This window comes from Vulpes vulpes, chromosome 12 (genome assembly GCF_048418805.1).
Source record: "Vulpes vulpes isolate BD-2025 chromosome 12, VulVul3, whole genome shotgun sequence".
Taxonomy (NCBI): domain Eukaryota; kingdom Metazoa; phylum Chordata; class Mammalia; order Carnivora; family Canidae; genus Vulpes; species Vulpes vulpes.
The window spans coordinates 111,633,812-111,694,132 of record NC_132791.1 but is presented as its reverse complement, the minus strand read 5'-3'; the positions used below and the strand labels follow the sequence as shown (position 1 = coordinate 111,694,132).

The window sequence follows — 60,321 nt, the reverse complement described above, 5'->3', positions numbered from 1 at the left end:
AATTTAAAGCAGATTCTAAGTGTTACTTACATGGACTTATTGTTGTCTGTGGGTCACGTTTGTTTGACTTAAAATGTAAAATGGACTTGGATCCCATAATTGGGAGGTAAGGTTTCGGCCATGAACCTCAAAAGAAGTCATTCAAATATATACCTATACTGTTAGTGCTTAAAGTAATTTTTCAGAAAACAAATGGTTTGAGTCTCACCTGTATCCTGTTAATGCAATAAATGCCAATGCCACCTAGCATACCAAGAAAGAAGAGAAACCTGGCAGATTCCTGTTAGAACTGGAGATCACTTGTCAGACTCCTCAGACTTGCAGCATCTGCCTTCCAGGGACCTGTTAGCAAGACAACCCATCTGTGCTAGGATGTATATCTTGCTCTAAGTAAGTTATGAAACTAAGCTAGGAAGAAAATTGTACCATCTTTAAAGGCATGATCAATATAAACCATGATACCGTGATCCATTTAAGAGGTCAGTTACAGTGTTCATTTCAATAAACCAGACTGATATGGCCTTATTTATAACCTTACTCAATTTATAAAGGAGAAAATTGAGTACAAGTTAGATCAAAATTACTTAGCCATTGGAGTCACTTGGATTCTTTCAAGTTTCTTGTAACATCCTACTATTTTACTTACTCATCCTAGCACAAAATATTATAGGACATTTACTGAATCTTAAGTCATGCGATAAGCAATAGATATACCAAAATAATAGACAGATTCTGTATTCACGAAGGTTGTTATCTGGAGAGGGAGAAAAACAAGTATAGTATCATCCAGGGTACATTGTGGTACGTATGGTGCCTAAGGAGAGACCTATTAATAGTTTTAAAGTAGAAATATGGTGAACGATTAAAAATTCTGTAATAATATATGTTAAACAAAACCATGTTGAAAGTAATTAAATGTTTAATGGTGATATGTAAGATAAATATCAGTGTCATTTTTTAGTTGAAATTGTTATTAAAATAATTGTAGAATCATATAAAGTTTAACCAATAAAGTGAAGACATCCACTGCATAAATACATGGAGTTTCCCCCAATGGCAACATATTGGTATTGATTTAATCCACAATTTGTATTCAAATTTGCCCAATTTTATTTGTACATGTGTCATATGTGTGCGTAGGTGTGTATTAAGTAGTACACGATTGTAATGCCTGAGTGGTTTGGGGTATCCATCATCACAGTAAAGATTCTGAACAGTTCCAAGACTGTAAGGATATCTTCTGTGAGGATTTTTAGCTAACATAAATATTACCTCTGAACAAAGCTATCAAATATTAGTCGTTTGATTGTTGGAGGGTTAAAGAAATAAAAAGTTGTTTTACCACCCTCTAACATTTTTTGTTCTCTTTTTCCTCTTTCATTGCCCAAATCCACCCACTTACCCATTCAATATACAAATATGTATTAAATCCTACACACCATAGGTATAAAGATTACAGAGACACAGACATCCCTTCAAGGAACTTATAGCCCCAATATAAAAGATGCATAGGGGCATAAGAAGAGGAGTTGGAAAAATTAGACAATAAGAAAAAGGACTTTCATCTTGCACATTCTGGAAAGTTATCGAAATACACAAATGTGACAGCAAGCAATATGATGGCATTTCCATTTAGAGACATAATAGCAACAAGGAAGATAGTTTAGAGGAAGGCAAGCTTTAGGAGAGAAACATCAAGAGAGCCTTTTCAGTTGCATCTCAGAAAAGAAGAAACACACCTTCATGATGATCCAGGTGAGGCAGTAGCAGCAGACATTGAGAGTGGTGTAAGCAGGTGGCACATGGTAGCCAAGTGTGTGAGGACGTCAAGTTGATGGAGAAGTTAGTATGCTCTGACAGCTGTGACATAACTCGAGAGTAGAGAAAGTAACAAAGGTGAGTTCTGGGGGTGGAATGAAAGTCTCATTTTGAAACTGTTTGGGCTAAGTACCTAAGAACCTGTTTGGGCTTCAGGTGAAATTATCTGGTTAACAGTGTAATTTAGGAGACAAGGCAGGTAAAGCCCATGAGTTTAAGTAAGCAAGAGGACTGGTCACTACATTCTCTGGTTTGCTCTGGCCTTAAACATCTGTTTCCTCCTCCCATTCAATGAGTAGCATAAGGAGGGTCAGTATAAGGAAAGGGTAACCTCCAGCTTTCTAACTTTTCCAAGTAAGCCCAAGAAGCACAGTCTTTGGGAGATTTGCTCAAATCTGTTGTTGAACCTTACAGAGTTCTTTGTCACAATAACACCCAAAGACTTTTATAGAGATTGTAAATTTAAAGAACCACAGAGACAGTGCTTCTAAAAGGAGCTACTTCTTGATAGCATGGCCCTGGGAGATACCAAGGGATTGAAGGTCCCAAATTGCTGTTCTTCCAGTTTTCTAATGCTATTGAACTATTCTGCTATAGAGATTACATGTAAAATAGCATCATAAGCATATCTAAAGCAGGTGAGAAGGATTGAAGTACAAGAAGGAATAAATAGGACTGGAAAGGGAAATTATAGGTAAATATAAAACACTGTTCACTTTTTAGCAATGTTGACCATTTAAAACACCAATAATAATATCCTTTGAGGTTTATAACATACATAGAAATAAAATATAGGACAAAATATAAAAATATATTAGCTGTTACATGGAGTTAAATGATTGTAAGAGTCTTGGATTTTTAGGATTTGGTAAAAGTACTAATGTAAGTAAGTTATAATATTAAAAATTATATTGCATATCATAAAAAGATAATGGAATAATGAGATAAGTTAAATAACAAAAAAATAAAATGATGGACTCTTGTTTTATACATTAAATACTTTGATTAATACAAGGCAGACAGAAAAAGCACAGGAATAAAGAAAAAAAGTTTAAGGTATGAATTGAAAACAAATAGAAAAATGTTCAATTTAAATCCAACTATATCAGCAAATCAGATATATTAACCATCTCAAATAACATTAAAATGTTACAAACAGACATAAAAATTCTTAATTATCTAATTTATAAGGAGCTTCATTAAATACAAAGAATGGAAACTTACAAATGGAAACAGAGTGGAAAATATATGCCACAAAAACACCAGGAAAAAACCCAAGTCTATATTCGTATCAAAAAAAGTGAACTTTAAGGTAGGATGTAAGAAATGTAAAGATATTTAAATTTTTTTCTATTGAAGTCTAGTTGATTTACAATATTATATTAGTCATGGTGATTTGACAATGATCTACATGAGGAAATGTAGGATAAGTGTAGTCACCATCTGTCATCACAGAAAATTATGTATTTTCTGTACTTCTAATTCCTGTGACTTATTATTTGATAACTGGAAAATTTTACCTTTATTTCTTGCACCTAATTTGGCACTGTCCTTGGTTCTCTATTTGTTAAGCCTGTTTCTGTTTTATTGTTTGCTTATTTGTTTGTTTTGTTGTTTAGATTCCACGTGTAAGTGAAATCATATGCTATTTTTTCTTTCTGTGACTTATATCACTTAATTACACTCGTATCACTTTCGAGATCCAACCATGTTGTCACGAATGCAAGATTACATTTGTTTTTGTTGGTGAGTATTAAGCTTATTTTATAAAGATAACAGAATCGATTTGCGGTGGTAGGATGATTGAGTCAGTTAAGTATCCACTCAGGATTTCTAATCAGGTCATGATTTCAGGGCATGAGGTCTAGCTCTGCATAGGGCCCTGCACTGAGGTGAAGCCTACTTTGGATTGGCCCTTTCTCCCACTGCCCCTTCCCCACCGTACACCCTTTTTTTTTCTCTCTCTCTCTAAAAAAAAAAAAAAAAAGAAAAAAAGAAAAAAAAAAAGAATCAATTTAACAGGAAGATATTAAAATCCCAGATTTTTTGTAGTAGCGAAACAGTTTAAAAATATATGACTTGTGAAAATTGGTATTAGTAAGTTATTCTTCAGTGAAATATTTTAACAGCTGACAGAGCCTCAGCAATGATACAAATTGACAAATATTGACATAAAGTGCAAAGAGTGTGAGAAGATAAATGTCAATCAAGAATTTTATGCTAATAAAGACAGAGAACAAACTGGTGGCTGCCAGAGGGGCAGGGCTGGAAAGAGGGCGAAGTGAGCGAAGGGGACCTGGAGGTTCAGGCTTCCAAGTACGGACTGAATGAGTCATGGGATTGGAAAGGCACAGCATAGGAGGTACAGTCGGTGAAATTGTAACAGGGTTGTATGGTGACAGAGGAAGCTATACTTGTGGTGAGCAGAGCATAATGCATAGACTTGTGGAATAATATATATTGTACATTTGAATTATTATACATTGTGTGTCAACTATATTTCAATAAACATAGATACAATTCAGTGTTGAGCAACTATCAACTATGTGTGAAATAATGATATTTGGAGATGTTAAAAAAATAGAAAGATTTTACCACTACTACAACCATATCTAGTAACTTAAATATATACAACATAATAATAAAATTCATCCTGAAAGGAGTATTTGAGCTATAGGAAGGATCAGAAAGTTTAAAAACTCAGACATATAAACAAATCTGAATAAATATTATATCATTAAAAATGTTCAGTTGTTGAGCTTAAGAAGTTGTGATTAGTGACTTCTGGTTTTATCTCCAGTATTAGAAAAGGCTTGGAAGCTGTCCCTTGCCTTCTGTAAAACAAGACAAATTGGGACATGTTGAAAATCAAAGCTTTCCTTGGACCCAGCAGAGAGCTGAGGTCACAGGGAAAATTGGCCCATGTCAGTGATGGATTAATTAACGTGGCAGGCTGCCATTGTACATTACTCTTCTGTGTTGATTTTACAATTGTTCACCTATGAATGGTTGGTCACATTTCATTAATGATTTTAAATACTTTCATATCACATTGACACATATGTGAATATACAGCCTGCAGGCAGCTTTTAGAGGACAACTAACTAGAAATTCTTGCATGTCTTACATACTAATATCTCACTCCACAGGAGCCCTTGCCATCTACTTGTATCTAATGATCATTAGTGCTATCATCAGGGCATCTGACTCCCTGAGACTCGCTGCACAAATTTCCATATTTTCAAAATTCTACTATGGCTTTCCACAGCCCCTGCTCTGACTATGGGTAGACGGAGGAATAGAGTGATACCGAATCTGTAGGGTTTCACCAATGTCTTTTCTGATCTAATATGTACACCCCCTCCCTGGTCACTTCGATAGTATGAGTATCCAAATATGAGAACAAGATCTCTGAAAATACTTGATAGTAACAACTTTGATTAAGGATATGACCCTCCCATTCCACCAAGGAGGAAAAGATATGCATTTGTCTCAATTTTACCCACAGTGAGAAGAATAGGATCAGACTGCAAATATTTGAGTTAGACCTTAGTCTTGCTTAGTGAAGTCCACCTAACACATCCTCATCTCTACCAGAGGGACATGGCAGGATTATACCTTCTGGCCTTCCTGTGGTTGAGAGTGGGCAGGTCATGGTCAATACATGAGCATGGTCTGGATATAAAGATTGTCAGGCAATAAAAAGAAATGTGAAATGCCTTGGGTTTAATCTCTTGGGTCCCAATTCTCTACTTGTTAGAACTAAAAGAGTCAACATGCATTATGACTTGGCCTGGAAAACAGAAGCTCTGTGAATGTGGAGCAGACTCCAAAACACATAGACTGAAATCATCTTTGTATTACTCATACTCTGTATGGACTAATTATTATGAGTTATGTGGTTGAAGCAAGCATTAGTTATCTGTATATGCTATTTTCTTTATTTCTAGGTGTAATTCACTGGACTACCTCATCTATGTTAGATGTCATGATGTTTTCTGTAGCACCCCATATATACTCTAGGACACTAGAAGATTCTTTTTATCTACTTATGTGTCTCCCAGTGGAGTCTGGAGGTCTGGAGAACAAATACTGTGCTCATGCCCTGTGTTTCCTGTATATTAAATAGAGGGGTCACCTAATTTCAGTTGTTGAAGGTATTATTGCATTGATGATTTATTTGAGGTAGTAGGAGTCATGTATCAGCATTGGGATCATTATAAAGTCCCCCTCTTCATTCTGGATTTGAGCCTGATTTTTCCTAAATTAGTTATTTACTCCTTATAATTCACTTACTACTTTTATAAAACAGACCATTGTTAACTACTAGTGAACTCAGAAGATAAAGCTTCAAGGAGCCGATCAGACGCATCATAATTACCAGACAATATTTTAAAGTTCAGCTTAAAAATGGAATGGCACCACTAATAACAAGCCTCAGGGGATAAGTTCAATACACCAGGGCTGCTATTTTGAGAAGAAACCCAGGAGAATACATCAAAATGTTGCACAATGTGATGAGACATTTGCTCAGATTTCATCGTTCCCTATGTGGAATGCCTTCATTTTCTCATTGTTTTATAATAGCAAAAGCTATTTTATAGGGCTCTTATAATGATTAATTTAGGAAGTCCTTGGCATGTTCCAAGCTCAATAATGTTACTATTTTGCCTCTGAATTATTCTACAATTATTTAATTCATTATAATTTTAATGCTTCAGGTATTTTTTTAAGGTGAAATTCCTTGAAAACCAGTAAATATAGATGTAGCAAATTTATCAAAATAATTAACGAACCAGAATTATTACATTGCCTATAATTAGCTAGAGTAATTTATAATCTATAATTAAGGTTATTTTTTTAAAAAAAAAACAACAATCATGCATTCAAAATGCTATTTTTGGTTACTGGGAATCATTGACATAATGTTTGAAGGCAATGATTCTGAGAATCAGGCTACCTGACAGGTGGCCCCAGGTTTGAACTTTAGAAGTTTAATTAGGAATTTATCATGAATCAGTATCACTCAAACCACTTTTATACATCCATTTGATCCTTGTAACAGTTTTTTGAGAGAGGGTCATTTTTTGAGATGGAAAATTGAGGTACTGAGTATAAAATTATTATCAAAGGATTTGAGCCAATATTTGTTTTGTTTGGATGCAAGTATAGCATTTCATCCATTACATGTGGATGCCCACAAGTATGGGCAAGGTAGCTATTAAATAGTTTTTTTTTTAAGTTTCAGCAAAATAATTTTATTTTCTAACACATGGTAAACATATACATCCAATATGCACTCATCTTGCACATTTATTCACAAATGACTTCCAAATTACAATTGCTTTGACATTGAAGAGTGTATCAACAGTTATCTTAGTTGAGATATGAAGAATGCTTTTAGATCTAACATCCTGAATATATTGGTCACAGCAGAATTTGCTTTAGTTAGATTAGTTTTATGAATTTAAAGTTCTGAAAAGCTACTACTTTTGCATCTAATACTCCAGATGAATAGGTTGGAGGAATATCAGCTTGTATTCCACAGAAGATTCCTTAGTTTTTCTGGTGATGGAACCACTTATCCACATCTGTTGGTACTGTGCAGGCAGATTCGCATGGTGGTGGTATTTTCAGGCTGTTTTGTCCTGGCTAGGGTTTTTTTCTGATTTGCAAAAGAAATATGTGGAAATCTCATGTTGACACATTACTTAAATATCTTTTCAATTTTTATCTTTCATGTAGGAAACATCATTGGTCCCAGCCTGCAATGTGGGGTGCTCTTGTCCCACAGCAGGTTGTAGTTTGGGGCAGCTGAATTTCTAAGACCCTAAGATGGTGGGAGCAGGGGGACCTGGCCAGATGACCAGTCGCCACCAGCTGTGGCACAGCATCCAGCATGGAAAGGTTTGGTGCCAACCGGGGACATCTGTCAGGTAGCACAGGAGACCCAGGTCAGAATATGTGATGGAGACTAGGGGTTTCTGCCCTTACCTTCCTGCTGGTCCACCTCACCCAACCTGGGAACCTGCAGGGCTCTGGCAAGATGGCGAATGTTGGCAGTTCCTGAGAGGAACGTGTCAGCACCACAGCCTGTCCTGGCTGACTCCTCAGAGCAATAAGGAGCTGCTCACAGCTTAGAACTCATTCAGTGTGGGAGCAATGAACATGATCAGGATGTGCCATGAAGACGAGTGGTCACACAGGGACACACACACACACACACACAGAGCCATACACTGCCATTGATAAACTGAGAAGCAGTCTTACAGTTACAATCATGAGTAAGTGACACTGATACCTGCTGTTGTCCTTGGACACTGTGACTAGGAGTGTAAATTCCCAAGTTGGGGAGATACGCTTTAAGAAAAAAAAGATATATTATAAACTTAGCTATATGAAAAATACGACCCTTGTGTCAGAGATCCAACCAGAATACTTATTTTTAAGAAGGCAAAACAATGGTATATGTCAATTGTAGCTCAATAAGGTGGAAGAAAACAAAATAAACCATTCACAGAGCAATAGTTGATAAATCAGAATATAAGCAAGCTCAACATCAGTAAAACTTTACTTCTTTGTTTTAAGATTTTATTTATTTATTTATGAGACACACAGAGAGACAGAGGCGGGAGAGAGAGAGAGGCAGAGACACAGGCAGAGGGAGAAGCAGGCTCCATGCAGGGAGCCAGACGTGGGACTCAATCCTGGGACTCCAGGTTTGGACCCTGGGCGGAAGGTGGCACTAAACTACTGAGCCACCCCAGGCTGCCCCAAAAGCTTTACTTCTGATATAAAAAATCCTCAGACCACTTTGTGCAACAAATATTCGTGAGTGGATGATTTTGAACAACATTACCATGTAGAACCATACATGTAATAATATTGCATGTTGATAACTGAATATATCACTTTTTTTATTTTATGAGCACATCTACTTTCCAGTGTTCACTTGCTCTGGGACTGTGTTACTTTGTCTTTAAGCTTCAACAGAGCTTTCTTCACTTCCTTGTTCCTCAGGGTGTACACCACAGGGTTTAGAAGGGGTGTCAGCACCGTGTAGAAGACTGCCACGACCCCATCCACAGCATCCCTGGAGCCTGGCCTCAGGTAGATGAAAACACAGGGAACAAAGAAACAAAGGACCACAATGCAGTGGGAGGTGCAGGTCTGAAAGGCTCTATGCCTCCCCTCTGAGGTGCGGATCTTCAGGATGGAACAGACGATGGACACATAGGACAACACTATCAGGAGGAAGCAGCCTGAGGCCACCACCCCAATGTTGACAAAGATCACCATCTCGTTCACGGAGGTGTCTGCACAGGCCAGCTTGAGGATGGGAGGTCCATCACAGAAGTAATGCTGGATCTGGCTGGGCCCACAGTAGGGCAGACGGAATGTCAGTGTGGTCTGGACAGCAGAGTGCAGAGAGCCACTGAGCCAGGTGCCGGTGGCCAGGAGGGCACACGTTCTCCCCCTCATCATGCTGGTGTACCTGAGTGGGTGACTGATGGCCAGGTAGCGGTCATAGGACATGACTGTGTAGAGGAAACACTCGGTGCTGCCCAGGAAGTGGAAGCAGTAGAGCTGGGCCATGCAGCTGTGAAAGGAGATCATCCTGCCTCCTGGAGACCCCAAGGTCATCAGCATTTTGGGCACAGTGACTGTGGAGAACCACATGTCAATGAAGGACAGGTTGGTCAGGAAGTAGTACATGGGGGTGTGGAGGTGAGAATCCACCATGATCACCAGCAGGATGAGGAGGTTCCCCATCACGGTGAGTACATAAATCACTAAGAAGATTGTGAAGAGGGTAATGTCCAGGGCTGGTGCATGTGGAAGGCCCATGAGGATGAATGTAGTTACAAAGGTCCTGTTTGTCATTTTCCACGTCCTTGGTGTCTCTCCCTATGGGAATAGAGAGGGCACCCAGCATTAATTGAAAACCTGAAATCCATTTTCATGTGGCATGGTACATCATCCTTGGTAGATAATTCTAGAGTTAATTCAACTTTGCTTCTTACAAAAGTTTTTGGTAAAGATGATAGAATTATCTCATCATCCTTCCATGTGTACTGTCTCTGTCTTGCATACACACACAAAGGCATGCACACACAAACTGAGGCCACACAGATCTATGCAGTAGAAAATGCTAGGTATTCACTGTATTAGCCTTCTGTTATGCATTATAAGTGACCGCAAATGTAGCCACATAAAACAATGCAAATTTCCATTCTTACAGTGTTGGAGTCAGGTGAGCTGGATGTTCTGCTCAAGGCTGAAAACCAGATGACAGCTGAGAATGGAATTTCATCTGAGGCTGGGATCCTCTTCCAAGCCTGTGGAGATCATTGGCAGAATTTAGTTCCTTGCAGTTTAGGACTGAGGTGTCTGTCTTGCTGACTGTTAGTAGGGATCATCATTCTCAGCTTTAGAACCCACCCTCAAATCCTAACCACTTGACCATCTGCTTCAAAGCCAGTAGAACCTCTCTCCAGTTTGTTCTGAAAAAGTGTGATGTAGCAGATGCATCAAGAGTGTTAACCCATCACAGTCTCAGATGTCACCCATGATTAAGAGATTCAACAAGAAGTAGACATAAATGGGTAACTATCAGGGGGCTATTAGAATTCTATTTTCTCTCCGAAGTTCATGTGATAACTTGAAAAACCAAGAATTTATTTATTTATTTATTTTTTAAAAATAAATTTATTTTTTATTGGAGTTCAATTTAAAAAACCTAGAATTTCATTGTTGATAGCACTACACACTTCAAAAGTCTACAGTACTGAATTTTATCTCGGGTCCTCATATGTAATTCAGCAATAGTAATACCAGCTGAGAAATGATAAGTTAAATAGGATAGTAGCTGTAAAATCCTTAGTACAATGTCTGGTACTTGAGAACTGCTCAAGAAATGATAATGAATCATAGAAAATTGAGCCTTGTGATACAGATCTGCCTGCCCATCTATGTCTACCCATCTATCAGACTGGGGAAATGCGTGAGAGGATAAATTTTCTTTGTATGTAGGGAGTTCTCAGTTTCAAAGCTAAATCTTTGAGGAGACCTTCATCACTGGTATTGGGATTAGTATCACACTATAATCACCAATTGGTTAAAAAGGAAATTCTATCAGAAGAGGTTGAGAAACTCAACTCCATGACATGATCCTTGTAATCTTCCATATGATCCAGAAGATTCCAAGCCTTCTACACTGCTGGCTCCGCGCTTCTCTTACACTAGGCTATCCTTTCTGAGGCTCCAGGAACATAAAATTCATATGTGTCCTCCCAAACACAATCCACTGGCAGTTTTCTACTTATATCCTTCCATCCTAAATATCTGAATGTTTTCTAATTTGCCATCTCTTGAGATAATATCTGTCTATCCACCGTCCACTCCTCATATTCATAAATTCAGGCAATGCCCTTCTATTTTTTTTTAAGATTATTTATTTATTTATTCATGAAAGAGACACAGAGAGAAAGAGGCAGAAACACAAGCAGAGGGAGAAGCAGGCTCCACGCAGGGAGCCCAACGTGGGACCTGATCCCAGGTCTCCAGGATCACGCCCCAGGCCGAAGGCGGTGCTAAACCGCTGAGCCACCCAGGGATCCCCCCTAGGCAATGTCCTTCTAAAAGAAGACCTCTCCATCAAGTGTATGGCTTTTATTTATAACCTACTAACTGAGACAGGAAGAACAGAACCAACTCCAGAGGAAAGGATGTATGCCAGCTTGATGTCAAGAAATGTGGGACCCTGTACAATGAAAGGTGAGCCAATACTGATATTTTTTATTTAATCCAAACTTGTCTTGAGTGCAGGATTCTTATTATTATTGCTGTTATTGTTATTATTTTTTTGAGGGAAGACTATGTAACTGGCTCCACAATATGAGAGAAGCCATGATTTCTGTTCTCAGCAAAGCTTAGACAAAATATATGCTGTGTTTAGACAATGTGGCTTAAGCTAATCAAAGCTACAATTTTCATGGGTGAAAAAGAGTGGGAGATTCAGGCTACCAGGTGTGGAATGAAGAAGTCATGGGAATAAAAGGCACAGCATAGGAAGTACAGTTGATGGTATTGCAATAGCGTTGTGTGGTGACTCATGGTAGCTACGTTTGTGGTGAGCATAGCATAAAGCACAGAGAAGTTGAATCACTATGTTGTACATCTAAATTTAGTGTGACATTATGTCAAGTATATATACAAAAAAGTTTTTAAAAGCATATTTTTCAAATCAGAGAATAAATAAGAGTCAAAATTATTATAATCACCTAATGGATATCAGAATTCAAAAACTTGTATAAATGTATCTGACATTTCTACTTGACTCGTAGTATCCTATTCCCAAGAAAACATCATATTCAGATTAGATCAAATAGGAACCTTTCATCATGTGAATGGCAAATAGCCTCAGATTTAAGGCCGGGAGTATCAATTAGAGCCATCAGCGTTTGACTTGTTTGCCCATGATGCAGCAATTTAATCTCTATTTGTAGGTCTTTATTTAATAGTTTTGAATGTGTGTGTGGGGAGAGAGAGGGAGAGAGAGAGAGAGAGAGAGAAAGACAAGACAAAGAGAGGAGACAGAGAGAGAACAGAGAGATGCAGACAGAGACAGTGGCAAAGTGAGACTTGGTACTCAATGTGGAAGGAGGTCTAACAATGCCCAAGCATCTTTTATCTCAGTAGAAGTTCAGAAGGGAAAGTAGGAAGACTAAGAGAAATCTACTATTTTAAGAACTCACCTTACAGTATATGATTCATTTCTGCATAAAACTCAGCTTAGTTTTTTCTTTCAATTTTTCACTGTCAAGGCAGTAGTTCACAAGTTATTACTCAAAAAACCAGTACGCCTATGATTCTTTGGTGAAAAAGAATGACTCTTTTCTATTCAAGACTCAGCTAGTTGAAGTGCAAGGAATGGAAACTAAGATGGCTAGATAGGCAGGAGTTTAACTTGATAAAGTGTCTCAGGAGATGGAATTCCTCTTGGGTCTTCAGATTCCCCTGATGGGCAGAAAAACAACAAGAAGAGACTAATGACAGGTTTTTGATAATCATGCATATGTTACCCACCGTGTTTGCTTTTTGAACCCTCCTGAGAAGAGTTCATGTCTTTCTGAAACTAATGTTTATATGTAAGAAAAAGAAAGTAGGACACAGTGACCCTTTTTCCTCAATGTTAATGCAGATAAACATACAACTGGTGACTCTCAACTTAAAATTTTCCAGAATCCATAAATGGTCACCACCTGTTCCCAAGCTCCATTTCAAAGCAACTCTCTCTTCCACCATCTTTTAAAGTTTGTTTAAAATATCTAAATTTCCAAACTTGTTTTTGTCGTTTAGAGATTTAGAATATCTTTGCTGAAGGAAATATCTAAGGATACATAATTATCCCTAGTTGTATAATATTAGATTGCATTGCTGTCATAACTCTTATGGTCTTATAAGCATGTATGAACACATGACATATTGAAGTGTATCTTATTTTGTAACGCAGCTGCGGGAAACTGAAGCCAAGGGATGTAGTGGTTTTTTCATATTTCCTGTTCTCAACCTTTTACAACAAAAGTGGTTGATGAACTTGAACTTGAGGAGGCAATTCCACCACACCGTGAGGGAGCCATTTGTGTGCACTGCATCACTACCTCACCAGTTCTAGCCTTCGTGGGTTGTACAGGGCTCCATTTTGATAAAACTGAGGGAAGTATGTCAAGGATAAGCTTATCTCTCCACACACATAGACCAGATCCCCTGGTGTTTCCATGGACAGCAGTGAAACAGATCATATGAGGTGGTGTGAGAATGTATGTGCTACCGTATTCCGGCATTTTCCCACAACTGTTGAGCATGAATGAGGAGCAGGATGGCATGGGGCATAGACCTGGTTGCGAGATGATGATCTGAAGCCAGTCCTGTTGGTTTTCCTTGTGACAATATTGCTAGTATGTAGTGGAAGCCCTTCATTCCTAGACTATGGGATACAGGCTGCAAGACATGGTTTCATTGTTTCGAATGTATGTGAGAGAGTGCAACCCAGAAAGGATCACTATAGTCTCTAAAACCAATTCCAATTTTTAAAAAAAAAAAACTATGATAATGAATAAGAACTATGGAGCAGAAACTCTCAGAGATGAAATGTATATGGTCAGTGGCTTTTCTTGCTGTCTGCTGTAAGAGCAGGGATGCAAGCTTGCACACCTAACTTTGCGCGAGGAGGCAAGCCAGTTCAACTCAACAGAAATGTATTCAGTGTAACTTACAAAATGTGACATTGTTGTCTGTTTCAAATGAGTTTATAGTCTTATGAGAAGGAAATGCATTTGTATTTGAGCATAGAAATAAAATTTATGAGAATATAATGAGCAAGAAACAACTGGTACAGTTCAGGAAAAGGGGGCAGAGATGTACAATAAGTACTGTAGTAGTTCAGGAAAAGGGGTCAAAGAAAGGGCATTGGGTCTAGATTTTGTAAAGCGGGCATTATGGTTTGAAGGTCTTGAAAAATCTACTCAGAAGAAAAGAATAGATGGAAGTTTTTGTGTGAAGGGAAAAACAAAAATCCCCTAAGGATAGTCCTAAGAGAATTGTTCTAGAAAAGTCTAGTTACCTATTTTAGGAGGAGAAGCCCTGGGGCTAGGAAAAAGCAGTTACAAACTCTACTTGGCACACGAACAAACTCGGTGTCATGGGCACCTCAACATCCCACAGCCCAAGAGGAGGCTGAATTGAATAAGCCTCTGGGCCAGAACAGACCACCTAGAAGTTGGATGAAAGCAAACATAAGGACTTCTCTTCCCGTTAAGGCCGATGACACATCATCCACAAAACTGAAGGCTTACATCAAAAATTCCATTTGTTGTTTGACTTTTAACAGAGAAATATATGTTTCTTCAATTTAAAAAAAAGACATCTAAAACCATAACACAACAAATTTTACTGTAGCCTCCAACCAGTTACAGCCGCAGCAGAGCTGATGGGTGAACCTAAGTCTGAGTCTAGAGTTTGAACTCTTCACTAGAAGGAACCACGGGGAGTAATGTTTTCTATGGAACTTCACCTCTTAGGAGGGTGTTTTCTTTTCAAGTTTGTTTTGAGGTTATCTAGGCTTGGGAGTGGGAATAACTAAAGTGGAGGGAAAGTACCGGCCTGAATGTTTCTCCAGCGTTAAAAATGGAAACTCAGAACATACCACTGCTTAGAGTTTGAATATTCAGTATGCTTTGGCTTCCTTCTACCTTTGACTTCATATTTTAAAATTCAAGTGGCTTCATATTTTAAAATTTAAATAATTGATCTAGTTAGAATTTTATATTAGAGAACGAAGCAAATTGGGAATTTAACTTTTATCCCAAATGACTAATTGTCACATTCCCTTATTAAATATTTGTCACACACAAGTATGCTTGCTGAATATGCTACCTTCCAAACATACTAAATTCATACATGTATCTCATCTTATTTCAGATATCCTTTATATGATATGTACTATATATGCATATCCTTTATATACAGGTACGAATAAATACAAATTTCATTAATATATGTCTGTTAGCACAAACTTTTAAATAGCTGCATTTATTTATTTCTTTTTAAATTTTTATTTATTTATGATAGTCACAGAGAGAGACAGAGAGAGAGAGAGAGAGAGAGGCAGAGATATAGGCAGAGGGAGAAGCAGGCTCCATGAACCTGGGGCCCGACACGGGACTCGATCCAGGTCTCCAGGATCGTGCCCTGGGCCAAAGGCACGGGCCAAACCGCTGCGCCACCCAGGGATCCCTAAAGAGCTGCATTTAAAAAATACTTTTAAATATCTAATAGAACTGTTTTCTATTCATGTTTAGAATACTTCTAGCATTTTCTCAGATTTATTTCAGTGGATATACAAATATTCTGTATTATTAAATATGTTATTTATATTTTGTGTTTTAGTGTATAATATATTATGTTATTGTAAATGCATTGACTTATATGTTTTGCTGTCATGACCTAATAGTCATTTTAACTAAGTTATGTTTCTATATTTCTGTTTAGATCACTTATGTAGTAATTTTTAAAATTTTTAAAAAAGATTTATTTATTTATTCATGAGAGACAGAGAGAGAGAGAGAAAGAGAGAGAGAGAGAGGCAGAGACATAGGCAGAGGGAGAAGCAGGCTCCATGCAGAGAGCCTGAAGTGGGACTCCATCCCGGGACTCCAGGATCATGCCCTGGGCCAAAGACAGGCACTAAACCACTGAGCCACCCAGGGATCCCCATAATTTCTTATTTTTAATATTCAGCAAGAAATTGATTATCCTTACTTCTAAGTTTCTAGAGAACATTTCACTTTACCCCTCTTTCACTTAATCTCTCTAGAACTCATTTTTATTACCTGTAAAATAAAGTTAAGCAACACGATTTCTATGCTATTCTTATTTTGATATTCGAAAGGTCTATGATTCCTCTATTCCCAGGGCTTCTATTAATTGCTCATGAAAATAGGCATATGCAGGCAATGTTCCTTGACGAGAGATAGGAAAAGAGGAATCACATAGAAATATGAGAGATTGACAGTTACTAGCCAGATTTTTTCATATGCCAGAAGTGATAAAATATACTATGGACAATTTTATAAAAAATTTTGTTTTTGTTTGCATTTATTGCATAGTTTGATATGCAAAGGGCCATGATAGAACCATATGATGGAAATGAGGTATCTTGATTTAAACTGCATGTAAAGAATATTCTAATATATATGAACTGTCCAGTTGTGTAATAGGCTTTTCTCTGAAGTAGTAATATCTCATATGGAAAGGGTCATGGAGAAATTGTTGGGTTGGGGAACCAGTTCAGAAAAAGTGAAGGTATTGTGCTATGTCACATGTCATAGAGTAAAGGCTACCGTGATGATGATGATAGGTTGTAAACCCAAGTCCAGTTAACTCCCTGCGGGGTGCCTGATGTGGGACTCAATCCTAGGATCTCGGGATCATGCCCTGAGCTACAGGCAGAGGCTAAACCACTGAGCCACCCAGGCGTCCCATCATAGATAAGTTATAATGGAACATTTTTTTTAAAGATTTTATTTATTCATAGAGACAGAGAGAGAGAGAGAGAGGCAGAGAAACAGGCAGAGGGAGAAGCAGGCTCCAAGCAGAGAGCCTGATGTGGGACTCGATCCAGGGTCTCCAGGATCACGCTCTGGGCTACAGGCGGCACTCAACCGCTGCGACACTGGGACTGCCCTGGAACATGTTTCATGAGAACACTGGTATCTAACTAGGAGAGGAATTGCCATGTCATATGGTAATTTAATTTTTTTAAAATTTAAATTTAATTAACATATACTGTATATTACTTTCAGAGGTGGAATTCAGTATTTCGTCAATTGCATAAAACACTCAGTGCTCATTACTTCACGTGCCCTCCTTAATGGCCATATGGTAACTTTTTGGAGAGATTCCAAACTGTTTTCCCAAGTATCTGCACCATTTTACAGTCACACCCACAATCTATGAAAGCTCCATTTTATCCACCATTTTTTCCAATATTTGTAGTTTTTTTAAAAAAGAGAATGAGGGAGTGACAGCATTCAGGGGAGGAGGTGGGGCAGCGGGAGGGAGAAACTCAAGCAGGCTCCATGCCCAGGACATTGCCCAATGTGGAGCTTGATCTCATGACCCTGAGATCATGATCTGAGCCAAAATCAAGAGTTGGAGGCTTAACCAATTAAGCCACCCAGATGTCCAATATATATATATAAATTTTTTATTACAAGAGGATCCTGGAATATCTTGTTGTGTTAGGAAATAAGGAAGTCTTTGAAAAAGATGGAGCATGTCAAGAAGATAGAGGTGACAAACTGAGGATCTCCAAATAACCAAAGTGAGTGCAATTGAATAACAACATAAATAATTATCATATTGGATTTTATTTAATCTCAGAATCAAATATGCATGAATCCTTACCTATATAAATAATTGAGTAAATAACTGGGGAACAAGAACCAGTTATTCCTTACAAAAATTCCAATTAATAATGTAGAGGATCAAATGAAAAGTTCTTTAAAGTCACCATTAGACAAATTAACAAAGTAATAATGTTTTTAGGCAAAATACAGAATGAATTCTAAAATCAGTGAGTGATAGTTTGGCAGGATATGGAATTTAAGCATAGCCTCAAAGTATCTCACCCCAAGACATTTCACATAACCAATAATATGACATACTGTCATCATGGATGCCCTGAAATGATGCCCTAGAAGGGATATAAAATAGTTTCTGTGGTATTATTGACCCAAATGCATAGGCTCAATCTACCCAGGAAAAAGCATCATGCATACCCAACATGAGAGATGTTGTATAAAATAATTGACCCGTACTCATCAAAATGGTAAAGCTAAAAAAAACAAAAACAAAACAAAACAAAACAAAAACAATGGTAAAGCTCATTAACTATAATGGATGAATGAGGACTGTCACAGATTGGAAATGACTAAAATCCTGTGCTTGATTCTGGAGTAGAAGAAGAATATTGGGGGAAAACTGGTAATGTTTCAACATGGTGTGTAGTTGAGTTTATAATATGATACTGTCAATTTCCTGATTTTTGTACTTTTATTCTGGCTTATAAATTGTTAACATTAGGGGAAGGTGGCTCCAAGTATATGTGATTCTACTCTTTTTAAAAAAATTTATTTGAATATAGTTGACATAATATGTTACATTAGTTTCATGTGTACGCCATAGTGATTCTACAAGTTACCCGTGATGCTACGCTCACAAGTATACCTACCATCTCTCACCATAAACACTATTACAGTACCACTGACTATATATTCCATGTGCTGTACCTTTTATTCTCATGACATGTATTTTTAAAACTTTCTTGTAAATTTAACATTTCAAAATAAAACTTTGTAAAAATCAGGAGAAATTTAAATGTTTTATTATACTCATTCTTGAGCAAACATTATCTTTCCATTTACTTAAATGCTATTTTGTGTCACTCAGTTGACTTTCCTTCTTTAGATTTTTCTTTTCAGCAGCTTATTAAGGTATATATTGCATACCATAAAGTTCACTTGTTTAAGTATACAATTCAATGATGCTTAGTGAATTTACAAAGTTGTGCAACTATTACCACAGTTGAATTTTAGAACATTTCCATCACTTCAGGAATAACTGTTTGACCATTTGTAGTCATTCCCTGTCTTAGCTGGGTCCCAGGCACCCAGTAATCTACATTTTCTCTTTATAGATTGTCATCATAAAGGAAGCATACAATATGTGCCTTTTTGTGTCTGGCTTCTGTCTGCTTCTTTCACTTAGCACACTGTTTTTGAGTTCCATCCATTTTATGAACTGCATTAGTGTTTTTTTTTTCTTTTTTATTGCTGAATGCTATTTCAAGGTTTGAATATGCTCTCTTTTTTAATCCATCTACCAGTCAACGAATAACAGACTTAATTGTTTCCATGTTTTGGCTATTATGAATAATTCTACTATGAATTCATGTTTCTATGGACATAAATTTTCATTTCTCTTGTGAAGATTTGTAAAAATGGAAATACTAGATCATATGGTAAATTCAAGTGAAATTATTTGAGACAGTGCCAAATTTTTTTCCAAAGTGGCTATACGTTTTTGCGTTTTTAGAAGCAATGTATAGAGATTTAAGTTTCTCTACATCTGATAACACCTGTTACTGCTTGTTCTTTAAAAAAAAAAAAAAACCGGGATCCCTGGGTGGCGCAGCAGTTTGGCGCCTGCCTTTGGCCCAGGGTGCGATCCTGGAGACCCGGAATCGAATCCCACATCGGGCTCCCGGTGCATGGAACCTGCTTCTCCCTCTGCCTATGTCTCTGCCTCTCTCTCTCTCTCTCTGTGACTATCATAAATAAATAAAAATTAAAAAAAAAACCATTTTCACTAGCTGTGAAGAGAGATCTAAACTGAATTGGTTGAAATATCAAGGATACATATCTACAAGTAGTGTAAGGGACATTATAATATATAAAAACATTGATCTGAATCAAGTCCACCTTAGCAGAATGTAAAATTACCCTGCAATTATTTCCTTGTTCACAAGTGAGGGTGGAATTGGTGTTCTCAGCAACTGAGAGAATCTCCAGATTGGCTTCCTGATGCTGGGGTAAGGAGGGACTATTTTTTTAAAGATTTTTATTTAAATTCCAGTTAGTTAACTGGAATATCAGTGTCAGGTGTACAATATAGTGATTCAGCAATTCTATTCATCACACCATGCTCATCACAACAAGTGCACCCCTTCATTCCCATCACCCATTTAACTCATCCCCTTACTGACCTCTCCTCTAGTAACCATCAGTTTGTTCTCTACAGTTAAGCATCTGTTTCTTGGTTTCTCTCTCTCTCTCCCTCTTTTTCCCCTTTGCTTTTGTTAGTTTCTTAAATTATACATAAGAGTGAAATCATTTGGTATTTATTTTTCTCTGACTGACTTATTTCACTTAGCATAATACCCTTTAGTTGCATTCACATCATAGCAAACAGCAATATTTCATTCTTTTTTTAATTGCTGAGTAATATTCATATATATATATATATATATATATATATATATATATATATATATAAGCTCTTGTGGTCCACATTCTTGCTAGGTCTTGGTATATTCACAGATGACACATTTGTTTCCACCAATCTTAAAAGCATAGATTTACATATTGTTGTAGGTTTTTAAAAAGATTTATTTACTTATTTGAGAAAGAGAGGGTGGAGAGGAGGGCCAGAGTAGAGGGAGGGATAGAAACTCAAGCAGACTCCACATTGAGCATGGGGCTTGATGAGGGCCTTGATCTCATGACCCTGAGATCATGACCTGAGTCAAAAGAGTTGGATGCTTAACTGACTGTGCCACCGAGGTGACTCTATTATTGTAGTTTTAATGTGCATTTATATGATTACTAAGGAAGTTGAGCATGATTTCTTTGCTTTTTCAACCTTTCTTATTTCCATTTCTCTGTAAAGTCTATATGTGACTTTTGCCTATTATATTTGTTTTTCTTTTACTTCTTGATTTAAATATTTTTCTATATTACAACTAATACTTTTTCTTTTCTCTTTAGTTTATGCGTAGTAAGCATGTTCTCTCAAGGTGTAACTTACCCCTTGCTCTATCTTTAGAATGTTTTTGATAATTCATCCTTATCAAAATTAAGAATTCCTACTTAACTTTTTGTGTGTCTTTTTAAAAGTTATTATCTAAATTCCAGTTAGTTAACATACAGTGTAATATTAGTTTCAAGTGTACAATTTAGTGATTCAGCATTAAATACAACACCTGGGGCTCATCACAAGTGCACACCTGAATACTCACCACCTTACGTTCCAGCAATCACTCTACTTGGTATTTACCCAAGGGATTCAACAATACTAGTTCAAAGGGGCACATGTACCCCATGTTTATAGAAGCACTATCAATAATAGCCAAATTATGTAAAGGGCCCAAATGTCCGTTGACTGGTGAATGGATTTTATCACATATATGACAGGTACAGTTTTGGTTATGTTGGGTAACGATTTAGCTGTAGTGACTCATGCACTTATGGACACACAGAATATTATGTCAGTTAACTGCACTGGTGACATCACACTAATAGGAGCTGGTGTGCAGGAAATAGAAGATAACCAAGATGACCTGCAAATTCATATCTGTACTGCATTGTGGGAGTAAAACCTACAGAAACAAACTGCCACCTCAATGACAGTTGGGGTCATCTAGTTGTCTTGGGATGAGTTAGGCTAGTCCACAATATCCGGTCCAGTTTGATAATGTTCAGCAATGTCAGCTTGTACTATGCTCCAGTTTCTTCTATTCCATTTTACTCCTGAAATACCTAATACGTAGTTTCAAGGATCTATGTGATGTACTGACGTAGGATGAAGGACACGACTTCCCTTGCTATTCCTATTTCCACATGGAGGGGCTCTCCAAGGTTTCATTTTCTTGGCCCATTACATGATGAAAAATATCTGCCCTGTCATCTGACATAAAATGTAGAATTGCTGGCATTTATCCTCTGGGTGAAAAAGTATTTGGGCAAACACATAAGGCAGTAATTTGTCTACTTTGCTTCCTTCCTGACACGGGCAGTGAAGCTAGGTAATTCCATGGGAAGCCCCTGCATATAACTACATCCAGACATAAAAGTTAATCATAAATGACTGCAGCATAAATTGGTAAGATCAAAACATGGTTGTGTCTTGCAGAAACAATGGCTTGATTCACCCTATCGGCAACATTGACATGCTGAGTTTCCTGATAAGAGGATGTGTTGAAGAAGACAGAAGTCCTTAATGCTAGCTATTTCCTCATAACCAGTTGCAAAATAAGTCTTGTACTTCTACATATATTTCTACGTTACTTTGGCATGTATGTGTTTACAGAGCTTCATTCCTCTTCTCTATGCAGTCCATTATTTTATCTAAGATGTGTTCACAGAAATTTTACTAGTTTGTCCATAAGGCACACCGTGTTGAGTTAGAGTTGTTTCAGACTAGAGATGGAATTGACATCACTCAGATCTGGATCTGGATGGAATAAATGGGGATGTATCAGAATGGCTCCCTATGTGAAGGGAATGATGTGAGGAATACAACTGCTTTGTAGCAGGTGCTGACATTGTGTGCATGCAAGTAGGCAGGAGAGGATGTATACAGATGGTGTGCAGTCAGTGCCATGGTCAGGCATGGATCTTTATTGGCACACTTATTTGTTCATACACTTTGGCTATGTATCATTTAAACCCTCTTGCAGTAAGTGGGCCTGCATTTTGCTACAGAAACAGCAGTACCAGATACTTTCCCATTCCCTCTAGTAAATATGGAACATGGTCATGGGATCTGGACTGACCAATAAGATATATTAACCTAGATTTGGGGTCAGAAGTAAGAGCAATTAAAGGCACATGCAAGAGAGGATGATTCGGGTGATGACCATGACAGGATTAGCAGCATAGAGATTTGAAAGGCAGGGTGACAACATCCTGCAGCATGTTCATGCTTGTGGTGAGGGTAAGCCCCCGTGGACTGGAACTTTCCATGGAAATGTCTGTGGACCATCACTACAAACTTATTAGGCACAATTTTGAAATAATTCTTCCTGGTTTTCCTGTTTTCTGTTCCTTTTCCAAGTTTAATCAAACTTGGCTTTTCTAGGGGTTTGTTACATGAGTGTGTGTGGGTCGTGGGGGGAGGGAAAGAATGTATTTCAAGTGAAGTATAAATTTTATTTTAGCTTACTTTTTACACTTAAAATATGTATTGTGACCATCACTGCAAGTCAACTTATCAATTTCCAAATCTTTAATTTTCTGGTGTCTTTAGGCACATAACAATGTACCTAATTTAAATTAATTAGATTATATCATATATGATATATTATTGCTCTCATCTTTAAAATTCTTTTGTCTTTTTTTTCTTTTTTCTTTTTTTTTCCTTTTTTTCCCTCTTTTGTCTTTTTTTTCAACATCACCTCTTAACTGCAGATCAATAATCTCATTTTTATCCTTCTGCTCCTTTATCTATCTCCTACAATATACAAATTGTCATTGTTTTCCTTAAAAAGATGGTACAGTGCTTACAACACTACTGTGCATTATTGAAAATATCTCATGAAAGCCACACAGAGTTAACTGGTATAGTTATAATCTTTCAGGTACTGCTTAATATTTATGATGTAGCAGTACCACACTTTATTCAACCATTTCTCTTTAAGGATATTCACTTGGTTTTCAGTTGTTTCATCACTAGAAATCATGTATGAACACACACTTTTAATTTTTTTTATTTTTTTAAGTAATCTCTATATCCAAAGTGGGGCATTAACTCATGACCCCGGATTGAGTCCAAGGCTTTCCTGACTGAGCCAGCAAGGATCTCCAACACAGTTGTTTGAAATAGGCCACTTCTGATTAGTGTTTTTTTACCAATGAATAGATTCCTAAAATTGAATTATTGGAATTAAGAGCATATGAATTCTAAACATCAATAACTACTGTCATATTGCTTTCCTAAAGAAGGCTCTGTAACTGTATAGATTTGTACCAACATTAGTAGGATGAAGCCTTTCACTGTATCCAAGCCAGCAACAGACGTTGATATTAGTAACTTAAATTAGTTATCTTATTTGTAAAAGTTCTGACAAACCGATAAGAAAAAGGCTGTTGCCTCAAAACAAAGAAATCAATAAAGTTCATGAAAAGCTTACTTACAAATTAAGAACTACTTTAGTATATCAAGTGTTTACACATGCTTATAAGAACATAAAAGTTGAGACATCAATGCACTCTATTACTTATACAACTGGGAAATAGTTATGTGTCCTCAGCGAAGACACTCTAAAACTCTAAAACAACAAAAAACAAGTTTGGAAATTTAGATGTTTTAACACACCTTAAAAAGATGGTGGAAGAGAGAGTTGCATTGAAATGGAGCTTGGGAACAGATGATGACCATTTATGGATTCTGGACAATATTGAGAGTCACCACTTATGTGTTTATCTGTATCCCTGTTGGGGGAAAAGGTCCTCCTTCCCTCTACTTAGGTATAAATATCAGTTTCAGAAAGAAATGAACTCTTCTCAGGAGGGTTCAAAAAGCAAACATAGTGGGTAACATATTCATGATTATCAGAAACCTTTCATTAGTCTCTTCTTGTTGTTTTTCTGCTCATCAAGGGAATCTGAAGACCCAAGAGGAATCCATTCCCTTAGACACTAAATCCAGTTAAGTTCCCGCCTATCTAGCCATCTTAGTTTCCATTCCTTGCACTTCTACTAGCTGAATCTTGAATAGATATGAGCCATTCTTTCCCACCAAAGAATCATAGGTGTACTGGTTCTTTGAGTAATAACTTGTGACCTACTGCCTTGACAGTGAAAAATTGAAAGAAAGAAAAAACACAGATGAGTTTTATGCAGAAATGAATCATATACTGTAAGGTGAGTTCTTAAAATAGTAGATTTCTCTTATTCTTCCTACTTTCCCTTCTGAACTTCCACTGAGAGATAAGATGCTTGGGCATTGTTAGACCTCCTTCCACAGTGGGTTACCAAGCTTCTCTTTCCCTTTCTCTGTGTGTTTCCCTCTCTCTCCTCACACACACACACACACACACACACACACATTGACACCTGCGATTGAAAGTCTGTGTTAAGTCTTAGGCTACTTTGCAATTTACCCAATGAAAAGGTTCCTATTTCATCTAATCTGATTGTGAAGTTATCCTGAGTAGGGGATCCCACTGGTAAAGAAGAAATTTCAGATACATTTGTACCATTTTTTGAATTCTGATATCCATATGGGTGATTATGATAATTCTGGCTCTGTTATTCTCTGATTTGAAAAATCTGGTTTCAAAATGTTTTCATGTGTATAATTGACATCATATTACACTATTCTTAGGTATACAAGATAGTGATTCAACTTCTCTGTACTTTATGCTATGCTCACCACAAACATAACTATCATGGGTCACCATACAACGCTGTTGCAATACCATCAACTGTACTTCCTATGCTGTGCCTTTTATTCCCATGACTTCTTCATTCCACACCTGGTAGCCTGAATCTCCCACTCTCTTTCACCCATGAAAATTGTAGCTTTGATGTAGCTTAAACCACATTGTCTAAACACAGGATATATTTTGTCTAAGCTTTGCTGAAAACAGAAATCATGGCTTCTCTCATATTATGGAGCCAGTTACATAGTCTTCCTTCAAAAATAACAATAACAGCAATAATAATAAGAATCCTGCACTCAAGACAAATTTGGATTAAATAAAAAATATCAATATTGTCTGACCTTTCATTGCACAGAGTCCCAACATTTCTTGACATCAAGCTGGCATGCATCCTTTCCTCTGGAGTTGGTTCTGTTTTTCCTGTCTCAGGTAGTAGGTTATAAATAAGAGCCATACACTTGATGGAGAGGTCTTCTTTTAGAAGGGCATTGCCTGAATTTATGAATATGAGGAGTGGACGGTGGATAGACAGATATTATCTCAAGAGATGGCAAATTAGAAAATATCCAGATATTTAGGATGGAAGGATATAAGTAGAAAACTGCCAGTGGATTGTGTTTGGGAGGACACATATGAATTTTATGTTCCTGGAGCCTCAGAAAGGATAGCCTAGTGTAAGAGAAGCATGGAACCAGCAGTGTACAAGGCTTGGAATTTTCTGCATCATATGGAAGATTACAAGGATCATGTGATGGAGTTGAGTTTCTCAGCCTCTTTTGATAGAAGTTCCTTTTTAACCAATTAGTGATTGTAGTGTGATACCGGTCCCAAATACAGTGATGAAGAGCTCCTCAAACATCTAGCTTTGAACCTGAGAAGCCTCAGTTTCAAAGAAAATTTATTCTCCCATCCATTCCCAGTCTGATAGATTGGGAGATAGATTGGCAGATATAGATAGGCAGGTAGATCTGTATCACAAGGCAACAATTTTGTATGATTTATTATCTTTTCTTGAGCATCTCTCAAGTACCAGACTTTATTAAGGATTTAGAACTACTGTCTTATTGAACTTATCATATCTCAGCCGGCATTACTACTGCTGATTTGCATATGAGGACCCGAGAACATTATTCAGGAGTACTGTAGACTTTTGAAATGTGCAGTGCTATCAACAATTAAATTCTTGTTTTATTTTTATTTTTATTTTTATTTATTTATTTTTGTTTGTTTTTTTTAAATTTCCCCATGAACTCTGGAAAGAAAAGATAATTGCAAACGCCACCCCCCCCAACCCCATTGCTGCCCCTTAGTGTACACTCCTGGCTGAATTGTCTCCCCTTGAGACTGTCTTGGCATGACACTCTTGATGTATTCTCTTACATCACAATTTGTCACAGCAAACTGGAGAGAGGTTCTCTTACTGGTTTTGATGGAGCTTACTGCCACTTAATCGGGTGGCCAGATGGTTGGGACTTGAAGGTGGGCTCTAAAGCTGAGAGTAACGAACCCTGCTATGAGCCAGCAAGACAATCAGACACCTCTGTCCTAAGTTGCAAGGAACTGAATTCTGCTAATGATATCCATAGACTTAGAAGAAGATTCCAGACCTCAGATGAGATTCCAGACACGGTTGACACCTTGATTTGAACCTTGAGCAGAACACCCAGTTTACGTGACTCAACACTGTAAGAATGGAAATTTGCATTGTTTTATGCTGCTAAGCTTGTGTTCATTCATGATATATACCAGAGATTAATATAATGGATTTCAAACTTTCTTCTACATGTAGCTGTGTGTGCATATATTTGTGTGTGCCTGTGTTTCTCTGTGCGCAAAAGAGAGAAAAAGAGAGAGAGGAAGAGAGAGAGAGGATGATAATGAAGACAAGTTGAGTTAAATTCTAGAATTATCTACCATGGATGATGTACTTGCCACATGAAAATGGATTTTAAGTTTTCAGTTAAATGCTGTGTACCCTCTCTATTCCCATAGGGAGAGACACCAAAGCTGTGGAAAATGACAAACAGGAGCCTTGTAACAACATTCATCCTCATAGGCCTTCCCCATGCACCAGCCCTGGACATCCCCTTCTTCACAATCTTCTTAGTGATTTATGTACTCACCGTGATGGGGAACCTCCTCATCCTGCTGGTGATCATGGTGGATTCTCACCTCCACACCCCCATGTACTACTTCCTGACCAACCTGTCCTTCATTGACATGTGGTTCTCCACAGTCACTGTGCCCAAAATGCTGATGACCTTGGGGTCTCTAGGAGGCAGGATGATCTCCTTTCACAGCTGCGTGGCCCAGCTCTACTGCTTCCACTTCCTGGGCAGCACTGAGTGTTTCCTCTACACAGTCATGTCCTATGACCGCTACCTGGCCATCAGTCACCCACTCAGGTACACCAGCATGATGAGGGGGAGAACATGTGCCCTCCTGGCCACCGGCACCTGGCTCAGTGGCTCTCTGCACTCTGCTGTTCAGACCACACTGACATTCCGTTTGCCCTACTGTGGGCCCAGCCAGATCCAGCATTACTTCTGTGATGCCCCTCCCATCCTCAGGCTGGCCTGTGCAGACACCTCCGTGAATGAGATGGTGATCTTTGTCAACATTGGGGTGGTGGCCTCGGGCTGCTTCCTCCTGATAGTGTTGTCCTATGTGTCCATCGTCTGTTCCATCCTGAAGATCCGCACCTCAGAGGGGAGGCATAGAGCCTTTCAGACCTGTGCCTCCCACTGCATTGTGGTCCTTTGTTTCTTTGTTCCCTGTGTTTTCATCTACCTGAGGCCAGGCTCCAGGGATGCTGTGGATGGGGTCGTGGCAGTCTTCTACACGGTGCTGACACCCCTTCTAAACCCTGTGGTGTACACCTTGAGGAATAAGGAAGTGAAGAAAGCTCTGTTGAAGCTTAAAGACAAAGTAACACAGTCTCAGAGCAAATAAACACTGGAAAGTAGATGTGCTCATAAAATAAAGTGATATATTCAGTCATCAACCTGCAATATATTACATGTGTAGTTCTCCGTGGTAACGTTGTCCACAATCATCCACTCATGAATATTTGTTTCACATATTGGTCTGAGGAATTTTTACACCAGAAGTAAAGTTTTATTAATGTTGAGCTTGCTTATATTTTTATCTATAAATTATTTTTTTGTGAAAGTTTTTAGTTTTTTTCCACCTTATTGAGCTACAATTGACATATACCATTATTTTGCCTTCTTAAAAATAAGTATTCTGGTTGGATCTCTGACACAAGGGTTGTATTTTTCATATAGCTAAGTTTTTTTTTTTAATTAATTTTTATTGGTGTTCAATTTACCAACATACAGAAAAACACCCAGTGCTCATCCCGTCAAGTGTCCACCTCAGTGCCCGTCACCCATTCCCCTCCAACACCCGCCCTCCTCCCCCCTTCCACCACCCCTAGTTCGTTTCCCCGAGTTAGGAGTCTTTATGTTCTGTCTAAGTTTTTAATACCTAAGTTTTTCTTAAGCTTATGTACACAACTTGGGAATTTACACTCCTAGTCATAGTGTCCAAGGACAACAGCAAATATCAGTGTCACTTACTCATGATTGTAACTGTGTGACTACCTTCTCAGTTTATCAATGGCAGTGTATGGCTGTGTGTGTGTGTGTGTGTGTGTGTGTGTGTGTGTCCCTGTGTGACCACTCATCTTCATGGCACATCCTGATCATGTTCATTGCTCCCACACTGAATGAGTTCTAAGCTGTGAGCAGCTCCTTATTGCTCTGAGGAGTCAGCCAGGACAGGCTGTGGTGCTGACACGTTCCTCTCAGGAACTGCCAACATTCGCCATCTTGCCAGAGCCCTGCAGGTCCCCAGGTTGGGTGAGGTGGACCAGCAGGAAGGTAAGGGCAGAAACCCCTAGTCTCCATCACATATTCTGACCTGGGTCTCCTGTGCTACCTGACAGATGTCCCCGGTTGGCACCAAACCTTTCCATGCTGGATGCTGTGCCACAGCTGGTGGCGGCTGGTCGTCTGGCCAGGTCCCCCTGCTCCCACCATCTTAGGGTCTTAGAAATTCAGCTGCCCCAAACTACAACCTGCTGTGGGACAAGAGCACCCCACATTGCAGGCTGGGACCAATGATGTTTCCTACATGAAAGATAAAAATTGAAAAGATATTTAAGTAATGTGTCAACATGAGATTTCCACATATTTCTTTTGCAAATCAGAAAAAAACCCTAGCCAGGACAAAACACCCTGAAAATACCTATGTAATGACTACCTTGCCCATACTTGTGGGCATCCACATGTAATGGATGAAACGCTATACTTGCATCCAAACAAAACAAATATTGGCTCAAATCCTTTGATAATAATTTTATACTCAGTACCGCAATTTTCCATCTCAAAAAATGACCCTCTCTCAAAATACTGTTATCAGGATCAAATGGATGTATACACGTGGTTTGAGTCCCAATAAATTCTTTTTAAAAAATATTTTATTTATTTATTCATGAGAGACAGAGAGGGAGAAGCAGAGACATAGGTAGAGGGAGAAGCAGGCTCCCTGGAGGGATTCCGATGTGGGACTGGATCCCAGGACCCCGAGATCATGTTCTGAGCCCAAGACAGTCGCTCAACCACTGAGCCACCTCGGTGTCCCTATAATAATTTCTTAATTAAGTTTTAAATTTCAAACCTGGGGCCACCAGTCATTAGCCTGATTCTCCAAATCATTCCCTTCGCACATCATGTCAATGATGCCCAGCAACTGAACTGCATTTTTGAAGATGCATGAATGTGTGTTTTTTTTTTAAAAAAAAAATCACCTTAAATTATAGATAATAAATTACTCTACTTTATTATGGACATTGAAATCATCCTGATTCATTAAATATTTTAATATATTTGCTACCCTTGTATTTCCTAGCTTTCAAGGAATTTAACTATAAGAAAATACCTGGAACATTAAAAGTATTATGAATTAAATTATTATAGATTAATCATGAGATAAAACAGTTACATTATTAAGCTTGGGATATGCTAGGCAATTTATAATTTAATCATTACAAGAACCCTATAAGATAGTTTCTGTTGATATAAAAAAATTAGAAAATGAAGGGAGGTTAGATAACTTGATAAATTTATGCAAGAGTAAGGAGTATGATCAAGGTTTAATTTCAGGCTATGTGGCACCAAAGCCCATGGTTTTAAAACCTACTGTACATTATCATCACTAATTTCAGGAACATTTCATTTTGGAGGAAGCAGAGCAGTATCAATGGATATCACTAACTATTGCAGTAACAAAAACATAGGTTTTTGAATAGTTATGTATATTTTATAAACGAAATGTAGGATTTTGTTAGAAACTACATTTTCCCCCCACAGATTATGAAAAGTGCCTTCTCTACCTCCACTAACTGAGACTGCAAATGTGTCATCACACGGTATCATCCCATCTGTTTACTTATGTGTTCCACATTAAACTGTGGTTCCTCTGGGAAAAATACTGTCATAGGGCTGTACTAATCCACTACATTTATATTGGTCTGATGTCTTTAGAATGTTCTCCCTGCTACAGACCCTTTATATGTCCAAATATTTACTTTTTGAGGGACTCAGCTTCTAATCCACACTCAATAATATTAGATATCATTCCTACACAGAGGCCATCTTTTGTTTTTCTCCATGCTACTCCTATCTTTTTTGTTCAAGTCCCTGATGACTTGAGTTCTTTTGATATTTCCATTTGAAGATAAAGCTATCACATCAAACTTCCTTTCTCTAAACCAAAACTTTTTTTCCTTCTTCTTCCACATTTGTCTCTCTAGGGATATGATTGGCCCAACAAAATTTACTCTGAAACTCAGAAGGTCTTCCTATACTCTTAGCTCACATATTTCTTTTTTTTTTTTTAACTATTTTTATTTTATTTATTTATTTTTAAATTAACTATTTTTATACAGTTACAGTGAACAATCTGAAAATGCAATTAAGAAAATTATCCCATGTATACCATGTATAACATCAAAAAAATACTTACAAATTTAACACAAGAAGTGGAAGGCTTGCAAACACAACACTTTACATCACTCAAAGAAATTAAAGAAGACTTAAATAAATAGAAAGGCATCTATGTTCATGGATTGTAAGACTTAATGTTGTTAAGATGGCAATATTCCCCAAACTGATCCACACATTCAATGTAATCTTTACTAAAGCACAGTTGGCTTTTGTAGAGATTGATAAACTGATCCTAAAATCCATATAGAAATGAGAGACCCAGATATTAGCTCACATATTTCTTCTTTGTGCAATTAAAAAGGGGTAAGAGAAGAAATAGGGAAAGAGGACAGAGGCAGGATGGCATGAAGAAATTCCAGAAAATAAAGAAAAATGTTGGATAATTTTAATACTTCAATAATGAATGTTTTACACTATCAAATAATGGTTGGGAAAAGCTTATTTTGTAAATACTCCATTGTGTGGTTGGTATGCTTCAAGAGCCATTGGAAGTGTTTTCAGAAGGGAAAAATAAAAAGAAATAAAATAGTGGAGAACTGATGTTTGCATCCCACATAAGGAACGATGAAATCTGAGCAAATGTCTCATCACATTGTGCCACATTTTGATGTATTCTCCTGGGTTTCTCCTCAAAATAGCACACCTGGAGTATTGAACTTGTCCCCTGAGGCTCGTTATTAGTGGTGCCATTCCACTTTAACCTGAACTTTTAAAATATTGTTTGGTAATAGCATGATGTGTCTGATTGATTTCTTGAAGCTTTATCTTCTGAGTTCACTAGTGGTTGAAAATGGTCTATATTATAAAAGTAGTAGCTGAATTATAAAAAGTGGATAACTAATATGGGAAAAATCAGGCTCAAATCCAGAATGAAGAAGGGAACTTTTATAATGATCCCAAAGCTGATACTTGTTCATTCACTCATGCTATCCGAAATAATCATCAATGCAATAATCCTTTCAACAATTTAAATTAGGTAACCCCTATGTTTAATATACAAGGAACACAGGGCGTCAGGATATTATCTGTGCTCCAGACCTCCAGATCCCAATTGGAGACACATAAATAGACAAAAGAAACTTCTAGCGTCCTAGAGTATATATGGGGTGCTACAGAAAACATCATGACATCTAACACAGATGAGGTAGTACAGTGAATTACTCCCTGAAAATAAAGAAAATAATATATACAGATAACTAATGCTTGCTTCAACCACATAACTCATAATAATTAGTCCATACAGAGTATGAGTAATACAAAGATGATTTCAGTCTATGTGTTTTGGAGTCTGTTCCACATTCACAGAGCTTCTGTTTTCCAGGCCAAGTCATAATGCATGTTGACTCTTTTAGTTCTAACAAGTAGAGAATTGGGACCCAAGAGATTAAACCCAAGGCATTTCACATTTCTTTTTATTGCCTGACAATCTTTATATCCAGACCATGCTCATGTATTGACCATGACCTGCCCACTCTCAACCACAGGAAGGCCAGAATGTATAATCTGGCCATGTCCCTCTGGTAGAGATGAGGATGTGTTAGGTGGACTTCACTAAGCAAGACTAAGGTCTAACTCAAATATTTGCAGTCTGATCCTATTCTTCTCACTGTGGGTAAAATTGAGACAAATGCATATATTTTCCTCCTTGGTGGAATGGGAGCATCATATCCTTAATCAAAGTTGTCAGTATCAAGTATTTTCAGAGACCTTGTTCTCATATTTGGATACTCATACTATCGAAGTGACCAGGGAGGGGGTGTACATATTAGGTTAGAAAAGACATTGGTGAAACCCTATAGATTCGGTATCACTCTATTCCTCCGTCTACCCATAGTCAGAGCAGGGGCTGTGGAAAGCCATAGTAGAATTTTGAAAATATGGAAATTTGTGCAGCGAGTCTCAGGGAGTCAGATGCCCTGATGATAGCACTAATGATCATTAGATACAAGTAGATGGCAAGGGCTCCTGTGGAGTGAGATATTAGTACGTAAGACATGAAAGAATTTCTAGTTAATTCTCCTCTAAAAGCTGCCTGCAGGCTTTTAGATATGATGTGATATGAAAGTATTTAAAATCATTAATGAAATGTGACCAACCATTCATAGGTGAATAACTGTAAAATCAACACAGAAGAGTAATGTACAATGGCAGCCTGCCATGTTAATTAATTCATCAGTGACATGGGCCAATTTTCCCTGTGACCTCAGCTCTCTGCTGGGTCCAAGGAAAGCCTTGATTTTCAATATGTCCCAATTTGTCTTGTTTTAAGAAGGCAAGGGACAGCTTCCAAGCCTTTTCTAATACTGGAGATGAAACTAGAAGTCACAAGTCACAACTTTTTAAGCTCAACAACTGAACATTTTTAACGATGTAATATTTATGCAGATTTGTTTATATGTCTGAGTTTTTAAACACTCTAATCCTTCCTATAGCTCAAATACTCCTTTCAGGATGAATTTTATTATTATGTTGTATATATTTAAGTTACTAGATATGGTTGTAGTATTGGTAAAATCTTTCCATTTTTTAACGTCTCCAAATATCATTATTTCACTCATATTTGATAGTTGCTCAACACTGAATTGTATCTATGTTTATTGAAATATAGTTGACACACAATGTATAATAATTTCAGTTGTACAACATATATTATTCCACAAGTCTATACATCATGCTCTGCTCACCACAAGTGTAGCTTCCTCTGTCACCATACAACCCTGTTACAATATCACCGACTGTACCTCCTATGCTGTGCCTTTCCTCCCATGACTCATTCATTCCATACCTGGAAGCCTGAACCTCCAGGTCCCCTTTGCTCACTTCACCCCCTTCCCAGCCCTGCCCCTCTGGCAGCCACCAGTTTGTTCTCTGTATTTATTAGCAGAACATTCTTGATTGACTTTTATCTTCTCACACTCTTTGCACTTTATATCAATATTTGTCAATTTGTATCATTGCTGAGGCTCTGTCAGCTATTAAAATATTTCACTGAAGAATAACTTACTAATAGCAATTTTCACAAGTCATATATTTTGAAGCTGTTCTGCTAATGCAATAGAGTTTGGGAATTTAATATCTTCCTCTTAAGTTGACTCTTTTATCTTTATAAAATGCCCCTTATACTCAGCCACAAAACAAATGAAATTTTGCATTTGTAACAGCATGGATGGACCTAGAGGGTATTATGCTAAGTGATATAAGTCAGACAGAGGAAGACAAATACTATATGATTTCACTTACATGTGGAATCTAAACAACAAAAGAACAAACAAGCAAATAATAAAACAGAAGCAGGCTCTACAAAGGGCAAATTGGCTTAAATAGAGAACTAAGTAATGGTGTCAAAAGAGGATGAGCAAAGTAGGTGAAAGAAATAAAGAGATAAAAACTTCCAGTTCTCAAATAATAAGTCATGGGGATTAAAATACAGCAAATACATAATTTTCTGTAGTGACAGATGTTGACTACACCTATCCTACATTTCCTAATGTAGACTATTGTCACATTACTATAACTAATATAATATTGTAGGTCAATTAGACTTCAATAAAAATAAAAAAAGTAACTTTATGCTTCTTACTTCCAACCTTAAAAATCACTTTATTTGATGTATATAGAGTTGGGTTTTCTCCTAGTGTTTTTGTGGCATATGTTTTCCACTCTGGTAGTTTCCATTTTTAAGTTTCCATTCTTTGTATCTAAAACAGTTTCTTTTAAATTAGATAATTAGAAATTTTACACTTGATCTTAGCCAAAAGGCCGAGTAGCAATAGATAATTAGGAATTTTTAAGCTTGTCTGTAATACTTTTATTTTATTTAAGGTGATTACTGTATCTGTAATTGCTGATACAGTTAGATTTAAATTGAATATTTTGATACTTGTTTTCATTCTACCTTAAATTCTTTTTTCTTAAATGAGTGGGAAATATCAGAAAGGGAGACAGAACATGAGAGACTCCTAACTCTGGGAAATGAACAGGGGGTGGTGGAAATGGGGGTGGGCGGGGGTGGGGGTGACTGGGTGAGGGGCACTGAGGGGGGCACTTGATGAGATGAGCACTGGGTGTTATGCTATATGTTGGCAAATTGAACTCCGATAAAAAAATATATTAAAAATCCTTTTTTCTTTATTCCTGTGCTTTTTCTGTTTGCCTTGTATTAATAAAGTATTTAATGTATTAAACAAGAGTTCATCATTTTATTTATTTTGTTGTTATTTAACTATTCTCATTATTCCATTATCTTTTTATGATATTCAATATAATTTTTAATATTATAACTTACTTACATTAGTAAGGATTTCATCAAATCCTAAATAATCCAAGACTCTTACAATCATTTAACTCCATGTAATATCTTAAATATTTTTATATTTTGTTCTGTATTTTATTTCTAATTATCTTATAAACCTCAAAGGACATTATTATTGGTGCTTTATTATTTAATTCATTTTTATTATTAATGTGCTTTAAATACCTAATAGTGTTTTTATATTTACCTATAATTTCCCTTACTGATCCTATTTATTCCTTCTTGTACCCTGATCTAGGATCATTTTATTCAATTTTGGAATTTCTTTTAGTAATTTTTATAGTTCAGGAATATATTTTATTATGTAGTTCATTCTTTTTCAGAGGGAGGTTATATCTGACAGCTACTTTGTTACGCTTGTATAAAAATAATGGCTTTCTTTTTGTTTTTAATTTGATTTTTTTTTTAAGATTTTATTTATTTATTCATGAGAAACAGAGAGAGGCAGAAGTTGAAGCAGGCTCCTTGCAGGGAGCCCGATGTGGGACTCCATCACAGGACCCCTAGATCATGACCTGAGCCAGAGGCAGATTCCCAACCATTGAGCCACCCAGGTGTCCCTTAATTTAGAATTTGACTTATTTGCTTGCCTGCTTTGAAAAACCAACCCTACAAAGGTATAATTTGCATATGCTGAAAGTACCCATTGTAGGTGCCCACTTTGATGCTTTAACAAATGTTGATTACTTCCACAATCAAGATAAAAATCTTTCCATCATCACAATGGAATCCCTGCCTCCTTTCTGTTGTTCTTCACCAGTCTGAGATGCAGACTGACCTACTTTCTCTCACTGCAGATGACACCTGTGTTTTTGGAGTTTCCAACAATAGAATCAGAGAGTACTTACACTTCTGTGACCAGCTTCTTTCACTCATCCATCTTCTTCTCCCTCATCTGTGTTAGTGCCTATCAATAATTCATTTCTCACTGAATGTGGTCTATGGTGTAAATATGTCACAATTTATCACCCATTGCTTAACATTTGTCTTGTTTCCAGTCTGGGCATATTATTTATAAAGATGTTATGTAGAATCATTTGCAAAATTTGTGTGGACATATGTTTTCAATTCTCTTGAGTAAACATCAGATGGTGGAACTGCTAAGTGAAATGGTAAGTCAAGTTACAAGTGCATGTTTAATTCCTTAAGAAACTATCTGATTGTTCAGCAAATTGATTGGACCTTCTATATATCCACTAGCAAGACAAGAGTTCCAACTGCTCTGCATTTTATGCATATTCGATGTTGTCAATTTTAAAATTTTAGCCATTTGATTATGTGTGGCAGTATCTTACTACGGTTTACTTTAGATTTCACTGTTTATTAATAACGTTGAGTACTTATTCATCTTCCTGTAGGCCACTCACAAATTTTCTTTGTGAAGTGTGTGGCCAAGTTTTATGCCCATTTCTCATGAGTCATTTGTTTTTGGTTATCGACTTGTGGGATATCTTTACACCTTTTGGGGTTGAAGTTTGGACCTTCCGTCCCTTGGTATCTTCCAGGGCCATGTTATCAAGAGGTAGATGCTCTTACAAGCATTATCTCTGGGGCTCTTTAAATTTACAGTCTCTATAAAAGTTTTTGGGTGTTATTGTGACAAACAACTCTGTAAGGTTCAACAACAGATTTGAGCAAATCTCCCAAAGACTGTGCTTCTTGGGCTTACTTGGAAAAGTTAGAAAGCTGGAGGTTACCCTTTCCTTATACAGACCCTCCTTGTGCCACTCATTGAATGGGAGGAAGAAACAGATATTTAAGGCCAGAACCAGAGAATGTAGTGACCAGTCCTCTTGCTTACTTAACCTCATGGGCTTTATCTGCCTTGTCTCCTAAGTTACACTGTCAACCAGATAATTTCACCTGAAGCCTGTTCAGGTACTTAGCCCAAAAGGTTCCAAAATGAGACTTTCATTGTACCCCCAGAACTCACCTTTGTTACTTTCTCTACTCTCGAGTTATGTCACAGCTGTCAGAGCATACTAACTTTCCCACCAACTCGACATCCTCACACACTTGGCTACCACATGCCACCCGCTGCACCACTCTCAATGTCTACTGCTACTGCCTCACCTGGATCATCATGAGTGTGTGTTTCTTCTTTTCTGAGATGCAGCTGAAAAGGCTCTCTCGATGTTTCTCCCCTAAAGCTTGCCTTCCTCTAAACTATCTTCCTTGTTGCCATTATGTCTCTAAATGGAAATGCCATCATATTGCTTGCTGTCACATTTGTGTATTTCAATAACTTTCCAGAATGTGCAAGATGAAAGTCCTTTTTCTTATTGTCTAATTCTTCCGACTCCTCTTCTTATGTCCCTATGCATCTTTTATATTTGGGCTATAAGCTCCTTGAAGGCATGTCTGTGTCCCTGTAATCTTTGTATTTGTGGTGTGTAGGATTTAATACATATTTATATGTTGAATGGATAAGTAGGTGGATTTCGGCAGGAGAGAGAAAAAAAGAACATAAAAAATGTTAGTGGTCTGGATAAAACAAATCCAAAGTTGTTTTATCCAACCCTCTACCAATTAAACTACTCATATTTGATAGCTTTATTGAGTGGCCACTATGTATATTAGCTAAACATCCTCACATCAGACATCCTTACAGTCTTGGAACTGCTCAGAGTCTTTACTTATCAACATAAATGGCTGCTTCTACTGGAGTTCTGGCAAGCAATGCAGAAGTAAAAATTAAACATGTATTAAATTTTAATTAAAAAATTAAGATTGGATAATTGAAATGTTCCTTACAAGTATAATGTTCAGGTTGGTGGCTCAATTTAATTCTAAATAAATAAAAGAGAAGCTAGCCATATCTGGCCTTTCTTCTTTATTTACATTGAGCCAACACTGACTTACTGCCCACATTGAGCAGAGCTTTCTTCACTTCCTTGTTCCTCAGGGTGTACACCACAGGGTTTAGAAGGGGTGTCAGCACCGTGTAGAAGACTGCCACGACCCCATCCACAGCATCCCTGGAGCCTGGCCTCAGGTAAATGAAAAGGCCAGGGCCAAAGAAACAAAGGACCACAATGCAGTGGGAGGCACAGGTCTGAAAGATCCTGTGAGGATCTTTCCTCACCCTATGAGGTGCGGATCTTCAGGATGGAACAGACGATGGACATGTAGGACACTATGAGGAGGAAGCAGCCCGAGGCCACCACCCCGATGTTGACAAAGATCACCATCTCGTTCACAGAGGTGTCTGCACAGGCCAGCCTGAGGATGGGAGGGGCATCACAGAAGTAATGCTGGATCTGGCTGGGCCCACAGTAGGGCAAACGGAATGTCAGCGTGGTCTGGACAGCAGAGTGCAGAGAGCCACTGAGCCAGGTGCCGGTGGCCAGGAGGGCACACGTTCTCCCCCTCATCATGCTGGTGTACCTGAGTGAGTGACTGATGGCCAGGTAGCGGTCATAGGACATGACTGTGTAGAGGAAACACTCAGTGCTGCCCAGGAAGTGGAAGCAGTAGAGCTGGGCCACGCAGCTGTGAAAGGAGATCATCCTGCCTCCTGGAGACCCCAAGGTCATCAGCATTTTGGGCACAGTGACTGTGGAGAACAACATGTCAATGAAGGACAGGTTGGTCAGGAAGCAGTACATGGGGGTGTGGAGGTGAGAATCCAGCATGATCACCAGCAGGATGAGGAGGTTCCCCATCACGGTGAGTACATAAATCACTAAGAAGATTGTGAAGATGGGGATGGCCAGGGCTGGTGCATGGGGAAGGCCCGTGAAGATGAACATTGTCACTACACTCATGTTTGTCATTTCTTCTCACATATGGAGTTCTGTCTCTATTGGAAGGAAAGCAAATTCAATATTTACTGAGATCATATTTTATGGCAACTACATTTTCGCTGATGGAAAAACACAAGATGTAATTGTCATTTATGTGTTATATGGCATTTTTACTTTACATGGGACTTTGAGGAAATTTGGTCACTTCCTTATTACAGTACCCAAATCAGCCAGATAGAAAAGAGAGGTAAATTGTGTTTTCTATTTTCTGTAGAATTAGAAAAGCTATACACAAACCAACAACTTTCCAGAGTTGGCATGCTCTCTCATGGATAAGTCTTTATCCAGGTGTCTCTCTCTCTCTCTCTCTCTTTTCCTCTCTAACCATCAGCACCCCCCCTAAAAAATACACATAAATACACACGTGAACATGTACACACACTGCCATATATACAGATTTAATCTCTCCTCATCAGAGAATTTCCACTCTAAGTACAGATTTCTAAAGAAAGCTTCATCCATAGTGGCTGAGAAAACTTCCCTCCTAAAGCTCTCTGGTTAGCAGCAGATGTGTCAGGGCAGGACCCAAGCAAGGTTTTAGCATCACAGGTTCATCAGTCCTACACTAAGCCATGATCATAACCCCCTAATCAGTTGTGAAATCTGACCCCTACTTGATGCAGTAGCGGTCAGAGTACCATCACCTTCCCCACCTCCTCTTATCCTATGTTTATTTCTATTTATAAATTTTTATTATTTCTCTTTCCAGAGCTTTAAGCAATCAATCATCCTCCTTCTGGAGTGTCATCAGATCTTCTCAGAGTATATTTTGAGGTGTCCATGAAGCATTAGGTCTGCTTAATTAGTAAAGAGGATCAAACCACATATTTGAGTTTTGAATTCCAAGACCAAATATTTATGTTTACTGTAAGACAGACACCAATGTTCTTTCAAAAATAAAGGAAAAATATGTAGTGTTATTCCACAGCTCAGACTGCAGGTTTCCTTCCTTCCTTCCTTCCTTCCTTCCTTCCTTCCTTCCTTCCTTCCTTCCTTCTCTTCCTTCCTTCTTCCTTCTTCCTTCCTTCCTCCTTCTTCCTTCCTCTTTCCTCCTTCCTCCTTCCTCCTCCTTCTCCTTCCTTCCTTCCTTCCTTCCTTCCTTCCTTCCTTCCTTCCTTCCTCCTTCCTTTCTTCCTTCCTTCCTTCCTTCCTTCCTTCCTTCCTTCCTTCCTTCCTTCCTTCGTTTCTTCCATAGTTTCTTTCTTTTGAGTGATCTGAAAGTCCTTGAAATTATATGTCCAAAGAGAAAACAAAGAGGGATGAAGAAGTGAAGAGAAATCTGATTCCACACTTGGACCTCTCTGATAGCAAAAGAGCATTTTAAAAAAGATTTTATTTATTTATTCATGACACACACACACACACACACACAGAGAGAGAGAGAGAGAGAGAGAGAGAGAGAGGCAGAGACACAGGCAGAGGGATTTTTTCCCTGCTCCCTGCAGGGAGCCCGATGTGGGACTTGATCCCAGGACTCCAGGATCGCGCCCTGAGCCGAAGGCAGACACTCAACCGCTGAGACACTCAGACTTCCCAAAAGAGCATTTGTTTACTAATTTTTAAGATACTTCTGCCATACAAAGTCAAGTCAGAAGCATGTCTCCATTCTGGTGCATCTGATAAAAACAGACTTTTCCTGTTGTAATGTTGTAATTACAACTTTTTCACAGATGTAATGCTGTTTTATAGAGAAAGCACTGCATTGACCGTGATTTTAGAGAATTTTGCATGTTTTATTAAAATGCAAAGCTGGTCCTGCCACCACGACCAAGCAATATAAGCCAAAACAGAAGAAGAAAAGCAAAAATTTTTTGAAGAGCAAAATTATGAATATAAATGCATCATAATCACCACAAAATTCTCAACAATGAAAAGTGCTGAGGGTTAGCCAATTTCTGGTTTAAGGTTAGCAATTTTTGCTACATACCAATTGTACAACTAAGTTTTGGATCATAAGCCAAAATTCAAAATTTAAAGCAACTCTCAGTCTTTGATGAGTAGGATGCTTCTTTTTCTTGCATAGACAAAACCGCAGGAAGAATAATCGATAGAGACAAACATTTTAAATAACAGAGCTTAAAATTGATTTAATGTTTCAGAAGATACTGCCTTGACCCCCTGAGTCTTCATGGATGAGGATAATGCTTCCCTATCATGATAAATACTCAGATTTTTTTTCCAAATGCCTTTGTTTAACTTGATTTTATATATAATGGGCCACCATTCCAGAAAACATTTTATTTAGCCAAAAATTAATTCCTAAATAAAAAACCCTGACACTCTGGGTTAGAAAATGCCTTATCCTGATGATGATACAATTATGGTTTTTGTTGTTGTTGTTCTTTCAGAGTAAAAAACAGAAGAACATTTAAGGAAGAACATTTCTTCTTTAAATTCAAGGTAGAACATATGGGCCTTTATCCCCAAAAGGACAATTCTCTAATGAGGTTCATAGTCTCCTTGATGAATCTTTACTTTCTGGTGATTGTGGCCAGTATGAACCAGAGCTTTGGAGCTTTTTTGCTCCAGGGATTATCAGAGTATTACTCCTCCTAGATAAACATTTTACTAATTATACTTTCTCCCTCCAGGGCTTGAGACAGTGCAAGTTTCTAATCAGGAATATATGTCACTTCAGAGATTTTCTTTTTTCAGGGACTCCTGCCTTTGTTCCTTCTTAGAACATGTTTAGATTCTCTGTGAAAGTAGATGTTTTTAAACTTGAATCAATATAACTGAAGAGGGGGAAATACACTTTTCTTCTACAATTAATGTATGTCCTTGCAGGAAAAGGGCTTTATGAAACAAAGAAAACCTGATCTAACGCAGCAGAAGCCCAAAGCACTGCTGGTTTTGGAGAAAGAAAATTGTAGCTTTATTAGCCTTTTGTTGCTAGAATAGCTCACCCATGTGTGGAGGATATCACCCTTTGTAGGATGGATTTTGAAGAATTGAAGTTCTCCAAATTAATATTTCTATCAGGTAGCCTATCACATTACACAATTTTCTCATATTGATTAACCAGTTTTTATGAGGCATATATAATCACTGTGAAGTCACAATGCTATCTTGAATGGCTACTTCAAGAATTATTTGCAATTTAGCTCCAGTTAATATATTCCACAGTCACCTTATAAAATACATACCAATAATTTTATTACTTTAAAGGCATCAATTTCTTTTATATGTTTTTATGAAAGCTATTAATTTCTATTTGATTCTCTCTAGCTATATGGACATAAAATCATATTATTTTTATAAAATATGAATTTTCTTTTCCTTTCCAAAAGTAGACACCCATTAATTTTTTTCTTTCTTACTACATTGGCCAAAACCACTATTGTTGCCCAGCTTTTATTGCTCAGGTATTACTTAGCTAGATGTGCTAAACTAGATGTGTAACTGTACAATTTGTTCAGTCCCTATTCCTTCAGGAAGTAATAACATTTGTTGACTTTTACCTTCTTCAGGAATGAGAAAGGAGTGATCTACCTTTCTGGATTATATTTCACTGAAACCCAATAGTGTTCTAGGTGATAAATGAGCCAGAACTTCCAATATCATTGAAAATTCTGCACTGATAGTTTTTTGCACACAGGAAAATTCACAGCTGAGACCACCCACACATTCTTGGGATTTCTGTTAATATTTTAACAAAGACTAGGGAAGGGCGGAGCCCCATGCACTTGTGTTTGCCACCCCTCTTCTTCACTGGGCCTGTGCTGCCAATGAACTACTTCTCCAACATCATTATTTCTAAAAAAATGTCTTTGCTGTTCAAGGTCTTTTGTATGTCTGTATAAATTTTAGAATAATCTTATCAATGTGTACATATAAAGCCCACTGACATTTTCATTTGAATTGCATTGAATCTATAGATCCATTTGACAAAATTGACATCTTAGCAGTATCTGACCATGAATACTGGGTATCTCTTCCCTTTCTCTCAATAGTGTCATATCACCTTCCTGTTCTGGGTCTAGTACATCTTTTGTCAGACTAATCACTATCTTCTATTTTGATGCTATTTTCAATGGTAGTTTTAACCCTTCCAATATCTAAATATTCATTGCTAACAAATAAAAATACAGTTGATTTTGTATAATATTTATATCCTACAACTTGTCTGAACTCATTTATTTGTTCTTGTGCCTTTTTCAGATATTCCATCAGATTTAGTGTATAGATGATCCTGTTGTCTACACATGTAAGACTGTTTACTTCTCCTTTATAATCTGGATGACATTTATTTCTCTTTCTTGCCTAATTGTTCCATCTAGAAACTCTAATATAATGTTGAATAGAAATGGTGAGTGTGAACGTCCTTGTCTTGCTCCTGATCTTAAGCATAAAATGTTGTTTTTTTAAACATGGAGTATGATGGTAGGTGTGAGTTTTTGTAGTTTTCAGTTTTTTCTCTTTAATAAGTTGAAAATGATACCTTCTATTCTTAATTAGCTACAGGTTTTGTTTTTTTTTAAATCAAGGATGTATTTTAGAATTTGTCAAATGTATTTTCTGCAACTATTGTGATGATCACAAGTTAATATGGTGAATTATATTGCTTGAGTTTTAAATGTAAAACCAAGCCTATGTTCCTGGAATCAACCCTACTTGATCATGATGTATGGTTGTTTTTCATATATAAAGGACTTTGATAAAATTTTGTTAAGAATTTTTGTATCTAGGAACGCCTGGGTGGCTCAGCCCAAGATGGAGTCCCATGTTGGGCTCCTTGCAGGGAGCCTGCTTCTCCCTCTGCCTATGTCTCTGCCTCTCTCTGTGTGTGTTTCTCATAAATAAATAAATAAAATCTTAAAAAAAAAGAATTTTTGTATCTATGCTTACAAAGGATATTAATTAGTACCTTTATTTTTGCAATGTCTTTTTTTTTTAAAGATTTTATTTATTTATTCATGAGAGACACACAGACAGAGAGAGAGAGAAAGAGAGAATGAGAGAGGGAGAGACACAGGCAGAGAGAGAAGCAGGCCCCATGCAGGGAGCCCGATGTGGGACTTGATCGCGGGTCTCCAGGATCACGCCCTGGGCCGAAGGCAGGCGCTAAACCGCTGAGCCACCCAGGCTGCCCTCTTGCAAAGTCTTTGACTAGTTTTTGTATCAAGGTAATGCTAGAATCATAGGATGTGTCGGAAAGCTTGTCACTTAATCAATTTTCTGAAAGACAATTGGCGTTCAATGTGAGTATCCCCTTCATGTATCTTGGCCTGGTACGTGTCTCCTAGCAGAAGTGCTCATTCCATTTGTTTTTCCTCTGTCAGGAGTTACAGTCTTATTGACTGTTGTCTAATAGGTGAAAATACCTGTTTTCATATTTTTTGATTTAGCTTTATATTTATTGCTGAAGAATAAATACAGCCCCTATTATCTTATCATAGGCCAGAATAGAAAATCCTTTAGTTCAACAGTTTTTATTTTTAATTTATTTAAAATTTTATAAAATTAAAACAATTTATTTAATTTCTAATTTAGTCATTTGCTAGTGTTGTGAAATATGACTTACATATATAAAAGCACATAGGCATAAATGTACAGTTAGAATTTATTGTAAAGCAAACACTATGTCACCACAACCCAGATTAAGAAATTAAATATTGGTCGCAACCTAGAAGCCCTCACATATCCCTTCCTTGAAGCCAATCTACTCCATTCAACTATCATGATGTTTACAGGAATTCTAATTTCTTATTAATTTTGAAGTTACAACTAGACAGTTGCATAACTTTGTCTTTTTATTTATTTATTCATTCATAGAGATGCAGAGACAAAGAGTAGCAGAGACACAGGCAGAGGAAGAAGCAGGCTCCATGCAGAGAGCCTGACGCGGGACTCGATCCAGGGTCTACAGGATCACGCCCTGGGCTGCAGGCGGCGCTAAACCGCTGCGCCACCAGGGCTGCCCACAGCTTTGTCTTTTTAAAATTCATATTTGTGGGATCATGTACTACTGTTTCATTTCTAGTTTCTATTATTTAAAATTGTATTTGAATGACATGTACATTTTGATATGCATAGCTGTAAATTCATTCTTTATATTAATGTGTATTATTCCATTGTAAAACATACTCTTGGTAGATATTTGTGTGTTCAAATTTTAGCTATAGCAAAAATTCTGCCTTGAATACTCATGCATTATTTTGATCCACATGTGCTTGGGTTTCTACAGAGAAATTTCTGTATTATAGGTAAAATATCTTCCACTTTATACAAAAATGATAACTATTTTCTAAAGTGGTTTTATAAATTTATACTCCCTTTAGCAATGTGAAAGTTCTAGTACTTGATGATTTGGGCATCTAGTTTAAGCAAATTTTATTACAATTTTAATTTTCATTTCCTATTTCTTCAGGTGATGGAGCAGATATTTTGTTGTTTATTGGTTATTTGTATTTCTTCTTTAGTGAAGACTGGTCAAGTCATTTACCTGTTTTAAAGTTGGATTTCTTATTTTTAAAATATACTTACTATGGCCACCTAATCTTTGACAAACCAGGAAAAAGTATCTAATGGAAAAAAAGACAATCTCTTCAATAAATGGTGTTGAGAAAATTGAACAGTCACATGCAGAAGAATAAAATTGGACAATTTCCTCACATCAGACACAAAAAATAGACTCAAAATGGATGAAAGACCTAAATGTGAGACAGGAATCCATCAGAATCCTAGAGGAGAACACAGGCAGCAACCTCTGTGACCTCAACAGCAGCAATTTCTTGCTAGACACATCTCCAAAGGCAAGGGAAACAAAGGCAAAAATGAACTGTTGGGACTTCATCAAGATAAAAAGCTTTTGCATAGCCCAACAGGTGACAAAACCAAAAGGCAACTGACAGAATGGGGGAAGATATTTGCAAATGACACATCAGATAAAGGGTTAGCATCCAAAATCTGTAAAGAACTTATCAAACTCAACACCCAAATAACAAATAATCCAATCAAGAAATGGACTGAAGACATGAACAGACATTTCTCCAAAGAAGATATACAAATGGCCAACGGACACATGAAAATATGCTCAACATCATTTGACATTAGGGAACTACAAATCAAAATGACAGTGAGATACCATCTCACACCAGTCAGAATGGCTAAAAATGAACAAGTCAGGAAACAACAGATGTTGACAAGGATGTGGAGAAAGGAGAACCCTCATCACTGTTGGCAAGAATGCAAGCTGGTGCAGCCACTTTGGAAAACAGTATGGTGGTTCCTCAAAAAATTGAAGATAGAGCTACCTTATAACCCAGCAATTGCACTACTGGGTATTTACTCCAAAGATACAAATGTAGTGATCCAAAGGGACACCTGCACCCCAATGTTTATAGAAGCAATGTCCACAATAGCCAAACCATGGAAAGAGTCTAGATATTCATCAACAGAGGAATGAAAACAGAAGCTGTATTATATACATACAATGGAATTCTGCTCAGCCATTACAAAAAATGAAATCTTGCCATTTGCCATAACATGGATGGAACTAGAGGATATTATGCCAAGTGAAATAAGTTGATCAGAGAACGGCCATTATCATATGATCTCACTCAAATGTGGAATTTAGGAAACAAAAGAGAGAATCAAACAAAAGAGAGGAAAAAATAAAACAAGATGAAATCAGAGAGGGAGACAAACTGTAAGAGACTCTTAATCACAGGAAGGAAACTGAGGGTCATTGGAGGGGAAGTGGTGGAGAGATGAGGTAACTGGTTGATGGACATTAAGGAGGGCACATGATGTAATGAGCACTGGGTATTACATAAGCCTGATCAATCACTGAGCTCTACCTCGGAAACCAATAATACGTTATATGTTAATTAATTTAATTTAAATTTTAAAAATGTGCATAAAAAGTATTTACTGACCAATCTACATTCTTAATTTGTTACCCTTGAGTGTTAGGAGTTACCAAAATGAATATTAATAAACAGTTGGTTGTCAATTGCTTATGATACATCCTTTGCAACTTCTAAATGTTATTACAAAATGCTGGTGAAACTGGCTCTCCTAAGCATTACTCCCAACAAAATAAAAATAATTTGATAATAATCTTAAAAACAAAGTATTCATAAATTACATTTCTATTTAGGTTAGCTTTTTTTCTAGAGAATTTATCTATTTATTCAGGGAGAGAAGAGTGTGTGCAAGCAGGGGTCCGGGCAGAGGGAGAAGGAGAGAGAGAAATCCCATCCCAAGCAGACTCTGGGCTGAGTGTGGATCTTAATCCTACAACCCTGGGACTGTGACCTGAGCTGAAACCAATAGTCAGTCATTTAACTGACTGAGCCATGCAGGTACCCCATAGGTTAGTTTATTTTTAATAAGGTCTCAAGTATGGATAACTGTATGAATTAAGAGGTTTATCACAGTGTGCTTTATGTATATAACTAAATATCTACCTACCTATCTACTTTATTTATTTTGGGAAAGATAAGGAAAACTGTTAACTTAAAAATTGAAATTAAAAGACAAACATACAAAATTACATATGTGGTATGATTGTAAGTAGTTAAAAATATACCATAACCATGTTGCTCAGTGATTGGAAAGAAACTACTATACTGTTAACATTGGTAATGTTAAGGTAGAAGAACAACTGTATATTTTCTTGAAATATACAGTTTTGGGAAATTTACCAAATAACATATAAAGTTGCAATGCTACTTTTATAATGAATATATGCTGTTATGAAATAATGAGACATATAATGGAAGAGGAGTATGAGGGAAAAGAGGAAATCCTTTAATTATTCCCTTTGTTCATTCATGATCCATAATTCTGAGTATTAGGCCACTGGGGATATTGTCTCAAAAGAAACTCTCCAATTTGAAAACATAAATCCTGAATTTCAGGATCAGACTACCCAGCAGAGCTGAGTGTGGAATCTAAGTGTCTTGGGTTTAAGAGCAGATGGTGCAAAACCTTGGCTCTATGTATGGCATCTTACACCAAAATAAGATTTTATTTTTAAGAACACATTCTTCTTGCCTAGAAACTAGAAAAATCTCTCATGTTAGATGTGTTTTCCATTAGTTGGTATCCATCTAAAACTTTGTCTGCTTCTCTTTAACTTTTGTTCTGCTTATATGACTCTTTCCTCTCTCTCTACCCTATTTATTCTCTGTATTTGTCCTGGTCATTTTCCCTGCTCAACTGACTGAAGAAGGAAAATCCTGGAACTTAAGAAAATTCTTATATGTGGCTGAGTTCAGCGACCCATAGTAAGTTTCCACCCAGAAAGAAATGAAGGGGATTAAAATGTGCTTGTGTGGCAGGAGAGTGGTTGGTAGGGGGAAGATGGTGAAATTGAAGGGGATAGTCTTTATTTATGAATTCTGTCTTTCAGATGGTATAAAATTAAGAAATTATCTCTGCTCTTAACATTTTATCAGTATCAATCCACTCTTATCAATATGAGAATTTCCTTTTACAGGCATGTTTTCATTCCTTCATTGAAGACTAAGGCTTTAAAATGCAAATTTTAGTGAATGGGGTGATAGTGAAACACAAAATTTATAAAAAGCTAATAATATAAAATTTTAGAATTTCCAGTTCGAGGAAAACATCTCATCTACCTTCCTTTGCAGGAGGATAACTCCTTCATTCATTTCCCCAAGACATGAGCCTATAGATTCTGCTTGAAAATCTTCTGTGATGGAAACTTAGTATTTTTCCAAATAACTTTGTGATTATGCAACATCTGATCTTAGAAAAACTTTTTTTTTGGACTGATGTCACACTCTTTCTTGAGAATAGGTTTGGATGGAGATGAGTCACTGAATGCAGACTGCAGGGGAGGACTGAGAAATATTTTGAAATTGGATCTAAGGTAATTTGTGAAATTTACACTTTTGCCTAGGGCAAAGCTTGGACCAGACACCTTTGTGAATTTGGTTGCTGAGCTAGAAACAGAAAGGTTCAGATTAATGGGAGAGTTTATGCAGAGATCTTTTAATTCTGCTGGTATATTTACCTAATACTTTCTTGTGGGTCTAATGAAAATAACATTTTCCTAACCTGAGTATCTTTCTCTCTTCTTTCTTAAGCAAAGACTTTATTTTTTTTAAGGAGAATTTTAAGTTCACAGCACAATTGAACAAAGAGTATAGAGATTTCCCATATATCACAGTTGCCTGCACATGTACGGCCTGCCCCATTATTAAACATTCCCCCCAACCAGGTGGTTCTTTGTTAAATGATGAATCTCTATTGACACATCATAATTACTCAAAGTCCATAGTTTGTATTAGGGTCCACCCTCAGTGTTGCACATTCTATGGGTTTGGAAAATATATAATGACATATATCCACCAGTATAGTATCACACAGAGTATTTTCACTGCCCTAAAAATCCATGCTCTACTTATTCATCCTGCTCCTGCCCTCAAGCCCTAGCAACCACTAATTTTTTTTTTTTTTACTGTCTTCAGAATGTCATATACTTGGAATTATATATGTAGCCTTTTCAGATTGGATTCCTTCACTTAGTAACACACATTTAAGTTTCTTCCATATCTTTGCATGGCTTGATAGCTCATTTCTTGCTAGTGGTGAATAATATTCTATTTCTGGATATACCATAGTTTATTTACTCATACATGTACTGAAGGATATCTTAGTTGTTTCCAAGTTTTGGCAATTATGACTAAAGCTTCTATAAACTTCCATGTGCAGGGTCTTATGTAGAGATGTAAGTTTTCAACTCCTTTGAGGAAATACCAAGAGCATGATTGCTGGATCATATGGTAAGAAAATGTTTAATTTTGTAAGAAACCGCCAAACTGTCTTCCAAAGTGACTCCACCAGAAATGAATGAGAGTTCCCATTGCTTCACATTCTCACCACTATTTGGTGTTGCCAGTGCTCTGGATTCTAGCCAATCCTGATAGGTTTGTAGCATATTTCATTGTTTTACTTTGCATTTCCCTGATGGCAAATGATGGAAAACATCTTTTCGTATGCTTATTTGACATCTGCACATCTCCTTTGGTGAGGTGTCTGTTAAGGTCTTTGGCCCAATTTTTAATTGGGTTGTTTGATTTCTTATTATTGAGTTTCAAGAGTTATAATGGATAATGGTACTTTATCTGATATTCTTTTATAAAGTATTTTCTCCCACTTTATGCCTTGTCTTCTCATTCTCTTGACTATCTTTTGCAAAGCAGAATTTTTAAAAATTATAATGAAGTTCAGCTTATCAACTTTTTCTTTCTGGATGGTGCCTGTGGTGTTGTATCTAAGAGGTCATTGACATACTTAAGGTCATCTAGCTTTTCTCCTATGATATCTTCTAAGAATTTTATACTTTTGCATTTCACATTTATGTCCATGATTCATTCTGAGTTAATTTTTGTGATGGGTGTAAATCCATCCAGCTTGTGTCTAGATTTTTTCGTTTTCATATGGGTGTACTGTTTTTTTCAAACACATTTGTTAAGAAGACCATCTTTTCTCCATTGTATTGCCTTTGCTCTTTTTTCAAAGATCATTTGATCATATTTATGCTTTCTCTGCTTTTTCAAATCTCACAGATCTTTTTCAAATCCATTTCTAATTATATCTCCATCACATCTCTTTTTTTGTTACTACATTATCACCTACACTATCACAGTCTTATATGCATGAGGTTAGTTGCTAAATTAATATTGAACATTTACTACTAAGTGCCAAGCACTGAGCTAAACATTTCATGTTGATTATTTCATTCAAACCTCACAAAGACCTTCTGAGGCAGATAGTATTATGACCCATTACTCTTTTGCAGAAGATGAGGCCCAGAGACATTAAGTATATTGCTTATGGCTCCAGCATTAGAGATAGGGCCAGGGTTATAAACCAATTTTATATAACCCTAGAGCGAGGTTTTATAGAAAGAATACTTCATTTTATTCATCTTTATATTTCTATCAGTTAGATTAAAAAATAAATGTTTGTGAGATTAAATTGCTTGCTATGGCCTAAACTCAATGCTTAAATTGTATTTTGAGCTGGAAAAGAGTCTTTTTGTCTTCCTGTCTATCATTGCTTGGATAAAAGTCTATTCAAACATTTTGAACAAGGCCAGCTTTATATAGGGGTGTGGTTGTATGGATGATTTTTTTAATAATAATTTTATTTTTTATTGGTGTTCAATTTGCCAACATACAGAATAACACCCAGTGCTCATCCCGTCAAGTGCCTCCCTCAGTGCCTGTCACCCATTCACCCCCACCCCCCGCCCTCCTCCCCTTCCACCACCCCTAGTTCATTTCCCAGAGTTAGGAGTCTTCATGTTCTGTCTCCCTTTCTGATATTTCCTACCCATTTCTTCTCCCTTCCCTTCTATTCCCTTTCACTATTATTTATATTCCCCAAATGAATGAGACCATATGATGTTTGTCCTTCTCCGATTGACTTATTTCACTCAGCATAATACCCTCCAGTTCCATCCACGTTGAAGCAAATGGTGGGTATTTGTCGTTTCTAATGGCTGAGGAATATTCCATTGTATACATATACCACATCTTCTTTATCCATTCATCTTTCGATGGACACCGAGGCTCCTTCCACAGTTTGGCTATTGTGGACATTGCTGCTATAAACATCGGGGTGCAGGTGTCCCGGCGTTTCACTGCGTCTGTATCTTTGGGGTAAATCCCCAGCAGTGCAATTGCTGGGTCGTAGGGCAGGTCTATTTTTAACTCTTTGAGGAACCTCCACACAGTTTTCCAGAGTGGCTGCACCAGTTCACATTACCACCAACAGTGTAAGAGGGTTCCCCTTTCTCCGCATCCTCTCCAACATTTGTGGTTTCCTGCCTTGTTTATTTTCCCCATTCTCACTGGTGTGAGGTGGTATCTCATTGTGGTTTTGATTTGTATTTCCCTGATGGCAAGTGATGCAGAGCATTTTCTCATGTGCGTGTTGGCCATGTCTATGTCTTCCTCTGTGAGATTTCTGTTCGTGTCTTTTGCCCATTTCATGATTGGATTGTTTGTATCTTTGGTGTTGAGTTTAAGAAGTTCTTTATAGATCTTGGAAACTAGCCCTTTATCTGATACGTCATGTATGGATTGATTTCAAGAATGGTCTGAAAACTCCGGTTTTCTCTACTTCTTAATTCTTGCTAGAAATTGTACTTATTGAGATTTTTATCCATAACAAAGTTCTTTAACCTTGTGAAATGGAAATAATGCAGGAAATAGTAACAGATCAGCCATTTAAAGCTGGTATGAAAATATTTATCAGATGATTTCCTATGAACAATATTGATCACAGAGTTATATTCGATGACAAATATTTATATGGAAGGCTAACATAAAATGGGATACAAATGAACAGAAGAAGGTATTGTCCTTCTGAAAATATAATTGAGGTTTTTTTTATGGTTTATCGACCAACGTTCATTAATAAAGCTAAATGATATTAATGTCATTGGAATTTAGATTTGGGAGCTCTATAGTATAGAAATAAAATCTATCTGCAGAGAGATATGTTTCTAGTGGTATATAGTATTTTTATTACCTTCTATCACCTAGTGCCTTCTTCTAGGTTCAGTCCCATTTCTGTATGTGTGTGGGTAGGTTATAAATATAAATTGTACACTGGAGAATGGAAATATAAACACTGGAGAATGGAAATAATATAGTTGAAAGTAAAAATGAGTAGTTACGTGTATATCATTTCTATGTAGGTTCATGTTTTTATATGTATATGTTTGGGTAGTTGGCCTATTTACCACCAACTGATTATGACTTGGCTAATATTAAAATAAGATTGCCACCTGATGACAAATTTTCCATGGAGAAGATAATTCTGAAATGTGCCAGTCTGTGTGACAATAAATCAGATTGGGAGAAACTACATAAAACTGGTAATAAGAGTCGATTCCTGCAAGAGGTTTGCCAACTATAAAGATAACATTCCTCTGCTACTTAATTTAACACATGAAAAAAGAAGCCAAATGTGACACATGACTTAGCTCCAGGGCCAGATGTAGTGTTGGTCTCCTTTCTCTTTTTTTGGTCTCCTTCTGCTTGTAGCCAGTGCCTCATAAATAATTTGACTCGGAAGATACTTTTGCAGTTATTTGTAGTCTTATATCATGATTATTGCTTTACTTCTCCAGGACCCTGTGATGCGTGAACATGCAGAACTACACTTCTGTGATGGAGTTCATCCTATTGGGAATTCCCAATACTGAAGGGCTGGAGAACATGCTGTTTGTCTTATTTTTGGCCTTCTACCTCTTCACCTTGTTGGGAAACCTGCTCATCTTCCTCACCATTCTGGTCTCCTCCAACCTGCATACCCCCATGTATTTCTTTTTGGGAAACCTGTCTGTGTTTGATATATTTTTCCCTTCTGTGAGCTCCCCCAAAATGATGCTCTACCTAATGGGGCAAAGCCGGACCATCTCATACCAGGGCTGTGCCTGCCAGCTCTTCTTTTACCACTTCCTGGGTGGCACTGAGTGTTTCCTGTACACCGTGATGGCCTATGACCGATTTGTGGCTATTTGTCACCCTTTGCGATACACAATCATCATGAACCGCAGGGTGTGCATTGGCTTGACATTGGGCACTTGGCTGGGTGGCTGTCTCCATGGAAGTATCCTCACCTTTCTGGTCTTTAAGTTACCCTACTGTGGCTCCAATGAGGTGGACAATTTCTTCTGTGATATCCCAGTGGTGTTACCCCTGGCCTGTGCAGACACCTCTCTAGCTCAGACAGTGAGTTTTACTAACGTGGATGTTGTGACTCTTACATGCTTTTTCCTTATCCTTACTTCCTATGGTCACATTGTCCTTTCTATATTGAAAATCAGCACTGCGGAGGGCAGGCGCCGAGCTTTTTCAACCTGCAGTGCCCACCTGATGTCAATATTCTTGTTCTATGGGCCGGTGATGCTCATCTATCTCAGGCCTGCTTCCAGCCCCTGGCTAGATTCTGTTATTCAGGTGTTGAATAATATTGTCACTCCTTCTCTCAACCCTTTGATTTACACCTTAAGAAACAAGGATGTGAAATTGGCTTTGAGGAAAGTATTCCCTCAAATGGTCCACATTTCTGGGGTATAAGGTATAGGGGCAATTCCTCTCTGAAATTCTTTGGGGGAGTTGCTTCAGACCCACTATTCTTATAATGAGATTGTTGCCAAATAGTGAGCCGGGCAAACTACCAGTAGTTTCTTAGGAATTCTGATAGTCTCGTGGTAAGTGTCAGCTGAGCCACTGATTTAGTCCTACATGGAAAGGACTAGGTTAATCAGGAAAAATTTCCAGATTAACCCAGCCTTTTCTGTTTTTAATTTGCCAAAACAATGTATCTTTTCTGCCTCACACAGTCTGTACTTGTTGGAACTATGTTTTTACCAATTACCATAAAGCTTCAAGTTTCTAGAAGCCATGGACTGTCTTCCTTCCCTCTCCCCCCCTTCTTCTCTTCCTTCCTTCCTTCTCTCCTCCCTCTTTTCTTCCCTTCCTTCCTTCCTTCCTTCCAAAATGTATGCCTTACTCAATTCTACTACAATATCTCTCTGGCCATTTAACAAAGCTGGTTTTCATGGTCAACACGCTATAAAATTTAAAAGCGTGATGGTGCAGTTTGCTTAACTTAAGTTTAAACTTAATTTATAACTTTGGCTTTAATCATATATTCCCATTAAAGAATAATTCCATTTGGAGCTTTATTCCTTTGGCCTTCAGAGATGTCTGGTATTAGTCTTTATTCATTATATCTCAAGTGAGAAGCTGGCTATTAATCTATTCTTATAAGACAAGAGAGTAGATTCCTGCAAATTATAGAGGAGAGCCTTTTTGAACTAAAATTCTCTATACAGTGTAGATATTTTCTGTTTCTAATATATCTGTAATTAATTGAAATTGAACCAGTAAAAATATTTACTATTTATTTTGTAATCTTTTAACATTTATATTTTAACATTTAGTCAAATGAATTTCAGGCTGATCACCTATCTGCTCAGTCATCCAGTTCAACTTAGAACAATAGCTAACATTTAAAATCTTCTTATTATGTGTATGATGGTATCCTAACCCTTTGCATGTATTGACTAAATTAACTCACAAAATCCTAAGAGGTAAATACTGTGATATCCTTCTTTTATAGATGAATTATGGGCAGAGATATATTCACATGAGGGAAATTGAATCTAGAGTTAAACTTTTACTGCCTTATAAGAAGAACTAAAAAATCATAAATTCTGTATAATCATAGCTATCCCTTATATCTTGCTTTTAATATATCATTGACAGTTCTTTTTTTTCCCCCTAAGATTTTATTTATTCATGAGAGACACACACACACACACAGAGGCACAGACACAGGCAGAAGGAGAAGAAGGCTCCACGCAGGGAGCCTGAGGTGGGACTTGATCCAGGGTCTCCAGGACCTCACCCTGGGCTGAAGGCGGTGCTAAGCCACTGAGTTCCCCGGGGCTGCCCAACAGTTCTAATAATTTGCACAATGACATAGAATATTTTGCACCTATTAACTAACGTAATCTAAACAGCATCTCTTAGGTGGAAACAATTACTCTCTTCAGTTATATGTGAGAAAACGGAGACATAAGGATGTTATGTTAAATAATTTCAGGATAGGAAAACAGTGAGACATTGGATGTAACAACAGGAGCACTCTCGGTGACATAAGTTGAAATAAGAAATGATGGGAGGGCAGCCCCGGTGGTCCAGCAGTTTGGCGCTGCTTTCGGCCCGTGGTGTGATCCAGAATCGAGTCCCACCTCGGGCTCCCTGCATGGAGCCTGCTTCTCCCTCTGCATGTGTCTCTGCCTCTCTCTCTCTCTCTCTCTCTGTCTGTCATAAATAAATTAAAAGAAAGGAAGAAAGAAAGAAGAAAGAAATGATGGGAAATAAGAACTTCAACTCTTCAACTCTACCATAATCCATTCAGCCAGTTAGTCACAGACTAACTTAAAACTGTTTATCTGACTACTGTCAGATGGGATCAGAACAATGACCACTAAATTATCTATACAAAAAAGTAAAAAGGAGGAAATATTTGTGAGAGCAACATCTACCTGCCTATAATATAAATCAGGCATTTATATACAACTAGCTGATTTTCTATAATAGTTGCTAATATAACTACTTTATCATTCAAGGGCCACCTTATTTACCTTATTTGAATGGTCTTTGATCCTTGGCACTATCTCTGGTATTGTATTCATTTGTGTTATAGTACAACAAAAAACTCTGACACTTAGCAGTTTAAAACAAAATTATTTATTTCTCACACAGTTTCTGAGGGTCAAGAATTCTGGAGTAGCTTAGGTGTGTGGTCTTGGCTTGGGATCTCTCATGAGGTTGTAGGCATGCTCTTGGCCAGGGCTGTCTTCATCTGAAGGCACGATTGGGGCTGCAAGACATGCTTCCAAGATGGCTCATTACATGGCTGTTGGCAGAAGGCTCAGTCTCATTCAGTACCTCAGCGTCTCTTACATATAGTCATACATATAGTCACCTACATGTCTTCACAACATGGCAACTGGCTTCTACCAAAGCGAGCAATTCAAGAGAAAGTCTAAACAGGAAGTTGCAAAGCCTTTTGCAACCAGCCCTCCAAAGTCATATACCATCATTCCTGCTTTTATTTTCTTTCTGTTAGAAGTGAGTTACTACATTTAGCCCATCCTTAGTGGGAAAGAAATTGGGTGCCACCTTTTGAAGTGAATGTCAAAAGATATACCCCATCGCAGATACATGTCCACCTTATTTAAATTTTTTTCCTATTGTAATTCTTCACTTAGAATGACTTCTATGCTGAAGACATATCCTGCATTATATATTTCTTTACATTGTTTTCTTGATTTAGAATGTCCATTATAATTCTTTCTGCCTTTAGGAGAACCATGTATCTTTTGGGTTTTTGTTCATCCTTAACCTTTCCATAATACTCTTTCCAAACATCCCATTCTGCAATGATTTTTTTTTTTTTACCAGATGTTGATTCTTATTGCTGAAATTATTTACTTGTCATTAAGAAATACAAATTATAAGAGTTCTTATATCATCATTTTGGGTAGTTACATGATTCACAAGTTATTATTTAACATTTCAATCAGTGACTAGCCCAGAATACAATTAAGTCAGAAGGACAGGCCTCAGGGTAACATCAAATATTTATTGTCTGTTTACTATGTATGTATTTATGTAGTGCTATCCAAAGAGGATGGAGTAGTTAGCAAGATAGGTATGATCTCTGTCCTTACAGAGCAGAAGACATATTGGACAAGTCAGACATGGAGCAAATACTCAATACATGATTGGAATAAATGTTCTTAATAAAAATAGAAGAGACTGAAAACTCAGGTCTCGATGAAAGTACCAGGACCAAGGAAGAAAGAAAAATAGAAAATTCAACAAAAAAGGGAACCCACAGCACTTGCCTGGAGACAAGGAGTATCAACTTTATTATTATATATTATCCAATTTCTGTTTCTGTAATGCTGAACTTAGCTATCTTGAACACTATCGCTCTTCCTAGCTGGCACTGTGAAATAAATTGAAATGGTACCCTTACAATGAATGGAATGGCACTTTAAAAAATGAAGTCTTATGAATATTGTTCAAAATATTTTCAAAATGCTTTATGTACCAAGGTGATCAGTAACTTGGAGCACCTGTTTTCCAGGAAAAAGAAGGCTCTCCACTGACAGGGACCTTCCCTGTAACAAATATTATTTTAAAAAAGAAAATAAAAAAAAAAAATAAAATAAAAAAGAAAATAAACAGTTTAAATGAATGATCTACCTTTTCAACTAGTCTCCAACCTTTCTGAGATAAAAATTTATACCTAATATCTCTCCATCTCTCTACTGTGTCTTGCACAGTGCTCTTTGCATGGTAGGTACTTTCTACAATCTGTTCTGGACTTTAGAAATTCTATCCCTATTCAAACCAGTGAAAAAGCTAGCAGCTACTATCTCTGAAACAAAGTTTAGAAAACCATTTCCCTTACCCTTGGGAAAATTCAGCTCACTTAAGCCCGTAAGGGATACGTATGTCACAGGTGCCTCTGCAACTGCTGGACTAGAGACTCCATTCATTTTTTGCCACCTCGATCATGATCTTTTATATCAGCCCAATATAGTCAACTCACTGCCACCCAAAAGTATTCATAAATTCATCTTATACCCTCATTGATTTTTTTCCCCTGAACTGTCCACAATTTAATCCATTTCTTTTTTTTTTTTATCCATTTCTTATGCAATTGTCAACCTGGAATGTAATCTACTTATTAATGTGTGGTGGGACCAACATATAACACTCTCAACTTCCCTTCCAAGTCCAGAAACAATTGAGATAAAAGACGAGGGTGTTAAACTACATCAAAATAGCAACCTGATTACTGATAATTAAGTTATATTACCAAATTAAGAAATATGGCTCAGGGCATCTGAGTGGCTCAGTCGGTTAAGCATATACCTTCAGCTCAGGTCATGATCTTAGGGTCCTGGGATTGAGCCCTGCCTAGGGCTCTCAACCCAGTAGGGAGGCTGCTTCTCCCTCTCCTTCTGCCCCCCACCATGTGCATATGCACATGTGTGTGCATGCTCTCTCTCTCAAATAAATAAATCTTAAAATAAAAAAAGAAATATGGCCCAGATCTGTGGCCAAATATGTTTCTTAATCTTTTCCCCAGTGAATGCATTTGGTTTCCCTTTTTTTTTTTCTGTCTCTGGAATCTTTCTCAGAGAATTTAGTTTATGTTTCCCATTTCCTTACATGCTGACATGGGCAAAGCATCCCACTGTAGCTGTTAGCGGGATTATCAGTTTCTATGACATGTGGTGGCATGATAGCTCAACCATTAACTAGTAAGGGAGGCACAGAGGCATCCTTCTCCATCTGCTGCTGTGGTGTGAGGAAACAAGCAGAAGAGCAAAGAAGACCCCAAATTTCAACACAGTGACAGCTAACATTTCAAAGTGAAGTATTTCAACTTCCAAAACTGTTGTGGCTTCAAGCTATTTTGAAATAACTTATGTCTGAAAGATATTAGACAGTCCTAATATGTGCCCTATGTATATAACATACTGCAGAAGGCTGATCCGAAGGATCAGGAAAAGAGACCTCTTTGAAACAGTAAGCGGTAAGAATAAACACATGAGTGTGAGATTGGGTGTCTATCAAAATTATTCTATAATTTAGTTTGATTTTATGAGGATTATCACTAATATCAGAACGAAGATATTGTGATAATTTTAACAAAATGTCAAAACAGGTTTTAAAGTCTTTGATGATAGATGAAAAGGGAATGGATACACAAAAAGATTTGTATGGGATTGGCCATAGGGATATTATTCATAGTATTCAAAACATTAACAACACAGGAAACAACAGATGTTGGCAAGGATGCAGAGAAAGGGGAACCCTCTTGTGCTGTTGGTGGGAATGCAAACTGGTGCAGCCATTCCGAAAAACATTATGGAGGATCCTCAAAAAGTTAAAAATAGAACAATCCTACGATCTAGCAATTGCATTACTGGGTATTTACACAAAGGATACAAAAATACTAATTCATAGGGATATATGCACCTTGATGTTTTTAGCAGCAGTATCAACAATAGTCAAACTATGGAAAGAACCTAAATGTCCATTGACTGATGAATGGATAAAGAAGGTGTATATATACACAGTGTGTATATGTGTGTATATGTGTGTGTATATGTATATATATACATATACATATACATATATATAATACACACACATATATATATACATATACACACACAACATATATCACATCATATATATGTATATATATGATATAGATAGAGCTAAGCAAAATAAGTCAGTCAGAAAAAGACAAATACCATATGATTTCACT

At 37.3% G+C, this 60,321-nt stretch overlaps 3 protein-coding genes and 1 pseudogene across 3 annotated transcripts; 2 read left to right on the top strand and 2 right to left on the bottom strand.

Annotated features, from left to right (window-relative positions):
- Positions 1 to 8,766: 8,766 nt before the first annotated feature.
- Positions 8,767 to 9,702, bottom strand: LOC112920202 (olfactory receptor 10G9). The gene has a single exon (XM_025998853.2). The coding sequence runs from the start codon at positions 9,700 to 9,702 to the stop codon at positions 8,767 to 8,769; it is 936 nt and encodes a 311-aa protein (XP_025854638.2).
- Positions 9,703 to 27,340: 17,638 nt separating this feature from the next.
- LOC112920201 (olfactory receptor 10G9) lies at positions 27,341 to 28,276 on the top strand. The gene has a single exon (XM_025998852.2). It carries the CDS (start codon positions 27,341 to 27,343, stop codon positions 28,274 to 28,276), a length of 936 nt encoding a protein of 311 aa, XP_025854637.2.
- A 10,204-nt stretch (positions 28,277 to 38,480) lies between these two features.
- On the bottom strand, positions 38,481 to 39,423 carry LOC112920200 (olfactory receptor 10G7-like; annotated as a pseudogene).
- A 14,171-nt stretch (positions 39,424 to 53,594) lies between these two features.
- LOC112920144 (olfactory receptor 10D3-like) lies at positions 53,595 to 54,609 on the top strand. The gene has a single exon (XM_025998797.2). It carries the CDS (start codon positions 53,595 to 53,597, stop codon positions 54,525 to 54,527), a length of 933 nt encoding a protein of 310 aa, XP_025854582.2. The 3' UTR covers positions 54,528 to 54,609.
- Positions 54,610 to 60,321: the final 5,712 nt, after the last annotated feature.

Coding starts and splice junctions, on each gene's coding strand:
- LOC112920144 (XM_025998797.2), top strand. CDS start 53,595: ATGCAGAACTACACTTCTGTGATGGAGTTCATCCTATTGGGAATTCCC.
- LOC112920202 (XM_025998853.2), bottom strand. CDS start 9,702: ATGACAAACAGGACCTTTGTAACTACATTCATCCTCATGGGCCTTCCA.
- LOC112920201 (XM_025998852.2), top strand. CDS start 27,341: ATGACAAACAGGAGCCTTGTAACAACATTCATCCTCATAGGCCTTCCC.